Source organism: Egretta garzetta, unplaced genomic scaffold (assembly GCF_000687185.1).
Source record: "Egretta garzetta isolate BGI_Z169 unplaced genomic scaffold, ASM68718v1 scaffold53, whole genome shotgun sequence".
In the NCBI taxonomy this organism is placed as follows: Eukaryota; Metazoa; Chordata; class Aves; order Pelecaniformes; family Ardeidae; genus Egretta; species Egretta garzetta.
Genome location: NW_009259312.1, coordinates 223,757 through 286,543, shown reverse-complemented (window position 1 = coordinate 286,543; position 62,787 = coordinate 223,757). Strand labels below are relative to the sequence as shown.

The following is a 62,787-nucleotide window of genomic DNA, read 5'->3' as shown; positions in this document are numbered from 1 at the left end:
ATAAATGAGCAGTGATTCAATAATATCTCTTTCTGTCACTGTTCATTACTGGTCTAGAGCCTTATTTTTTGCATACTATTTAGACCAAGTTCTAAACCCAGCATTGTTTCTGTGTTTGCCAGTGCAGCATCAGACCATTTCCAATATAATAATTGACTTATTTTCACAATTTCCCTGTAAGATAAGGGGGTTTATTATTCTCACTTAGAAATGGCAAACTAAGGCATTGAGTCCTATTGTGTGCGTGTCATAAGCTGAAGGAGGAGTTCTAACATAAAAGCCAAGTGAGGACAGAGGAGGAAAAAAGCACTGTATGTTTGACTGCTGACCACTCTCACAAATTGGAGAATTGGATCCATGTCTAACACTGCATTTCTACACACAGCTAATTGAACCTGCAAAGATGTGGGCCCCATTATCTGCAAACACAAGATGCCAATAACACTCGTGCACCGAGGCTAACAGTCTGGTTTGCAAAGCTCTGCCAGCTTGTGAGGACAGATGCTTACTTGCAGCAAGGAAAGGTATTGATGTTACTAAGGGGCAGAACACAGGAAGTTGCACAGGGTCTACGACAGCCTGGTAGTGATTTGCCAGCAAACACGTGCTGAGCAATCTACAAACCAAGCACTCAGCTCAGCATCCAACCACATGGGCACCAGCACAGTTTGGTCAAAATGCTCAGTAGCTTGCTCTTCCTCTAGATGCACATTCTAATGAAGGTCATTTTTGAAGGCAGCCCTGGCTGCTTAGGACAAGCCTCGCTGCAGCTCCAGAGCCCCCTCCTGGCCCACGCAGGCCTGCACGCTTCAGGCAGGGCTGGAGCAGCTGTGCTTTTCATGAGAAAGGCAATTCCATTAAACTAACAGCTGTGAATGGAGCAAGAATTTACTTTACTGTGACTTTATTTTCTGTGATTTTATCTACTTATCTTTACTGAATAAAGCAATTTGAGTCTGATTTTATTGTCTCATCGGTCAGACTAACAGGTGTCCCAGTTGCAATAGTTACCAGTAGATATGCGTTTCCTCTGAAACTGAAGGAATGACTTCAGACCTTTTTGGTTCTGTATCACAGGGATTCTTTAGAGAGGAAGAATCAGCAAACAAATGTTTGTTTATTACAGTATTAGCACTAGACGTTAATTGGCAAGAGTGGCAAACCCAGCCCATTGTCACTGTAAATGCAGAAAGAGTACAAAAATGGAATTTCTCAGAGTCAGCACACAAAACACTCTCCTTGTGATACCAAGCCCTAGTCTGTGTGGGCTGACAGTACCACCACATTTACTGCATGCTGACAGCTGAGTTAAGAAGTGTAACACTATGATACAGAGGTGTCAAGATTGCTGAAATTAATACTGGTATGTGTGGTGTTTAGCTTGTTGACTCAGCTGTCTTAGGTGCGTTAGAGAAGCAGCATCATATGACAGTAGAGGCACTGCAATTTAGCATAAAGTAAAGCTATTTCTTTTTGGAAAGATTTCTGATGCTTTCTTTGAAAATGTATATTTTATACTAGACTCTTAGCTGAAGATATCAGTTTCCTGCACAGGCATATGTCTGTTATTACAGATGGGGAAAATGTAGCAGAGATGGAGCTACTCAGAAGGAGAGCGGCCAAGTGAATGATTTAGGATTCTGACTTATGATGCTCTACTCCTGTTCCCTGGCTCTAACCAAGATTCACTAAGCCTTGGAAGACAAAGGCTTTTTACTGTTGCAATAAGTGGTATCCTTTCAGAACTCAGTCACTGTCACCAAGCTGAACAACAAAATGACTCAGAACCAGGCTGTAAGGCTGGGGAGAGGTTCCAGAACCTCCTTATTTACAGGAGCATGTGTCTATTGCTTGTTCAGGGGAGAGGCTGCTCAGCACAAACAATCAAGGATCTGGTTTCAAGTTGAGCAGTTCCAACACCATCCAGCAGAGATAATGGTAGTTCTCTGCCTCACGTGTTACTAAATCCCTTGCAATGGTTTACATACTCTGTACAGATCAAGGGTGAAAGGACCTTGATACCTGAAGAGAGATTAACAGAATATTTTCGTTTTTTCTTTTTATAAGTTAACTTAGTCTGATGTGGGAGGTTACTAGGGTATCTTGAAGTCAGCATACACACCTGAGTAACAAATCTGCTGCTCTGAATCATGTAGTAAAGACAAAATTGTCTTCTACTGAAATTGTTCCAGTATAGACAAATCAAAATTTGGATCTAGAATTTCATTATGTTCTTTTTGAGGGGAGAGGAAGAGTGGAATCTCCCATCTTACCCAGAGATCTGCTAAATGCTTTGCATTTGCTTTGCCTCAGGGACCTCTTGAGATCAGCCCAAATCTTAGGAGGTTAACAGAAAGCCTCAGACATCCATGACAATGAGCACAGTGAGCTACTGACACAGATACCATGGCTTCCTGCATAAACACTGTTTTCTTCACATCCAAGAACACTAAATTCTTACTGACTAAACCTTGGAGTAGGCTAGAGTTTAACACCACTAGCATGAACGCTGACCCTACTGCAATGAACCTCAGTGTTTCCTCATCAAATCGTGAGTGCAGCTGTGCTGATGATGTATTTCCCCAGAACATCCATGCTTCAGAATAGCTCGCTGGGGGCTGAATCACCTCGGGCTGAGCAAGAAACTGAATGCAAATCTCTCATAGTCTAGGTATGCACTCTGACCACTGGCTGTTGTGCCAGCCCTCTCCTCAGAACCTCTTCTTCTGGAAGTATTTTCAAACAGGGGAAGGGGGAAAACAACCTGTTGTCAGACTTCACTACTACCCACTGGTCTCCAAACAGCTCACCCCAAATTTATGGAGTAAATGGCAGTCTTTTCCTTAGTCACAGCAGTATTAATGCAGCCATGTTAAGTTTTTGCTTGTTCAGTAGGTGGTGTAACTTCTGCAGCTTGTTACTGCTTCAAAACAAGGACCTTGCCACCTGAATCTTGTATGCACTGGAGCTCATGCCAGCACTCCCATTAGCCACTCAAGGACACACTAAGTCATTGTGCACATTCTGTATTGGGTCTCCATGGAATAAGATTCAACTGGAACAACCAATAAAATGTTATGCAAGTGCAAGCCATAAGAGAAGTACCTTGCTACTGTCCATCAGGAAACTGTTGTACCACACTTACGAAACAAGTCATGAGAACTTTTGAAGAACTAGAAGCACAGTTTTTGCAAAATTGCTACTTGTCTTTCTTACTATATGGATAAAACACATTCCACTGAGAAACTCTTAGAGTTGCCTCCAGAAAATGTACTTCTGTCATTCACATTTCTTAGGATAAGCTTGAGTCAAGAATGTAACCATGTAAGGAAAATAGGAGTAGGGCTTGCTCCTGCTAAAATTAGGGGGTTTCTTAGCCTGACCAGGTGCATCAGAAATGATAACACAGGCTTGTTAAAGACAGACACATTAACACAGGAAAGTTTTTAAGTTAATCTGACACAAAGAAGGTAAGTAATTTCTTGTTTCTGCTCTATACAGGTAAAGACGTTATACCTTTATGTCTATCTACACCTATGTCTACATATCCCTATCTATCTATATTTAGGTTCAGCTTGAATTTTTCTTCTTGATTTAAAAATATTTCACTGAGCTACAGCAAGAGGAAAGTTACCAAAACGTCTTAAACAAACACATATACAGATACTTATGTTCCAGGCTCTACAACAGTCACATTATAGTTTTAAGTGCACATCTCCTACAAAGAAATCTGAGGTTGTCAGTCATTACATTCGTGTTACCTGAACATCTTGTTTTTTACTGAAGTTTCCATGCACAGGCAATATTAACATCTGTTTCGAAGATCTTTGCTGGAATTGTAGCTTCACACAGCCAAATTGCCTATGCTTCCACCGAGGAAATGGCTATTTATTTTATGCAGCCATCTGGGCTCTAAATAGTATGTTTTGTCATTTGTGGTCTTGTTTTCCAGGGTTTCTTGTACGAAATTTGATTCCTTCATAACTTATTTCTCCTGTAAATGACTTTTTTTTTAGTAATCAAACTTGTGAATGAGTGTTTCATAAGAGATTTGCAACACTAGTGTCAATTCATAAATATTTTGGATCTAGAGCCAAACCCTAATCGCACAGCTTTGATGGTGTATATTTATGGGTTTTTTTCTGTGAAATCATATGTAAAAATAGTCTTTACGAAACCCTCTCCCAGTTAGATGAAGGACATACGTTGTTGCAGAATTTAATACTTCAGGATGATACTGGTTGAGACTGATGGTAACCTTTACCTACAGTCTACTAATTTTGCTTGGATTATGATAGAAATGCAAATACTTCTTTCCCTGCTCAGATCCTACCTTCTCAGATTTCCCCTTAATTGATTTTAGTCTCAGAGTTATGTGTCACAATCCAGAAAGTATCCGGTATCATGGAAGGCCGCTTATGGAAATGGTAAGAAATCCTGAATCCCTGCTTGCTTCAGTCACAAACCCGGTTTGTGTTACACCATAGAGCTCACTGACACAAGGGAACCAAGAGCAGGACTCCAAGCACCCTAAAATCTGTTTGTTTATCTCTAGATATACAACCAACATTCCCCTTTTACCCACAAAAAAGAGAGCTCTCTGTCACATAGACGCAACACTCCACTTTTCCACACAAGCAAGCCAAGAGATCTCTTCTCCCAGAGATCTACCCCACACAGGAGCCAACACCACACCAGTCCATTCTCTGCATTTCCTGGTACACCTCTTCCCTGGCCGCATCCTCCACCATGGGGAGGTTCTCTCACTCTTCCCACCAAGGGTTAATTTTCTTGCCATTGTTACTTGCTCTGTCAGGGAGGCCAGCCACACAAAATACCAACCAAGCTGCCCTTTCCTCTTTGTGAGATGGTGAAGGGGATAAAGCAAGTAACAAGCTAGACCACAAAGAATAAAGAGACTAGGCAATATAAGCTCATTCAGTTTATTCTTCTCCTCCTCCTCACAGTCTAATCACCAAACAGAAGAAACAGCCCTATTCCCTCTCCTCTTCATCACCTATGCTATCTCCACTCCTAAACATAGGTTTCAAACTCCAGGAGACAGAGAAGAACATATTGATATCAACTCCCTAGATCAATTTCTTTTGTTCCCCTTACCTTGAGCATCACTTTATATTGCGTGTCTTCCTTACCAGCTCTGCACAATCTACCCTGCTTCTACTCTGTCTTGTTCTTTACCTTCTTTCCACTCAGGTGCAGTGGCCTAATCACCAGATTCATACCTTCACCTGAATCGGACACTAAGTGGTAAATGGCTGATGGCAAATGCTTTCCATGCAGCAATCTCAATCTCTTCATCCAAGCTATTTCTTAAAGAATTCTTTCAAGAATACTTTTACATGATCAACATACCTTCAAAGTCAAGGTACCAAGGATTAATACAGAAACCCCAAAGCCTGTTATATTCAAACAGAATGCAAAAAGGAACAATTTATTGAGTCATTTAAGATTATATATAGTATCCAGAAATTCCATAAAATTCGATAAAGCCTTAATTCAATGCTGGCCTTTTCTGGAGCTGGCATGTGGTTTCTTTTCCTCCAAAACATCACTCAGATTCAAACTGTACTCTTCCAATCTATCAAACCATGACTGGGATAGAGGGAGGATGCTATCACAAATCCAGAGAAATGTATTAATAGCAGGTTTGCCTACACTGCTGTCAACAGGTCCACAGCATTTGCAAGGAGACGATCAAATCTGAAAGGAGACAAAACCCTTTTCAGCTGGTTGTCTGAATGAATCAAGAAATAATTATTCTTTCCTCTGAGGCTAAACTCAGACAGATAGGCAGATTTCTCCCCTTGCTCAGCAGAAGTAAATATGAGTAAAACGGGTCTGAGCAGCTATGCCACTTTAGGAGCCTTGGCTGTAGAGGAAGCTCTACCTCTCTACCCTTTAGCCTGTGACATAAACCACTGGTCCCTTAAGTGCCTGACTACTTGCCTTTAACTGGAGTCACTGAGCTCAGGAAGGTGACAGCTTAGCAGGAGGCTCATGTTTGCTGACCATCTGTGTAGATGATCTAGCTCATGCACTAGGAGGCAATTAACAGCAAGGTGTGGCTGTGAAAGGCACTGGTTGGAGGGATGTATGATGCCCGCCAGCATGCTTCCTGGTTCAGGCAAGTGCTGTTCCCATTCACTGGGAAGCACGAGCAAATTCTCCTTAAAACAAAGAAGTGGAGGAGCAAATGATGAGACTCTGCACCTGACAGCATGCGTAACTTCAGGACAGGACTGGACCTTCCCTACCCTGTAATGATGAGTAAAACCAAATTTTATTACATATTATAGGGGCTTACTAAAGCAGTCTGACCACACAATGTACCAAAAATAATTATGATCTGCCCAGCTGCTATATCTATAACAGATTTAATAACAAGGTGAAGAGTGAATGGGAAATAAAAAGTCTTATACACATCTCATTGGTCATTTTTTCCTATATGACCAGGATGTCTATGTGGGGAGAACTGAGTAATGGAGAGAGAATTAAAGCACAGATTATATTTAAAGGGGGAGTGAGGTCTGTCCTTGCACTACACTAAAGCAATGGTCTCCTAAGTGGGGTGGGTGCGCTCAAGGGGGTACGTAAGACAGTCCATTGGAAGGAAGAAAATATTTTTCATACCACTAATAAACTGAAAAAAAAATTAAAAGCAGTGTTCATTCCATCTTTATCTCATCCTTTTTAAATTTTTATTTTTGTGTATGTTTTACAAGTTACAAAAACATATCAGTACAGTAGTAGGGGTACATGCTCAAAAATATTTCAGTGATGGGGCATGTGATCAAAAAATTTGGAAACCCAAAGGACTGGTCTGGCAGGTAGCACCAGGTCAGCTCTAAAACTAGAACTAGTGCTGAAACAGCTGGAGCAAGTATGTGTTAGACCCGCTATTCTACTCACAGAGCTCATGCTAGGACCTGAACATCCTGCCCTGAACATCAGCCCATGTGGAGGCCATAGTAAAGCAAACAATCCTCTGCATGGTAAAGATACACCCACAGAATAAGGGAAATTCAGTTATTCGTTACGCCTCTTTGTGTAATGTTCCAAATAATTGCATAAATGTGAGATTCATGCTGTACCAACCCTAACCTGTCAAGATGAACTACAGGTGATGTTTTAAACTTACCATAGTATTTTTTGCAGACTTGGCAAATCCTAAGCATGCCATTCAGTATTGGCTATATGCTTACTGATGGCATTAAGCAAATAGAAAAGCGATTGTTATAAGAAAAAAAGTTTGTTGAAGAGTATGAAAATTGCTGCAATAGATAGTAATTCATTTGGGTTTATCCTTCCATTCTTAACAGTATATATTACTTAGCTGATAGATCATAACAGCTCATTTAAAGCATAAGGTCTATTGCATAAATATGTGGTCAAGAGCTCTTTAATGCACACCACTGTTACTGTAGACCATAACAGGTGGTTTACATCCATCAGCCTAGTTTGTCACAATCCATTTTAACCTGAAAAAAATCTCCATTACTTTGTATTTGCCAATGTGCAATTTAAGCCAATTGTTTGGTGCCATAGCTGAGCACTGTTTGAGCATGGGAGGTGAAATACTGAAGCAACTATGAAGAACAGGCATCACTATCATCAGACAAATCACAGGAGACTCAAATTCAGTGTTAATAATGGAGACGCTTGCCATATGCTTACATAGGACAAACAATGAAAAAGATCGTATGGGAGACATTATTTCTCTGTTTAACTCTGTACTCAGCTACTTTAAAAACCTACGAGGTACCATTAATGCTACATTTATAGTTAAAAAGCAGTATCTGCTTGCTACCCCCGCTTCCCAGCTCAACTGTCTGCTACCAGCCAGCTGAGAAAGCTTTGCTGGGAAAGGGGGTGCAGCCCAGCTCATCCATTGTAGCGACAAGTTTGTTTTTCCACAGGAAAAGTCTTTTGGCCCTTTGGCACATTTTCTCTCTTCTCTGCCCCAGAAGTAGAGACAAGTGGTTGAGAAGGTCAGATGTAGGCACCTAACATTGCAGGTAAGAAACGTATGGAGTTCAGAAAGTAGATTTCAGCTGTTCCTAAGTGCAGGCAAAAGCTAATATAAATGCTCAGAAAACCCAGCTGTCTGTCTCTACAAGTCTCTTTGCTCAGAATGTGATTCTCTATAATCATGTCATTCAAAGAGACTTTTGTTAAGTACTGAGGGAAAAGTGGCTTCCTTTGGTGAGGAGGGGAAAATGACTGTTGCTGCAAGCTCTCCATCATCTAAAAACAAGTCCAAGATGTACTAAAGCTCCCTAAATTTTTATTCCCAACAGAGCTAGATAAGACCTGTGTTTTCCTGACAGGCACTCCTCCCATGTCAAAATCTACTTCCCTGTACAGTTTTGCAGACATCCTCCTGCCTGCTAGGTTGGATGATAAATAAATGCCCATCATGTCTTTATTTAAGAAAGATTTTCTTCTTGCTGCTTTTTTCTTTTTCCTTGCATATTTGGGGAAAGATACCCTTCCCCCAGCCAGGAAATAGCCATTTTGAGGTAAGACCTTAAAATTGATGATTTTGAAAGTTTTCCCTATTGCCATGCTGTTCTGCTCCTGCATTCCTGTGGTGCCAACAGATGAAGTTGTAAGCCTGCTGGCCTCCCTGCATCTAATCCTGATACTACTCAGCAGCAGGGAAGGTGGGCAAATGTTCACTAGCAGTTGTTGGCAAAGAAACACAGCAGGATTTAAACTGGATGACGCCACTGCATGTGTAAAACAACCATTTGAGCAAAGGCTGCTAGAGTAGCATCTTTAACCAGTAAAACAGAACTGTGTATTAACCTTTTGCTTCCTAGCTAACTGCATTGATGAGTTATGATTAATTATAGTTATGGGGTTTTTTTTAAAACAAACCCCTAAGTTTATTGATAAAAAAAAAAGATAAATGCCTGTAGCATTTGCTGTTACAGACTCTTATATGTGACCACGCTAACAAAAATAAGTTGCAAAAGCCAAATGGGAATAAGGTTCTCTTGCATCCTGGTAAAATGTTCCCAAGGTCATTTTTCCCATGATCTTCCTTCTCTTCCTTTCCAGCTTGCACAGTCTGGTCTTTAATTGATGTGCCCCAACCCCAGATGTTTCACGGTTTAACCATGGTTGTTTTATAGCATTCTAGGACTGTTACAAATGGGGAGGACTATAACAGTAATTTGCCATGCTTATCCACTATTCCAAAGCTAGATCTCAGTCACCTACTGTGTCATCAAAATAACTGGTCAACACCATCCCAGTAACTGCTTTTCCCCAGGCTCTCGGGTTTCCTTGCTTCTGTTGTTCATACAGACCGTAAGAGCTCCTTCTCCTTCAAACTGAATTCCATCATTCTTTAAAGTTATCAGTTTGGTATCTGAGAAATATAACCTGAAATAACTTGATATATCAGCTAACGATGCACCCAGTGTTGGGAGTGGGAATGAACTTTTTCCTGCCCTTCCTCAAAGATGATAGGAAAAGATGGATCACATGGACAACCACAATTCTCTACACGATTAGCTACTGCAATTCATAAGGCCATGCTTAACTGAGGAAATTTCTTTTCAGTAATGCTGCTACCTACCTGGTCCCTTTAACTGTAGCAGGACTTTCCTATAAGGAAATGTATGCAAGAGCATTTTTTTATCTGTGTACTATCTCCCCAGATCTCCTAGCCATGCAGTAAGTCCTGAGCACAGGATGTTATCTCTCCTTTTATTTGGCCGAGTTCCACCATTCCACATTTAAATCATCTGTGTTAGTGCTGGATCAAGCACCTTGAATAAGAAAGTGGTAAAAGCTTGGAGAGTCAGTAAAAACCTTAATGGGATCCTGGGCAAGAGTGCAGTGCTAAATGGCAGGCCAAGCAGATGCATCAGAAATCTCCTTTTCTAAAGGAAAGTGGTTTTAATAATTTTACTTCAAGTCAGCCAATGATCTACACTAGGTGGAATACTGAACAGCTCTGGCCTTACAGGCTGAAAAATCACATACTTGAAAATCAGGTTGATGGGAGGCAGCAGGTCTGTAACATCCATCACCATTCTCCCTTCAGAGGGCAGCTCTTTGTAGAACTGCCATCATCTTTCCCACATTGCCCAAATGTCAGCTGACACCACCAAACCTACAAAGCTACCAGACAGTGATGGTGGTTGATACTACAAGAGCAGCAGCTGTTGCAGAGTGAAGCTCTATTCCACTTACCCATACACAGAATAGAACACACACACGCTCAAAGATTTATCCGCTTGGCTAGGAAATGCATGTAGGGTAGTGGACTCTGCGAGGCGGTGTAGTAAGAAACATGCCTTTTGTGAAGGGACTTGGAAGCAGTACAATGAAACTCAGAAGGCTACAATAGTACAGCTGTGGACAGTTTTTCACTTTCATCTAGCAGAAACCATTTTTTATTTTTTCCAGTGTTTTGTGAGAACAAAACAGTTTTGAAGCAGAAAGATCAGAAGCAAAACTGAGTTGGACAGAGACAGTCGCTCCACTGGGACCTTGCAGGGGAACATGAAACACTTTTTCCAGGGAGACCTTTGCACTTAATTTTAGCTGTGCACCCAAGCCTAGGTCGGCAAAGGATCAGAAGAACCATAACATTTCAAAATTGCATCCCTTAAATGGAGACAAGCTGGGAAAATATTTGTTGAACAATGAAGTACATTCTCCTGCTACATCTGCACTACCTGACAGTGCATGCATTTCAGCTGGGTAAAATCGGCCCCAGAACTGAACCTCAAGCCTTCAAAAATTAAACCAGTTCCCCAATCATGGGGATTTTGCTTAAATACAAATTTGTATTTGGCTTTGGATTTTTAAGCTTTAGAGTTCAAATCTGTTCTCTCACTGTAACTCACAGAAGCTTGGGTTTCATTCCATTGTGTTTATTTTTTAAGTTCAATTCTCATGACTTTGAAAGCTCTCTAAAGGTCAGATGGAGAGAAGTACCAGACATTGCCACAATTGCCTGCAGTGTAATGCAGTCATTTCATATTGTTTTAAAGCTTTCCAAAAATCATCTCAACTCTTTCTCTCCATCTTACAGAATGTGATTAAAGGCGTGGGTTATGTTTCAGAGGAAACAGAAAGCCAGACAATGCCTTTGCCATTAGATGTGGTGCAGGCTCTGGGTGATGTGGTGAAAGAGCTGTTGAAGCCCTATCATAGCTCCTGTCTTCAGGGTAGTGGCATCCACTCTTGGACACAGCTATTGTGCATTGGGGCAGGTTGTTTAGCCTTGTATTTATTTAATCTTTGTGAAGATAAAGAGGGATGTTCCACTGAGAGCTCTTTTGTTTCACTCTCTATCAGTTCAATAGGAGAGAGAGCAGATCTAAAGCCACAAGCAATGGTTTGTAAGTCTTCTAAAGCCTTGTCATCATATGCTGTATTATGTTGTCTTTTTTACTGAGTGACCATTGCTCTATTGTACACTATCTGCCTTTTTGCGACTTGATGAACCACATTGTAAAAGGTAGAAATCAATAAAGTTCTCCAGAAACCAAAACCACCGAGGGAAAAATGTTTTCCTGCAGCACCATCTTGTGGTCCCTGATTTTAGTACTGAAGGTGTCTCTCCCTGGGCCTGGAAGGTGGAAGGTCTGCTGTGCAGACTTGGGAACCGCACCCAGCCCTGAGTAGCTTCTTTTGCTAGCCACAAAGGCACTGTGAGGAGTCTCATAAGAATGCTTGTGCGTTCTTCTAGCTCACCCAGGCCCTAATCAAGATCTCTGAAGGGACAGAAAGGACAAAGGAAAATTGAGTTTAGCTCAGCAACATGCAGCTTGGTATACAAGATACGCACCAGGAGTTTAGGCGTGGGGAAAAAGACATGTTCCAGGTACATCTCGGGTAACCCCATGCTGAAGCTGTTCTGTAGCATGCTAAGGTCCAGCAGTACAAAAACGAACAAACAAAAAATTGTTATCAAAGGGATCTGAATATTTAGTAGTGGAAGTAAGCAGTCGATCACAGTGGATCAAAACATCCACGTTTCTGTGACAATGTCAGTACAGTTAGCATCACACACAGGCCTGTGAATGACTGTCTCTGATTTGACTGTAAGGTGATGATCTTGACCTTCGATAACAATGAAATAGCTATTATGACATTTTAGGTACAGATAAGTTATTTATGCAATACCCATGCATGACAGCTATTGGTTCAATGAACTGTCAAGGTACTACAGAAATTAAAATTTAAAATCAGAGCTTTTGTCTCCTCCCAACTGAAAAACAAAACTTCCAGCTTTTTAGAACATCTTTACAACAAAGCTGCTACATGGAAAAGGGACAGGGCCCAAATCCATGCACTGCACTCTTGACTACTGTCCTATTAGGGGGAATACAACCCTTGCTGTGTCACTTTCATCTCACCTCCTCCTCTTACAGCGCATATATTTTGTTTATGCTTATCTTGTTCTGGTGCTGCCAGATACGGTTACTGCAGATGCACTGATTGCTTACTGTTAAATACAGTTGTTTTATCAGTATGTGTCCCTTTGTCAGAATGTTAGGTGACATTGAAAGCACTTGTGCTGTCAATGACATGGAAACAGAAGGAATTTATTACCCTTCAAATCAAAACCATAAAGCACCGTGTGAAAGCCTAGCTTCCTTCAGAGCACAGCTCACTCTCTATAATCACCATCAGCCATGAGGATCTATGTGGTTTGTCACATGCACATTTCAGCTGTGACAATGCCCCTAAATTCATGTAGCAGGAAACTGTTTTTATCGTTGTCAAAATGTCTATATACATACTTCACCATTCATAAAAATAATATCAAGAAATAGCAAATACACGTCAGATTTCGAAGGCAAACAGAGCCCTATTCAGTCTCCATCATTCTGCTGCTCCACATAAAAAAAAAATCATAACTTTTGCTTACAAAATTATAACCAAATCATCTGTAATACAATGCTACTGTCAATGGTTGCAACATCAGACTTTGAAGCTCCTGCATATAGTTATGTCTGACCATCAGTAAGTACTCCCACAATTTCATGAGACTGTCCATATGCGTATTCCACCCCATTATACTTGGATTTTAAGCAATGCCTTTTTTAGAAATGATGAAACTAAGAAAAATTTATTAAATGGGAAGTCCTGAAAGTACGCATTGTTTCTTAGAATCACTCATAATATTTATTCTCTCTTCAATTTAGGAGCAAAGCTTCATTCCTTCCAGTTGTAGCTCTTGGCAATCCTGCTACGTGGACTTCACAGACCCAAAGAAAAATGACCAGTGATTGCATTATTATGGGTGATACCAATTTCTGCTGAGATTCTTTTAGGTTCTCACTCTTTCTTTGCACTCAGCTGCTGAAAACTGTTACACATTTGTTTCTTTTGTTTTTGTTACACTACAGGGAAACGGAAAGAAATTGCATTTTGAAATCACCCACCTTGGGAGACAGGCCATCCCAAGATCAAAGAAAGTTCTGTGATGCAGTGTTATACTGCGGAGAGAAACGCTACCAGAGTTACCTCAAGCACTTTGTATTTTGTCCAAGCATATCTTCAAAGCAACTGCCCAAGAACAGATTTCCCAAATCCTCTGCAGCCCAGTAGAGAATTAGCCGTTCTCCTCAGTAAGAGTAGCACTACTGTGCTATGGTGCCATCTAATACTGAAACAGCATAAGCTTCCCACTCGCTACCAATTTAATTCACAACACCGCTCTCTTAATCCAGATAATATTCTAACAGTGACCTCTAAACTGAGACAGGCACTTAGCTGGTATCTTGATATCCCTCCACATGGATGCTATACTAATAGGAGAAGACTGGCTTTATTATTCAGGAGTTGCCATAAGCAGTTTTGCCTTTCAGTGTTACTAGGGTTTTTTTGTACAGGAGACATGGAATGTGCACGAAGAACTAGAAATGAAGACCTTCTATTGTAAAATCAATAGCTCTGTCAAGGGTTGACAACATTGTATTACTTTGATACTAAAACAAAACATCTCATTTTCTAGGGTATACTCAAGTAATCCTGATGTCCTTCTGCTTGAGGTCTTCAAGATGGATGTTACTCTACACCAAAGGGAAAAAAAAATACTAAACATCAATATAACTAGATTTAAGGACATCTTTACATTTTTGCCAAATCAATACTCTCCCTAAAATATCCCATTATTGTCCAATGACCTCACTGACACTTTTTATTTCCTTGTCACCTTTAGTAGGCTATAGTTTAGCATGCTCATGTGGAGTAAAACAGCATCGAATTCTCAGATTACATTTATTTCAGTAGTCAATTGCTCTTCAGCGTTGAGGAAGAATGCCAAGACATGGAGCTATGTAAACATGTCAGCTGTAGAACACCCCTATCCATACAGAAGGGCAGATTTCTCAGTGCTTGTAAATGGATCTGCATATCCTGAAAGCAACAAAACCTTACTTTGCTTTTCCACTTTCCCATGCAACAGTTTGCACATGGGATAAGGAACTGTGAAATGGCAGAGGACTTAAACCTAGGACTGTAATATTGTCCATGGCTTGCTCTGCTATAATTTAGCATCCCAGCACAGCAATCAGATTCTTGCAGACTCTTTACTTCTCCCACGACAGAAATTGAAGGTGACCCCAGAAAAACAGTGCCTTTTGACAGAGTCTACTGGACTGGGAAGCAACAGGCATTTAGTACTACATATGTTTAGCTTTCTATAGAATATTGATATAAGATAACAATCCTAAACTCAAAGAACAAAAGAATATTCCAAGGTTAGTTTACCTTTTTTTATTCTTCTGGTCCTTAGGAGCCTTTCTTCCAGTCAATCCAGTAAAAGGCCATAAGCTTCTTCATTATGTGCTCTTTTCTTCTGCACAATTTGCTCTACTTCCTTGTTTGCCTTTCGTAAAGGATTGATGCATTGACTGCAACATATTAAAACAACAGCTGAAATTGGTTGACTTCTAAAGAAGGAATTTAGAGAAGATCACCTAGACTTTAGCCATGAAATCCTAGCTCCAGTGTGTGTGTGTGGGTGGGGAGAATCAAATGCAAAGCTACACAGTTGATTTCAGGGGCCACCACAAGATTTCATAACTAGAACACGGACAGATCAAGGCTAGGAAAAGCATTTCATTAAGCTTTTCATATCTCTTACATTTTCTTAATGATTTCAGCTCACCTTCTGATTAATGTAATGCCACCATGACCAGAAATTTCCCCAGGAACTAGTCAACTAAATTCTATGGCCTGCTTCCCACAGCTGTACTAGGAATTCAGCAGAAGGAAATGAAGACTTCTAATTTTTACTCTATTTTAAAAATCTACACAGTATTATTCAAATATAGCAGTAGTTAGGTGCACCTGCATTTTCCTAACCTCTACTGTCTTAACCTACCCATCACTGCATGTGGTTGTTAATGAAGACTAAAAAAACTGAGAGAAATAAGATAGGATATCACAGTTATGGACATAGCAAAAGCATCAGAGAACACTGCTCAAGAAAAGAGGGATTATGTTGGTAGCACACGAGACAAACTGTCAATTACCAGGGAACGGGCACACGTAAATTCTGCTTCCTGCATGAAAAATACCACTGGAAGCAGGCAAATACCCAGTTCATCAGTGGGGATGTGGAAGTAACAAAGCCTCACTGACTTGGAAAATTATTAGTGCTGATCAAGCGTGGCAAGCGGAGTCCTCCTCAGTTCCGTCTATCAGTTTTACAGGAATTCCATACTCCTACGTATTCTTAGTCTGGCCACATTACGGAATTACCTCTGCGGTCCTAGTCCTGGGCATCTCTTGACAAACAGCCACTCCTAGCTACATAGTATGAGTGCCTGCAAAAGCTTTCCAGGGCTTGTTGCCCAGGTTTGCATGCACTCTCTCTTTTTTTTTTTTTTTTTAATATAAATACAGACTCCTGTGGGAAGCCTTGGAATTTGCTCTAGAAGAAGCACAGTGGAACTAATACATTATTTCAAATTTCATCAGCAAAAGCCCTCTTATTTTTTGATAAATCTAGAGAACAATTTTTATTTCTGTGCACATCCACTGCAGTACAGTTTTGGCATTGTACATAGGACCCTCTCAACAATGACCATACAATGTTGAAAACAAAAGAATTTCCATCCAGAAAGAAGGTTTTAGGCTCATTAAAGGAGTACTTTTCAAAGCCATATACTCTGTCAAACATCTCTAAAACTAGTAAAACTCAAAGTTACAATGTTATAGAATTGTTCCTTTCCTAGAACTCGAATATATGATGTTGGAAATTAAAACCATTTAGCATCTGGTTAACCACTGCATTAAAAAACAAAGCAAAAAACAAGCCATAGCAGAACAGCAATATTCCCAGTTTCACTGGCTATGAAAAAAACACAGAAATGATCATTTAAACATTAATGTGAATTCTCTCAAAATGAACACATATTAATTCATTTTCCAGAAAATTTATGATAATTTCATGTTAATTCTTTGCCTCCTGTTTTCAGAGTCACTGATGACTCAGTGCAGCTATCTGTATGCTGAACATCAGCTGTTGAGCACAGTGTAAGATGTAATGTGGAGATTTTCACAGCAGGCTTTGTCTAAATGTGGAACTCCATAGCAAATAGCCATCTGCTAAGCAGCCGCATTAGTAAAGTCTGTGTGTGTGTGTGTATATGAACCCACACAGACTAATATCTTAGTAAAGCGAAAGTTTAACGCTTAGGGAAAAAAAAAATATTGTCACAAAAAAGGACAATTCTGTCATATTAACCAAGCTATAGAATTAGCCATTCAATATGAACTACCATCTTAGAAAAATAAACTGCAGTTATGTCAATACATTCCATCTTAGTTTAATGATTTTGATATTGTGGAGCTTGCATTTTCCCATTATCATAAGAACACATACACATGCTGAAACTCTTCACAACATCAAACACTAAACTGCTTGCATAGCACTCACAGGCTGTAAGGTGCCCTATACCTTAAAAAAAAAAAAAAAAAAAGCACTGCACATTAGAAGCATTAGAGATAATTAATTCACTTGTCTCTCAAGCACATGCCCAGCCCATCTCTCTTACTTGATTCAGGCCTACTACTGTGTTCTTTCCTTCTGCCTTACTGCATAACTCTAGGACACAATTCTACTTGTTCTTTACAAACCGCTCATTCATTCCTTCCCTGTTATTCTTCAGATAAGCCAAGTGCTTACCATGGGCAACATCACTCTTTTGTAGAAGTGCCTTTGAAGGCAGTGGTAAAAGAACCATTTTTGTTTCACTTCTCCCTATGATATTTGAGAGCTAAGGCAACTGGCAGGAAGTTTTCTCACTTATTTCTGTTTAAACTTACGTTACACAAAGTAAAATTAACTTTTCCTCAAAATTTTCCTTTCCTTTTTTATTGATGTTTTGGGTTTTCTTTGCATTCAGGACACTGTGCCCTAAAAACCTATTCTGGGTGGAACAGGATGGGCTGTCTCCAGTGTTGCCGGCTGCCTGATAGCTTGATTTGTTCTTAAGTCTCATTTCCACCCTATTTGCTCACAACTGACAGTTGTTGGTGATGCTTTCCTGCTAAAGAAGAGACGGATTGAAACCAAGTTCCTTTAACGTATACGGATATACTGGCCTTTGGTGGGGAGCAGGGGCAGAAAGTTGGGGAAGATAACTGGAGAGTCAAGGGAGCAAAAGCCTGGTCTTCCATAGCTCAGGATATCCACCCAGGAGAAGATACGCTTCCTGTGGAGCTGAACTCAAGTTCATGCACCACTGCTCAAGCTCATTCAGGGGTTTATGTGCAGGATTATTTTCTAACCTGCAGGCAGTGTGCCTTCACTTTTTACCTGCCATTTCCTAAGCAAGGGAAGTAACATTAAGTTCAAGTCCTTTATAACTGGGTCTTTAGAAAGTACTGGGGCATTAACAAACTGTCTTTCCTTAAGCCAAATTGACTCTGTTTTATGTAGTTTCAAAATAGAAGGGTCCATTTTTTATGTTTGCACATTAGTTTCTTGCCTTTTTTTCCAGTCTTTTCTCCCCTCACTGACTTCAAACATGTCAGTTGTCCATATTTTCTATGTTAGTAGCAGTACATCATAAATTTGGTCTGATCATGCTCTAACGCTTACCTTCTCTGCAAACAGGCAGAGCAACAGAGTGGTAGACACCCCAAAATAAAAAATCCTCCTGCTGCAAGCACAAGCAGTCGAAATGTCAGTTGCATATCTGTAGATTCAGCAGAAGTTTGCATTAGTTATGAACCATTCTGAGATATATATTGAGGGATAGATGACAGAGATCAGCCTCTAAGACAGACATGTATATATCTCAGCCAAGCAACGCAATGGAAAAAAGTAGCTGTTAGAAGTGAGCTCAGATGAGAAAGATCAAGTCTCATATTTGACCTGAGTTCAACTAGCCCAACTGTTTGGTTAGTTTCCGAAGCAACTGGGGTTTGAGTGCACCCAGGGCACGGGGACAAAACAAAACCAAAAAAGAAAAAAAAAAAATCCAAAAAAGAAAAAAGAAAAAAAAAACAAGAAAGAAAAAACCCAAAGTCCTTTAGAAGCTTAAGAATGGAGACAAAAAACCACGCAAATGAGTGCTATTTATCTATTTCAGTTCATAACTTTTGCAGCATTTTCTTAAAGCCTTGTTTTATTCCTAGTGAACTCCCAGGTAAGAACCATACAAGCACGTGGCCTGTGAGCACCTTACAGAAACGCAAGTGCCATGAGTCTAATATCTGCTAAGTGCTTCTATTTTGTCAACAGATTGCTACAAGGCAAACAGTATGTGCTCCCAGGGCAGTCACCGTTTGTATTTTCTTTGGACATGTGTTGTACTTCCAGGACCATTCAAGCAGCTAATTAATCTACGAACAAATAATTCTGTAAAATAGTCAGCCCTTGCTATTTACTTCCAAACAATAAAAGCTTAACTGGAATGAGGAGTCAAGCAGTCACAGCTGAATAAGCATATTTAATTTTAACATTTGCTTGAGCATGTGTCCTAAAAATGAGCAGAAGAGCTATAATTTTCACTGTACAGCTTTTCTTCTCACTATAATGAAATGTCTTTTTTACATAATATAAAGGCCCAAGTGGGGAATGAATATTATTAAAACATTTTATTTCTGCAGTAGGCCCCTAGCTAACAAACAGATTCTGATGGCCTCATGCTGCACAGTACTTTCTTCTATTAAAAGTTATCCAGCTAGCAGTAATTACAGCTGCCTTAGCACTGGAATGTGGGGCTGCTCAACTACAAGAAAAATGTCAAAGTTTGATCCTAACCTCTGCTTCCTTCTTCAAACAGCAAGTGAATTCATGTTAGCTTACCAATATTCCCTTGGGGTTTCATATATGTATTAAGTCAGCTCTTCCTGAAAATTGGGTATCATCTCTGAAATCAATGGGGGCATGCTGAATTATATCAGGAGGACCCAAACTGTGAAGCTCTCAATTATGGTTTCCTTTTATCAACTTAACATACATGTTTGGCAAGATTGCCTAAGTCTGAGAACTCTTTCTGCTTCATTGTTGGTGAAAGAAAGGATATAACGTAACAGGAATTGCTGTGCTAGGAACAGAGCCAAATATTACCATGGTTTTTCTATTTAAGTCTATGATGAGTCTCCAAATACCACTCCAGTATCTTGACATTGTTCTTGACAGAAAACCATGAGATATGTGTCTAGTGTCAGGGCATGAGGCAAAGGACAGAAATTAAGGTGCAAGAATCCATCTGAGCATAAGGGGTTTTTTTGTTAGTTTTGTTTGTTTGTGTGTCACATCACTTGCTCTTTGCTTGTGCTGGGGTTGACAAGATATCCAGACAATTCTTTATCAATTAATTATTTTCTGTACTAATATATACACAGAAATAAAGGCAAGCTTACACTTATTTTGAACAGAGTGTTGACCTGAAATACCTCAAGGAAGTAACAGAAATGAAAAGCATGCTGTCTGACCAGAAACAGTGTTTGGCTGTGATCTACAGAAGTATACTTACTGTCTTTAAATGGCATGTAACATTCCAGTTCATGGCTGGTTTTGGAAGGACAACACTTATTTTTCAAGCATTCGGTTGTGTTAAGGCCCTTTCCTTCATGACAAGGAGTTAAGGTTTGTTTGTCTTTGAGACGGCATGCTTTAAAAAAAAAAAAAAAAAAAGAAATAATATGAAAGATTTATATTTTACGAGCAATGCTCAAGTAGAGGGAATTTATCATTTTGGTGTTCCTAGTATGTTTTAATAGGGTAATCTGCCAGAAAACCATATCATTGACTTTTATGTATGTTCTTTCCCCAAAACTAATCAATCTTTATACTAATAGAAAAGCTAAAATTATGGCATAGAAAATCTTAAGTAATTTGCTTTGTTTCAGTAAGATTTACAAAAGCAAATCTAAACACCATTGTGCCACCATTTTTGTACTTAGGTTTGTAAAGTAAGTGGGAAAGACACTATATTTTCTGACTGGATTGTTTCCAGTTAAAAAAATAAACCAGAAATTTAAGATTTTTTTTTTTTAAGGGCCCAGCATAGAATATATTTAAACTAACCATCTCTGTTTGGCACTAACTGCATGTGTCTACAAGCAGCTGAAAATCAGCTGATAGGAACAAACACCCAAGACATCCAATCCAGTTACTGAACATAATATTTAAGCGATTTTAAAAAAATTGCTATTTAATAACAGATTTATTGATAACCACAAGATCCTCTGTAGGAAGGGCTTAAATGTGTAAATTAGTCATAACAAGTACATGTTTCCATATGTTTAATTCCTGTAAAACTTGGTATTGCATCCCTTACGTGACACTTTCACATCAGCTGCAAAGCACCATTTGGTTCCAGCAACGCTCCCGAGATCGGTCTCATGTTTATCATAGACACTACCGGTAGCCAAATTCTGTTTATTAAATGGAGGTATCAGGCACTTCACAAGACTTCTGTGTTGACTGAGGGCTAAATGGGAGCAATAGCAGTGGAGGTACACTGGTATTAAGGTAACGCAGAAACATACCAAGTGAAAAGGGGTATTTCTGCTTCTCCTCTCCCTTTGGTCTGTGACCCAATTATGGAACCAGGCTTGCAATTTCTGTAAATGCCAAGCCCTTTCTGTATTCATAGATATTATCTTTCTTATTGAAATTAGCAAATTAGCATTGCTATTTCCTTCTCAATAATTTTATAAATTAATGTTGTTGTCATTAACTGCAGCAGTCCAAGAGGTGAGTGGTTCAGTCTAAGCTGACTGCCCTGGAGTCTTCCCTGGCCAGCAGAAGTGTAAGACAAAACTACTGTGGGGCAAAATCCTTCTCTCGCTTAGGATGTGCTAAATTGCTCTTTTCTTTCTATGCGTACATGGGAAGATGAGAAAATTAGTTCAGATCAGATACAACAAAGCTAGGCACGGTGCATCCTACACCAAATTGTCTGGCATTTCTAGCAGAATCATCACTGACGACGAAGGGTTTTGCAGGAGGGTAGTAATGCAGTGGAAGCAAATTTATTATTGTTCCGAAGGGGCATTTAACAATACCATTTTTAAGAGACCTAAGGAGTTCTAAAGCATCACATCGAGGGTTTTAAATACACCAAATGCTGACAGGTAGTGCTGGGAGGGAGGACTGGAAATGAGGCAGAAGAAGGGGAAAGGAAGAGAGAAACAACGCTGCAGCAATGAAGTGACACTTACTCACTGGCCTGAAGAAGCTTAAGACACCTTCATATACATTTTTCAATGTCACGTTAAGATTGCCGAGTGCCACATCACTTTTTTCTAAAACATGCTGAGTTGGTGATGCAAAACCTGAAAACTCATAATGATTAGTTCACTACCATCAAAATATCCTTAATTAATTAAATGCAATGACATTTTCATACTGATTATCTTTCATTATGAAGGCATTTAGAGTCATTATGAATTGTGATTACTGATGGTTAGCAAGGTTAAGCACAGATGTCTTTCTGTTGTATTCACTTATATTACTTCAAATTGCTTCACGAACCACAGAAGTAGAGAACTAAAGCTGTGAAATTTAAATTAAAGAATCCATTTAGGTGGAGAGTCAAGATAAAAAGCCCTACTGTTCACCTATAAGGTGCAGGTTACATGAAAACTCTGTGTTGTACCTATAGATGTATTTCTCTTATGTATGCAAGCAGAACTTTCAGCCTTTGATGTAGATAAAGTTCAGACCCCAGCTGAAACACAGAAACGTGGTGAAAAGCAGCTTTATGTGATACAACCAAACCTGGTCTTGTTTCAGACAGTGACCTACAGCAACTGTGTAGAAAAGAGCAAAACACCCCTGACTATAGAGGTACTGGAGTATTTTCCCAAACCCTAGTGATTGCGGCTCTGAGGCTTCTCCATCACCTTTCATTTACACTACTCTAAAAAATGTGGCATCAGCAAACCTTGCTGCCTCACTACATCTCTTTTTCATTAAAACAAAAGTGCAAATCGCAGTGGGGCTCCACTGGCCATCAACCACTCCACAATGAGAGGGAGAAAGAAACCCAGTATTCCTATTTGCTTGCCTTTTTTCTCTCCATACGAGAAACTTACACCATCACAACTTTAATAGCTTTCAGTGATGGAGTTTATTGAAAACCATTTCATAGTTCCTTGTGAACAGAAGTGAGATCAAGGCCTAACCAAAACCTAAGGTATTGAACAACTTCCGTCTTTTAGATGATTCTTCAGCTAGCAGCACCACGAGCATAAATTCTGTTTGTCCTGGGGCACAACTTGCCTCTTCCGTGCCATACAGAACACCCTTGGGAAAAAGCAGCATCAGAGTAGGGAGAATTGAACCTACGTCAAAACACAATCTGAACCTAACGTATAACGGAAACGTGACCAGCAACGTTCTCGCTAACAGTTAGGCCATGGTCCCCCCTCCCTGCCAATGGCCAAGACAGAAGAACAGAAAACTTTAAAGATTTTGTAATGATTTCACAGGAATTTCATGAAATGAGGTATCTGACAATCAGTTTAGTAAGAATTATCTGAAAATATGACCATGGCTGTCCTACATTACTTGCTCTTATGAGAGGTAAAGAGACACAAGCCATATATGTAGGTTTAATGGGCACTGTCAATATAAGCTGCATCATGTACTTAGGAATCACAGTTTACATCTATGTTAGAGCTCACAGACACACACACCCCCCAGAAAAATGTTTTTGCTTGGGTTTGGGGTTTTGTTGTTGTTGGGTTTGGGGGTTTTTTTTTTTGGTTCTTTTTTTTCCTGACAGAGCAACTTCCTCACCTAGATATTGCAGAAGCATTTTACAATGACACTTGCAGCAACTGACAGCCTTTCACCAAGATCTGAAAAGGTAATCTCTGAAGTGTGGTTTCTCAATGCATAAAGGATCAAATGCAAGTGTAATGTGTGGGCTGATCCTTTACACACACGTCAGACGACCAAATATAACTTCTGGTGTGAGTGAAAATTATCAGCCAAAAATCTTTCCTAACTAATTTGAGCCACCTGCTGCAGCAAGCAAATATACCATATCTCAACAGATTATAAGCACACCTTTAACTGTATGCTGGAAAAAACCCCCAAACAGTCCAAGTGGGGAAAATATCCACAATCACAGGTAAAATAAAAGCAAGATACACTACCGGTGATGAAACAAGCAGCATGTGTTTCTCACATAGCTGCACAAAGAGCCAAATGGGAACTATAGTTGGGGGGAAAAAAATGTTTTGCTGTATTTAATTGTCAGGACTCATCAATCCCATCTGGAGTAATTAACTGTTTGTAATATTTTTCAATCATTATCAAGACAAAAAAATTGTAAACTTAGTTTCTTGCTAGTAAAAATACTTGTGGCTTCTATGAAAATGCTTTTTTCCTTGCAATACTCACTTGAATCGATGCTGTAAAGCAGTATCAGTACCACATAGTTCCACGCTAGATGGGTGCCAATTAGCAGCATTGCTACAATAAAATGAAAAGTAACAATAGGTACTTGGTTATGCATAAATTAGAACATGACAGCACACAGCAGGACTGCCTTTTTTTGCAATAAGGAGGCCAAAAGCAGTAAAAGTTTTTTTTGCAATAAGCGATTTTGAAGAAAATATTCATTTAAAGAGAGACTAGCCAAGAAATGATCTCTCTGAAGGGTCCCAGAGCTGGACACCAGACACCTTAGAAAGATCACTTTTAACCAAGAATTCTAATCCAGGTTTAATGAACAGGTTCAGGACCAAAGAACTAAAAATTGTTCGAAGCTGACAACAAAATTCCAGTCCAGTATAGTATCTTGAATTCTTCAGTCTTTTCAAAGTCAGGGTGTATGAGATGCTTTGGAGAAAACCATTTTAAAAGGTGGTTCAAATTGGTATTATGGATAGAAATACTTTTAGAAATCCCCAAGTCATTCATAGTAATTTAACAGCAGGTTTAAGCTGAGTTTTTTACCTCCAACCAACCCCTGAAGATTGCTTTGCCAGATGCTGTATTTCACTTTGCCTGCTGCTCCTGTTGTTACCCTAAAAAGATCTTTTTCATTTATTGCTGCATGTATTTGGTTGTTAAGAAAGCTTAAACCTAGAGATTATTTTGTTAGTATTGGTAAGGGAGAAGACCCCCATTTTCTGAAGTGCTATACAGGAATAATTGATTGATACAGGAAAAATTGAAAGATTGCATTTTACACAGGTATTGGCCTTTGAAGGCTCTGTTCTTCCTGCCCTCCAGTGGCTAAACGACGAAAGCTTTCCTGCTGTTAGGATGTACCTGCTCTGGAGAGATACATACAAACACATTGTGTCCCACAGGGAAACCTTGCTTTGGTAGTTAAATGTGAAATTATTTCCTAAGAGGACAAGAATCATGTTTTCCAAGATACCTACTAAAATCTAATGCCATCTAGGACAAATTGGGAAAACACCTGGGAGAAGGAAAACAAAAGGAGATAGAGAGACAATTCCAGTTTTCCCCATTACATACTACTTTTGCTGTCTTCTCTGCAGCTATCCAGGGTACAGCAGCTATAGACTCGATACGCACGACGTGGAATCAAAGCTCATCACAATGGGCTCCCTGTTACTGTGATGCAGCTCAGAATGAACAGCACAGGTGTGATAAATGCACCGACAGAGGGGCCAGAAAAAAGTTGCACACACAGTTTGAAAAAAGTATCAGCTACAAAGCCTCGTGGTCTTCTAATTCATTAAGTTAAAACCCAGTTTATGCTATTACCAATCACACTTCAGAGTACAACACAGTACAACACCACCCAGTTGTGCAGACCAGGTAATGGATACCTCAGGACACCAAAACACACTCCTCTCAAAACAAAGTTTGGTCAACAGTGCTTTAGTTAGAGCTTCCCAATAACCCATTAAATGTGAATTAATTAGGTAACAGGATCATCCCGTAGGTTCACCAAATACCTGCACACTCAAGCAAAAACACAGTCTGACACAAATCTTTCTTAGACATTTCTGTTCCTTTTATTAAGGAAAGGCTCTTTGAATAGACTAGGAACAGCGTTTCAAAAAGTACAGAGCCTAAGTAAATGCAGATGCCCCAAAATCAGAAGTTCTCCAAACAGTTGAGCTGCCTAAAGCAGTTATATTGTAGAAAAAAACCCCACATTTGCTACTACAGTCACCTAAGCAGATAAGTGATCTTGAAAAAAGTGATATTTACATGCAAATGATGTGGTTTTTTATTTCAGTTGAGTAATTAAAGGGTGACTCTTTTTAACCTAATTTGTAGGCATTAGCTTGTTAATATAAGCAGCAATATACAGTATCCTCAATTTCATTTTTTTATTCTATACACAGACTGGACACAGCCACTCTCAGTACTACCAATGAGGAGGTACTTAGAAGTGTCTAATACAGAACATTCTTCATTTGCTGAAGCATGACGTCACATGCAATTAAGTGCTTTCCACTTTGACGTCTCTCATGGAGCATGAGTGCATGATTACAGTTCTAATGCCCAATACAGACTTCTCAGACAGCTAAAAATCTGAGAAAGTTGCCCCCACATTTTATGTTGACCACTTAATTTTCTCTTTATTAAATTTAGGACTGCTGACTCTTCTTGCTGTAACTGTAGTCTATGCCTAAGGTTCAACCCAAGTCTGCTAGCCAAAAAAGCACATCCACTACCCCAAACCACCCTAATTATTTGTTATACCATTTCTGCAGCAGTCCAGTTCCTAGTAACTTAATCAGGCTACATCCATAGGATTTTTTTGCTTTAAATTAATTGCTTTTATGGGAAATCAGTTTCTTATATTCAGTGCAAAAATGGAAAGTCTTGCTGTATTGAACCATCAGCAGAAACACAAACCAATCATCTACGGTGCTTTTTTATTATCCATTTCCATCCAGCACTCAGAAGTGCAAAAATTTACTACTTTGAAGCCTGTTGTAAATAAATTTTTAAACAACAAAGTAATAGTGGCCACTAATTCATATCCATGGTCTAGTAGCAATTATTTATCTTCATCACAAGCTGCTCAAGATGGATGACCTTCATAACCATGAAAGCAGGAGTGATAGACGTGGGATACATCTAAAAAAATTGCTAAAAAAAAAATATCTTGAAATAAGATTCATCCTCTGATGCAGGCAAGAGATCCACAGGCTGCTGTGAGAGACATATGGCTGAAGAGGAAAGAGCTCTTGTTGCAAGTCTAACCCTTTCAATGGTGAAAACAGCATAAAAATGTGATGTGAAAGCTACACCACGCTTCAGCCTAGTGGAACTCTAGCAAGGAGAACCTTGCAGATCAAACCGGAATCTATTCAGAACACTTAACTCAGAAGTACTAACTTCAATTCTCATAACATATATAAAGCTGTCTTAAGGTACTAGAAGTTCTTCTAGTCACCCTGATTTTCATGGATGTGAATACGGCTGGAAAAGACTCTTTGACTAGCATCTTTTAGGATGAAAACCTGAGTACCGTTAAGTTCAAGTGGACGATGAACAAGCCTATTACTGCGGAAACTGCATCAAGCTAAGCCTTGTCATTTGAAAAAAAAAAAAAAAAAATCTTTAAAGTAGCCACCAGAACCAGCATCAACATCTCCCTGCACCCCTCAATGCAGGTATTCCACTACAAGTATTACTGTTCCTAGAAATAGACAAAATCTTTAACAACACAGGATTAAAAAAAAATAAATAAAAATTCAAGACCCACCTTTCCTCTTGCAGCTCAATACAGAATGCCACTTACCAGAACCATGCAGCAGGGCTCCTGCAGTGACTGAGGAATACTCACTGGAAGCTCATTAATCTATTCCCTGTTAATATTCAATACTGAAGGGTTTTGCAGAGTAACACACTGCAGTTCAGGAAAGTAAGTTATCATTCACAGTAAGTGCTCCTATGAAGCATGCAGACTCTACCCTCAGTATCAGCACTTGCAGTACTTGATTTTGCTGCTGGATAGTTGAAAGCATGGTACACAATACTTGATATTAGATACACAAAGGGCTAAAAAACCTCATCTATAAGTAATTTAAATAATTTCTGTAGTCAAGAAACTAAGCCTATTTGCTTCCTGAACTCATGAATGCTCACAGAGACTTTTATCTATCATCCAAAAAAGCTGTATAAAGCTTTTTTTCCTTGATAAGGTTTTACACCAACTCTGAAAATCTTAACTTCCCACCATCATCAACAACAAAAATGCATTTAGTAAAAGAAAGGAAACACAAACTTTCTATTTTCATAAGCGTTTGTTAATTCATAGGCTTTGAGCTTAAACCTATTGGAATTTAGACCTTGGCATCATTCACAAATACCTCTCACTCTTTTTAAAGAACTTTATTTTAAAAATAACTTTAATTCATTAGACCATACTTTATAAGTTACCAATAGGACGGACCTGAACTCAAGCATCAGACATTTGTTGCACTTTTAGGTTTTGTAACAACATGACTTTTCAAAATAAGGTTGTACATTTAGATTCACAGTTTAATTTGTTGAAATTTAATAACATTTAAAAACACTGGAATTTGAATTGAAGGGATACATGTTAAGCACACAAATACTGAAAAAGGTCATAACCCCAAAATGCACTTCAAAATGGAACGCAGCTAATTAGTCAGACTGTAGTTTCGTAATTTCACATTTAACCTAGTTAGCACCTTAGTGAACTCAACCACTGAATGTGAGAAGTATAGTGCATGTAGTGTGACAACTCAACAGGTACTGTACCATTTCATAATTAGATTGCGTTTTCTTGAGCATTATGTGCCATATTTTTTTGAAAACTGGCAATATTTTAGAAGTCTTCTAAAACGTGTAAATAAACAATGTCTACAGTTAAAGTCTAAACAAAGAAATACCTTCTCTTTTTTTTTTTAGTTGAGATTTTTAAAAGCAATCATTTATAAGGATTGCATCAACATCAGTTAGCAGAGGAAGATCAAACTTTATTGAAACTGCTTGCATACAAAATATATTGCACTATAACCAAACAAATGTCAACATAAAATCCAATCTGTTGTAGCTAATATGTACAGAGAATATTGCCCAAGAGCAGTTACATTACAAGGTCAGTCTACCTTGGTTAATTATCTACAGTATTTTAAACCAAACAGCTTACAGATGATGTGTGCAAGGTACCAATTTCTGTTTTCAAATACTATACATTCCCAAAATAAATAACTAGAAATCAACATTAATGTTTGGCAATACTTTTTAAGACATTTTTATATTTGTTAAATCATGTGCAGTTCGTTGCCATTTTTAGTACGCTCACCTGTATGCAAGGAAAAAAAGAATGAAAAAAAGCAAAGAAACAAAACTCACAAAATACATCAGAGGCAAGGTCAAGTTTGTACAATTCTGTACATAAACAGTGGCTCTCCTTCTGGAGTAATCTGAATAAAAACGGATTAAAATGAAGGTCCTTATACAGTTTCGCCCAGTAAGTTTAATGTGTGATCAGAAATAAAAGAAAGCACAGCTCCTCCCACCACTTCCCACCCTTCCCTGGTGTATGACTGTACTTTGGATCAAATTCCGTGACACCTTCAAATTGGCTGATAATTCAGACTTTCTACCTCAAAATATGATGAATTTTTGTTCTACCGCCAATATCTCCAACTGATGTATCTGTACTTTCTAGGGCATTACACATGGTGATTTTCTTCCTACCTCTTCTGAGAGAGTCCCCGAATTAAAATAAGCAATTCAAAAAAATTTTAGGAGGATGAAAAACATCAGAGCTTTAAACTGGTCATCTGGCCAAATAGCAGGCACACATTACTAGCTTGTGAACACATTACACTTGTTCCCTCAGTAACAATGAGTTTTTTAGTTTTCCACAATGGAAAGGTTTTTTTTTTTTTTTAATTTTTTTTTTTTAAAAAAAGCTTCCGTACTGCCTACAAAGAAAAAAATTACACCCCTTTTTCAATAACACTATTTGCCAAATCTTCAGTGCAAAATAAATTTCCTATTATTATAACTGCCTAACTCAATGTTTATGTAAGGAAAAAATTATGGAAAGCATGCACTTGTCTATAAAGTACTAACATCTGACAAGGATTGCTACATATATTTTACATTTAGTGTTACCAACTCATCTTCCCTGATTTCTGCATCCAAATATAATATTCCTACCTGCCAAGATATAAAAAAGGCACAGATCATACAACTTTTTTGCTAATGAAAATGACAATTGTTACATCACACATATTTCAGGGTCCACTAAAATATTGAAAAAGGTGGACCAGAATGTGAACTGACACAGGACATAAAACGACATAGCATTTCATGAAGAACTTGTAAGTTAGATTGAAAACAGAAGCCAATTTGATTACTGCAAACACTATTTATTCTGAAAATTGAAATTGAGCAGTGAATTTGACCCGATGTGTTAAAATGGTACAACTGAACAGAAAGTTTACCAATGCACAGCTCAGTATTTTTAAAACAAACAAAAAAGAATCTTTCATTGTTTGAACTGCAATATGTACTTGAAAGCGATTTTCGGAAATTCAGATATTTTTATGCAAATATTTGAATAACTTCTTATTCTCAAAACAACTGCATACTGTTGATGTTAAAAAAGGCTAACAGAGAACATATGTTCATTTCATGCCCTGCGCCATCTTGCCTACTATTTGTCTTTGGCCTAACAAGTTTCTCTAACATGGAATAGGAATTACTGAAACAGTATAGGAAATATGACTTCAGAATTATGCAGTTTAGGGTACTCCATTCACCAGCGGCTGTTGACCATCTGCGCTGTCCGTTTTCTCTTTCTTCTGATTACGTTCTTTACCCGTGCGCAGCCGACTACCTTCATTGGAGGTATTCTGTAATGTTTTAGTGTGGACACTCCTTTCATTATTGCAGTCAATTCTGATCTGGAACAAGTCAGAGTTATATAAAGCATTCTCTTCCTTTCATGCACCCCTTACGATCTGCTACCTTAGCGGCCTGGGAGGAGAACTATTTATTAGATAGTCAGAAGACACAAATAGTACCACACCCCGATGGCTTTGTTAAATGTATCCAGCTGAAATGGTGAGTGTGCGAATGCTTTTCTGTTCAAAAATGCCACATACTTGTGACCTAAAAAAGCCAAACCCTAAAATACTCCCGTCTACCTAACCTTGGAAGCTAAAAAAAATTTTTTTCCAGCATGGTTGTGCAAGATAAAGTGGAAGAACTAATAGCAGACAAAACTTTGAAACATTATTTAACTTTCAAGAATTCTACTTTCTATTTGTTGTATACAAACATTTTTTTGAAAAAAATGAACACAGAAAAGCTGCCATGAAATGATACTAACACTAAAAAAAGTCTACTCAGCCACCTCTTGAATCTGCAAAGCTTAATCCACCAAAAAGACTTCTGTGGCCTTTTTAAGTGGTCATAAAAAAATTTCAAAAAAGCATTTTGAAAGCAAAGCTTTATGCCTGTAAAGGGGGTAAGCTCTTATTGCTTGAAACATTACAGAATTTTTTACAACTTGATTAGTCAGGTTTCAACAATATGCAAGTACTTATTTTCATATAGAGTACCATTTCATCCAAATCTCAGAGTAACAGAAAAAAAAAAATCATGACCTATTGATAAGTACCTTGGTTTCTTTTTCAGCATCATGATTCTCCACTGTCTACTTTAAACTTTAAGTTAATTACTGATTAACTATGAAAGCTGTATGTCTGGGTTTTTTTTGGCATGTAACTGTTTGCATTTTAGATGCATATTGAGGTATTGCACCTTCAAGTTCAGTATTCCCACTTGGAAAACTAAGCATTTGGTCACTTTTCCCATTTTTTCCCCCCCTTCTTTCTTAAACAGGCTTGCTAAAAACGAACCAAGAGTCATCTCAATCTCCCATCAGAACCATGACTCCTAGTAACTCCACACAGGAGGCAGCAGCTTGCAGCTGCTCATTTTTTCTTCCTCCCAACACAACTCATCCTATGCGGTAAGAGATGGTAGAAGGTTTCCATGTTAATCATTTGAAGCAGGAACAGTTTCCATGTGAGGAAACAACATATATACATAAAGTATCAGCCTGAATAACTTTAAGCAACAGAACATATTTGAAAAAAAATTTAGAAACATATTTTATAGCCTTTTATAAAGAAAGTTATGAAGTACTTCAATATATGACTTGAACAATTTCTTGATGCGCATTTTTAACTTACTTTCTAGATTGCATAGCCTTCAATTGCAAATGTTTCATTTAGTAGTGAAGGTAGTTTCTGATGTTTAATCTTTCTTACTCTGAAGATTCTGGCTACAACACACTTTTTATATAAAGCGTTAAGGATTCTCCTCCCTCAGGTATATAGGTGACAGACAACAATACACAACGCAGCAAGAAAGAAAAGCTAAAAACAAAAAGCTAGTAAGAACAAAGACTGAAAACAAGCTGGTTAGTAAAACCTTGGGACTCGCGATCAGAGTTCTAACTGAAGGGAGAGCTAAGCTAACATTACAAATTTGCATCTTTATACAACTTGATATATTGAGATTCCTGTGTATACGTTACAAAAGGACACAGAACTCTTGTAGATCTGATTAGGGAATTAGGGAATAAGGAACCACAAGGCTACTTGTGTTGCTTGTGGCTTTGAAGACTCTAATGTCAATATAGTACACTTACACAATTTCAAACAGTGCAGAGTTCCAATAAGAGAAAAATTACCTCAAGAGATCCATCTGCTGTTCTCCCTTTTGCATCTCTTGAGTTACGCTGACGGTTATCTGTTCGTGACTGTTCATCATTTCCTGTAAGAAGAATTAATCAACTAAGTTGTTCAATGAGGACATATGATCTTCTTTTACTTAAAATTATGCAAGCACAATAGGGAATTACTTAAAAATTTTCATGCTAAAGAACATTAAGCAAATATTCTTAACAACATAACAGTTCTTAAACAATGGACCAAGAATCACTAAAGAAAATATTCTCAGGTGTTAATCAAAGTAGACAAAACCCCACCACAGTTTAAAAGAGACTACCTATTGACTAAAGAAAAATACCTGTCCTATGATTGATCATTTCGACAGAGAAGTATACAGTCAGCTTCAGTAAGGTTTAACATGTTCACATTTTTTCTAATGGCTTATGAGCTTTCTCAATTCTGCATTACCTTTTTTCAAAAAAATCTTATTAAATCAAGCAATACCCATACTTTGATTAAAAATATTTCAAGAAATAAGCAGATTTGCAGACAAAAATTTTTAAACAAATAAATATAATGAAATATCATGTTATAATATATATGCATTTAAATTATTTAAGTTTTCCCATCTTACTTTTGCCTGGTCCTTTCCACTGAACATTACAACCTTATATAATCATGAAAATCAGATGATAATGATGAAAATCAAATACTAGGAGGTGGGAATATGGATAGTTGAATGGGTAAGGCAGATAAGAGTGTTTTCTCCATCCATTGACAAACCAGAACTGGATTCCTTGACCTCAACGTGTGATGGCACAGCCCATAAACTTGAGTCAACATGCATATTAGGAAAGCAAATTACTTAGAATGCTATTGCCATTTATTTGTATAGAGAAGAGAGTCTTTATATAATGCATGAAGAGATATTGGGATGGAATGCCTCCTTAGCAATTCTGCAGATGACACCAAACTGGGGGAAGTGGTTTGATATACTGGAGGTCAGGGCGGCTAATCACAAGGACCTCAACAGAAAACTCATTAGCTTTAAAGATGAATCCCAAGTCCCACAGCTTCAATAGGATAACCCCATGTGATAGCACTTGCTGTGGATTGACTGCATATGCAGCAGCTCCACACAAAAGGAGCTGTCCTGGTAGACAACAACTTGGAAGACGACATGAGTGCACTCTGGCAACAGTGACAGCTGACCGAGTAACAGTCGTTTTAGTAGGAGTGTGGCCAGCAGGTCAAAAAAAAGGGATTATTCCCCTCTGCTCAACGTTCAACACAACTGAAATAAAATACTCAATTTAAGGTACTGACAAAGTGGAGAGAATTCAAGAGAGGAACACCAGAATGACTAGTAGGCTGGAGCAGATGACAAAAGAGGTTGACAGAAGTAAGTTTGCTTCAGGGTTCCAACCCTGACCTCTTTTTCAAAATTAAGTCTACATTTACCTTTGAATCCTCCACGACCCCTCCCTCCTTGCCCTCTTGCACCACCTCCACGTCTTCGCCCATCTCCTCTACGAAGGTAGTTGTCTCGCTCCTCTTCTGCTGGGGCTGCTGACCAATCACTAAGTTCATCTCTGTGATCAGATTCTGTTTCAGAAGCATTTGATGCTTCAGAATTAGTTCCTATCAAAAGGATAAAAAAAAAATCCAAACATGCCAGTGTAGCTTAGCATCAAGATAGTATAGTAGAATAAAAAAAAGGATAAATTTAAAAATTCTGTTTTTTTTTAATAAACAGTTCTGGGATTTCTTGCCTCCCAACCTCTATAACACACATAATACAGAAATGTGTATAATATACATTACTTCTCTGTCAAGACAGACATAAATAAAAGTTAGAAGTGTGTTTAAGGTTAAATTAAGTGTGCCACACGTTTATAGTTATTTGGTGTTACCAGCCTATCAATGTATTATTGAATCTACTATGCAAATGTATGTCTAGTAAAACCTAAGAAGTTTAACAGACTATGCTTTCTTTCATATTTCTAAAACTGAAAGTTCTGAGTATAACCTGTCCTGTCTTCCCCTCACCACAACTCCTCTATGAAAAGAAAAAAATTCCATCATGAACACACTACAAAAGCAGAGAACAAAGTTACAATGCTAGAAATGTATCAAATCCAAAATAACTGGCCATCACAATTTTTCCAGTTAACCTTCACTGATAAAGCTGGTTCTTTTCCCCAATTTTTTCCCCCCTATAACCCTGCTATTAGCCAGATGAGGTCACATAATCTAAAAATATTAAAAGCGCTTCAGCACAAACCCAGTAATTTTGTATTATGTAGAACATAAGCTAAGGCTGTCTTTTCAAGCTCATACTGCAGGCCCTTCAGTCAGAACAGACACCAGCTGACCTACATTATGGATAATGAAGTAACAGATTGCTCTGAAGAAGCACAATCCTGAAAACTATTTATTAATGAATTATGTAAGGTTTTAAAAAGGAACAGTGTATTTTGGTGACTATGCTCTTCTAGTAAAAACATAGAAGTTCAATTTTATATAAGGAAAATAGTGGGTTTAATTTAGAAATTGTTCAAAATATAGATAAAATAACAATCTTTGGCCTAAAAAGCACATAATGTAGAAGACATAAGCATGCTGCAAGAGAGGAACTGCATGGAAATAAGTTTAAATTACATAGAAGTGCTGCATTTTACTTCAGAATATTTTCTATATGTTAGAACTCTAGATAAATCTTCAAATATTAATACTCAATATTAACAGAATTTCTGTTTTAACAGCTGTTTCCAAGTCGAGTTTTTTTCAAGAAATCAAAAGACCAATAGGCCACTCTTAAAACTTAAGTGTACTTCTAGTTCCCTACCTGAAGCATACCCTGGACCACGTCTGCTATGCCCTCTGTTTCTGTAAGGTCGACTACCGCGTCCAAGTCCTGGACCATCATCAGTCATGTACCCTTTTTCCTTATCTGTACGATTTGGTGGTGGCCTAGAAGTAGCTCCAATCTGTCGAAGCTGCTCATCAATTTGCAATCTTTCCAAACGCAGCTGGTCCACTTCCTACACAAACACAAGCATAGCAAGTCATATGTAACCACTATTTAATTATCTGAATGTACAGACATGCAGTTCTCAAAGAAAGAACACTTAAATATTGCAACTAATAATCTATTTAATACTCAAATACTACCTCAGCTTTGAGAATAATCTGTTTACAAAAAAACCCCACTTTCAGATGTTCAAATCTGTTAAAATAGACACATCAAGAACAAGCACTGAGGTCAACTGTTTTCAGGTGATATAATTAACTACACTTCAGTATTAAATTTATGAGATCTTTACCCTTCAGGAAATTAAACATTCTTTAAACAGAGAAATTAATATTCCTTTATTTTCTACCACAGTAATATAATTAATTTATAGCATTCCAACAACAGCATAATTTAAACTTTATTTAGATTCCAACACAAGCTTCTTACATTGTTGCATGTAACAAACATCAAAGTTATTACACAATTATGATGTAATTATATCATTTAATAAAAAGGGCTAGAGGTTACACTGCTGTTAAATTCTACTTAAATATGAGATTATAATAAGAGATAAACACAAACAATTATCTACAGCAATATACATTCAGACAGTACTTTTGTCAGTTTGAGATGATGTCTAGCTACCATCAAGAAGTGGCAATTTTTTTATTTTTTATTTTTTTTTAAAATCAGGGAGAAAGCTATTTATGAAAGTTTCAGTGTGATACTGGAAGGGACCTCTAGAGGTTACCTAGTCCAGCTAGGACTTCAACAAGATCCCTTGGCACTCTGGGATGCATCCAATCAGGTCCTGCCAACTTGTATTTATCCCTTTTTTTTTCCCCCCCAGGTGTTCCCTAACTCAATCTTCCTTTAGGAAGGTTAAGTCTTCATTGCTCCAGTCTCCCTTTGGTTTCAGGGGCCTGGTACTCCTTAGGACAAATCTTATCAATAAAAAACCAAAGTGAAGATGACATTCAGTACCTCATCCTTTTCCTTAAAGTTGCCTATTCCATTCAGCAGCAGGCCCACATTTTCTGTAGCATTTGTTTTGCTGCCAATATACCTGTAGGAGACCTTCCTGTTGCCTTTCTCATCCCGTGCCATATTCAACTCCAGATGGACTTTGGCTTTCCCAAATTTGTCCCTGCACACTCAGATTGTGTCTTTATATTCCTTCTGGGTCAGCTGTCCTTACTTCCACCCCCAGTATCCTTCCTTTTTATATCAGAATTTTCCTAAAAGCTCCCTGTTCTATCCATGCAGGCTTCCTGTCACTTTTGTGTGACTGCCTGTATAACAAAAATGGACTATTCTTGAGCTTGGAGAAGGTGATTCTTTAAATTCAGCCACCTCTCCCGGACCCGTTTTCTTTCCAGGAACAGATCCCATGGGATTTTTCCAAGCAGATCCCTACACAGGCCAAAGTCCACTCTCCTGAAGTCTGGACTGTGATCCTGATATTAGATCTTTCTTCCTCCACTAGGGATCCTGAAACTTCACTATGTAACAGTCACACCAGCCAGATCTGCTTTCTTCTTTTGTAGAGAAATTCACTGCTTTTGATGTTGATGCCCTATTGTGAGTTGATACAGTACGTTTGATGTTGAGGCCCTATTGCGTATCTTTTACAAGAAGTTTCCTTAATAAACTTCGCCTGGAGGCACAAAACCACAGAAAACCTTAAAGGAACAAGTCAGTTCCACTTCTTGTCAGTGAACTGGAGGACATTATTCTGAAACTAAATCATAATTCAACAGGCCACCAAGATGATAACATTTTGTGTGTGTATGTTAAATGGGATGAGAAAGCAGAGATAAAAATCTCCAAGATAAGAATCTATCCTCTAGTTGTTACAGACTGATGAACACTGTTGTATGTGCCCTCTTGTTCAGAAAGGTTAGAAGGACAGTACTAAGAGAAAGTGACCCTAATTGACAATGAACCGAGGAATCTAAAAGAATTGCTGGGCTATTAAACACTTTCCACTCATGTGTCAGTACCCATTTAAGTACTGACTCCTATGCAAATACCCATTTAAGGCAGCCAAAGAAGTTAAACCACAGATATCTTCTGAAATAACAATGAGCATGCAAGAAAGTAGCTTGATTTTTAGTACTAGTTTTCATGGGGTCCTTCTCTGCCTCTACCACCTGATAGCTGCAGAGCTGCTGTATCTCTAGTCCAAAACACTGATAAATCCAAGGGCTCCACAAGCAGCATTAAGTGGTACAGTTATTATTGAGTAGGTAAGTAAGGGAACAAAAGTAATTTATTCTTCTAACTGCTCTGATACCTATACATTTAGCTATGTGTGGAAATTTCAGCATTCTAGAAGCTGTAATGATAGCTACCGCACAGACTGGACATGTATCAAATTATGAACAGTCTGGAAGTTTCAGAATAGATGCAAGAATATATTTAATTAAATAAACTCAAAGCAGTACCTACTGTTAGCATCTGGCCCTAATACCTATAAGCAAAAGTTACTATAAACAATCATGTGGGATGTTTTTTGCTCCCTGTACAAATGACAACAAGCACTGCAGACTACTGGAGAATCTATGGAGCCAAGAGGCAAAGACAACATAGAAAGCTGAACTGCCTGAAAAACACCCTCAAGTATGAAATGTCAATTAACCAAAAAGAGAAGTTTAGGGGTTTAGTATGAAATGCCCTCTACATACAATAACTCTGCATAGAACACTGTTTGCTTTGCAGTTGCATGAGGGATTGACTATTCCTTGTATATAAAAGTTGTCAGCATTTTTTGAGATAGATTTTTATTTTTGTACATTTTGTATTTTTGCATTTTTGCATTCTGAAGAAAACTGATCTGTTTTCACCTGATCCTTCAGATAAATGATTCTTTCAATAAAGCATAGCTTTTTCAAGAAATGTTTTTAGACTGAAAACCTGTTATAACACCAATTTTTCAACAGCCTTTGGGGCCTGAACAGATTTTCATCATCATCTTGTTACCATCTTAATACTGATAGAAAAATTTCAGTGGTAAAGCAGCATCATTTTCCTCACCTTTAAATAATTAAGATGATAATCCAGAAGAACAGTTGCATTAGTGATGCTATCCTTGGTTCCCACAAACACAAATGGTACCATTCCCTAAAATACAGTAACAGGAATCCTATGGTTATTAATTAGGCATCAAACACTGAAGAGACCCAAATATATTACTGTAAGACTTGAAAACAAATTTTTACAACATGGATAAGCATAAATTTAAAAATGAGACGATAGTATATTTAAATTTTGATGTTGACTAGATCATGTAGACTAATTCCCTTTGTGCAAAGAGCTTTTTTGTATCTTATGCAGCGCAATGCCAACATTTATTTTCCTGAACGACTAAAAAAAAAAAAAAAAAAAAAAAAAAATCAATTCAAACTTCAGGTTTCCTTCCTTTAAAATTAGTATCAGCTTTGCTGATCATGTCTGCTCTCTCATACCAGGTTCTTTTAGGCTACACATCAGTAAAGAAACTTTAATATTTTTAAAAAGTAAATCAACTTAATACCATGTCATAAGCCCAAACTTGATCCTTCTTGAGGATCTCTCAATTCTCTCAACAAAAAAATATTCAAGAAATAGAGTTACTACTTCAAGCAACGATTGCCAACTTACATTTCTTTTACCATTCAAGCATTTTGTTTAAGCGATTCAGTAAATACCTGAAAAATATAAAGCTGGAAATTCTAATGTGTGAAGTTTTGACACTTGGAGATAAAACATCTGAAGACTAACTTAGGTGGCCAAAGTGGGGTAAGAAATCTACCTAAAAGGGCCTCCCTTGAGTGCTGAAAACAACTAAACTTCAGCAGATACAAGGATAAATTTCCACACCAAAACTCCTGACACTAAAATAGGTCTACACAGCATTTCAGAGGTGTGATTGCAGCCCACACAGACCCAGTAAGCTAGGTTTAAACTACTTAACTCTTGTACCAGCTGCAGCCTCACCGTGGCAGTATAAACTTCACTGCGGACTGCAGAAGTCAGCCTGAGTCTCATAAACACTCAGCTGCTGAAACCTATGCCACTGCAGACCCAGAGCTTGGCTACACCTATTGAATTAATTTAAATTTGGTTTTTGTATCCCATCATGACCTCTAAAGACACCTTTAATTTTCACTGTACACATACCCTTTACAGAACTGCATTCCAAAGGAGGGGTTTTTTATGTGAAAGTGAAGTGACCTGAGACACAATGTCTTAAAACACGCACAGCATGCTGAGGTTCCCCAAGAGTGGCAAGTCTATAATTTGTCTCTGCTTTTGTTTTTTTAGTTTGTTTGTTCATTTGTTTTTCTTTTACATACAAGTAACATTTTTATTAAATAACAAGGAAAAAAATAACAGAATCCTAGATCCTAAGAAACCTCAACACTTACACTAACTTTCATGAGCAAGCAATCCTTCAGCCACAGGCACCGTTGACTGAAATGTTTTATTATCTGGGGTATTTTAAGTTTCATAAAGAATATGATAAAGAACAATGAAATTTCTACTAAACTGGCATTAACTAGCACTTAGTAGCAATTATTAAAAGATCACAAGGCAACTGACTTAAAAAGGCATTTAAGGAAACCACTTATTGTTACTTTCAGCAGTGGATTCTAGGTATAGCAATGCCAACCATTAAGAATATGAGCTGGTAAAAGGTGTCAAGCAATTTTAGCCATAGAAAAGCATCAAAGTGCTTTTTTTTAACCGTATTTCTGTCTTCAGAGGAAAAGCACTGATTTTCAACTTAATTTCAGTGGTGAATACTGAGTAGACCTTATGTGCATAAGAGATTTAGAGATAAAAATAATATATGCTACTATAACAAACAGTACCTATCATTTTAAAAAAATTAAAAGCCTGAAGATCCTGTTATAAAATTATGGGAGTTATGAAATGGCACCTGAAATTTATGGGCAGTATTCCAACATCTCAGTCATAAGAAAAAGAACCTAATGCTGTATTAAAATTTAAAACTGAACTATTGTTCTTTACAAAAACAAGGAGTGTAATATCCAAATTCACACATGGGAATATTAATGCACATTTATTTCAAATGTGAAATACAAGTAAACTTACAAGAACTAACTCTTTCCTGACAAGATTTGATCTCAGGTTTCTGTGTTGCTCCTGATATGACAGAACTAACACATGAAGCAGTGTAAGAGTTAGCAATGTCATTAACAGGTAAAACAAATACGAATGCAGAGCTTGGCAGGTAAAAAAGCTTTCAAGTTTATCTTGAAAAGCTGCATTTTTGATTGAAGAACAACAAGTAAGCTTTTTCAAGCCAGAATAAAAAAAAAAAAACCAAAACCCAAAAACCCTTACATACTAATTGTGGCCATGACTACTTGTTCTTTTACCCTTCTATTATTCCGTAGGCTTACACATTAAAAATGTTGAAAGTTTTAGCCTGCAGCAATAATAGCACCCTCTTTCTTATTAAGCTAGTTCAAGAATTTTAAGCTGCAAGAATTTATCATTAGAAATTAAATATGACATAGCAGTAAATCCTTTAAATTGTAAACATTGACTATTTCACCTTTTCAGATAGATATAAAACTAGTAAAGTAGAAAAACGCCCTTATTTTCTTAGCCACCATTTACAGAAAGACAGAAATTGGATTGTGTGTCTTCAGTAATAGTTTTATAGTGATAATGCAAAAGATGGTATTTCACATCTTATTCAAAGTAGCAAAGGTTCCTTACCTGGTACATATTTACATTTCCAGGTAAATTAAAGACAGTTCAGTTTTCTTTAAGCACATTTCACATCTTAAATTGCAGGGAATCTTTTTGCATTGAGATACTAAAAGCTTCATGCCTGAAGCTTTACTTGCAAACCTGCAACCCTTTCCCTCAGCACAACCCCACATAAAAGCGCCTCAAATTACAAAGTTCAAGACTTCATTAAGGCCCTTTAGAAGGCTGATAGCCTTCCTGTGTAAACCTGGAGTATCACTTTATTCATACTTGTTTTTTCTTTAGGTTACAATTTACAGGCTATTGTGAATTTAGGTAATATTTTAAAAAGAGATGTTTATATACAAAGCACAAGATTTTCATTACAGTACAAGAAATTACTAATAAAAATTTAAACCAGGTAAAACCCTAAGAGATCAAACAGAGAGCAAACTAATGAATGGAAACAGTAAGTTTCACACGTCCTGATTTACAGCTTAAGAAGTGCTGGCTTCTAACAGGAATAAAATGAAATCTCTAAGAAGGTGCATCACCAGAAAATTTCAGAAAGCATTCTTCAAACACAGATAAGCCAAATTTATATAAAAATGCATTAATAGGGAAACAGAGATTCCATCAGAAAAACACACATTAATCAAAACTTTATCTTACCACTATGAAGACACAAGGAAGAATTTTATCACTGGGTGGAATATAACCATCAATTAACACATACGGAAATCAGACTAATGCAAAACTTACCTCTTCTTGGGGAATATTTTTATCATTTTCGGCCTCAATTCTCACTCTTACAACACCAGATTTATCCACTATTTCCTGAATCAGTTTTCCATTTTTTCCTATTACTTTTCCTACAGAAAGAACATACAGAACAATCTAAGTTTAGATTTTTTTTTTCCCCCAAAACCTTACTATACTCTAATTAAACAAGAGTATTGTAAACCAGTAAACCAGTGCAAAAACTTGTCAAAAATTACTTAATACTCCACAAAGATTTAGTTAACAAGCTGTGAACTAAAATGCCTAATTAAGCTTGGGGTGTTAACTTTGGTAATTTTCAAAACAACCACTGCAGCATACAGGAAAAGAGGTACTTTGTTATGAAAGTGTGTTATTGAGCATAGTTTCCTTCTTTTTCAAAGCTCCTGTAAGAGAACAAAGGAAATTCAATCACAAATACCTTGCCTTTGTATAAAATTATTTGAAATGACACATCTGAATTACTGAAATATTCAGTATCTTGCATGCTTATTTGGCTTTGCTTTGCTGGGTTTAAAATAACTTCAGTGATTTACAGATTAAAGTAAACATCAATGGTTGCATTTAAAAACAACAACCCCAAAACAAAAAACCCTTTTACAATGCCCTAACATTTGCTGCCTTTTGGGTACAGAGCAAAGAAAAACTCTTTAGTTTGTTCCCAAAAATTTTAGTTGATTAAGTTTTCTGACACTACTGAAGATACTGTTTGAGCCAGATGTAAGTTCTCTTCTCTGAAACTGAGCTTTTTAAAGAAATATTTTGAAATAGTTTATAATTCATTAAAAATTCAAAGATAAAAATGGAAATAAATTATACTCAAATGCCAGTAATGCATACATTTATCTTACGAATCAGACATTCTAATTTGAGACAATGAAAATAAAAACTTTAGTTCTCTCCAACCTATGGAAAATAACTTGCTGTCTGAAAATTTACAGGAAAACTGAGCTGCTTGGGAGTTAATGAGGAAAGGCCATATCCTTCAATCACAGCATTAAAGACAATTTTAAAAGGGTGATATAAAAGATGTTTTCTGCATGTAATAAAAATAAAGATTTTTCTTTTAACAAAACTGCTGGAAAACTTGTAACCTTTTTCACAGGCACATCACTGAAATAAAGGCAAAAAGTACTAAGTGCATGACAGCTATTGTTTTGCTGATACAATTAATCCATGAAGAGCAAATTAAAACCCACTTTTAACCACATGGGACATTGTTCCTATTGCTCACAGCTAAATAAATTTTCATTTTTCTGTTCTCATTTTTCTACCACGAATTTTTAAATCCCACATGTTTGCAGAAAACATGACAAAAGATGGCTTGCAAGTTCTTCCTTGATGTCAAGGGCTGCTCTGAGAATCAAAAGCTTCTTCTGAGTACTTTATTTCATTACACATCACTGGCAAACGTAACAGCAGCTTACTAATAAATGTAAAAGCACCTTGGTAGTGATTTAAAACAGTCAAGTAAACAAACAAACAAGCCAACAAAAACCAAACCCCAAATCTTACATTGGTTGTCCCAATGAAAAATATATCTTTTTAAGTATTTGTTTTTAGTTAGAATTCAGCAACATGCATAAAAATCTAAAAATAATTAAGGACTGCATGCATGTATTTTTAACCTGTGTTTCATGTTATAAATTTCCATACAGCCTTTATAAAAAGCAGTGTTTGGGATGGGTTGGTTTTGTTGCTGTTTTCTTTTTGTTCAGTTTGAAGTTTTTTAAAGGGTAATTAAGTAGAAAAAGCCAGAGATTTGCATTTTATTTCCATAAAAATTGGTATATCAACAATGTAGTAAAAGGAAAAAAGCCTTCTGCCTTTTTAAAGTAAATTATTTAATTTTCTGGCAAATCATTAGAAATTTGAAAAAAAATTAAATTATCAAACACAGTTTATTTTGGATATAACATATGGTTCAGCCAATTTTATATTCTAAAGGATCCAGGCCAAGAAGCAGAATATAAATTAAAAACTGCCAAAACAGAAATCAGTGCAAAGTTCTAAACAGAAAATAGAAACAAAGAAATTAAAAACTCCAGTTAAAATAATGATGGCAGCTTATAATTTTTACTTATGATCAGTAGAATCAGGAGGGAGTGGGGAGGGGAAAACTACTATTTTTAAATCAGTTCCAGAGGTGAGGTATAACATTCCTAAGTACTTGTCCCACTGCAGAATTTCACACTGCTTCAAGGTCAGTTTTCATACACTGCTTGACAACCTATTAAAGTATTTGCTTTTAGAATTATGTTATACCATATAGTATTTTCCCTGTTCTTATCTACTGAATTAAGCCATTTATTTTTGTTGCTTTGTAGCATCAAAAGCTCATTAAAAGATTACCCCCACAAGAACTGCATGCATTCTTGAGGACTTTTCTCAGGGTGTTTGACAATGGAAATCTATTAGACTGTCTTTGGGTTATTTTTGTGATCACTGGGTATCTTAGCTAGGTGTTCAGTTCATTCCACAGTGCTGCTTCTAAACAAACTGTATTTTAGATTTAAAAGGACAGGAAAAAGACAAATACAGCTCAAAGAAATTATTCAAAATATACTAGGAAAATATGAGACTGCAGATTCATCTGTTGTATAGTTGAACTAATCTCTGGACATCTTTGAAGGAAGACATTTAATTTCTTTGGCTCAATCCAGAAGCTATTCTACTTTGTATTTAAACATCAGCATGTTGCTTCTAGTTTAAGATATCTCTGAATTGCAAACCAGGAGGTAACCTCTTTCAATGTACTGAAGGTAAACATGTCCATAAAAATTCTGCACGGAGGTGGAAAACAAAACAAAAAAAACCCAACCCTCAAAATTTTATACCACCTAGAACCCTTTTGCAAAGGGAACTTCTTCAAACTTTTACCCTGCCACCTTTCTAAAAGTAAAAAAACAGTTCTCAGAAGGCACTGTTCCTTACTATCACACAGTTAGCCTCTAGAATTGACATACCTACTAAGTTTCTTGGGACTTGTATAACATCTTCAGCAAATTCAAGGTAACTCCTTGCCTTTTTCACTGCATCTTGATCCTAAAATAGACAGATGTATGAGAGAAACAAGATCCATTGTCCCACGTTTTTTTGTGGGGGGTGGAGTTTGGGTGTGTTTTTTTTTTTTTTTTTATTTAAAGGCTAAAGAAGGGAACTTACCTCTCCATAAATATGGAATGTGCAAGTATCTTCATCAAGATCAATAGCAGTCACTCCAGGGACTTTTCTGGCTTGCTGAATATTAGCACCATGAGTGCCAATGGCCAAACCCATTAGGTCTTCACGTACAACAAATTGTTCGTGAAATCGTGATGCAAGTTGTCTAGAACTCTGAAGAAAAATATAATGTTAACTTACTTTGATTTTTAGTACACTGGAGAGAGAAATCAACATAAATTTAGAGCCAATACTTCATTCAGGTACTTAGCCTACATTTTATTTTATTCAATCCTTTTAATACACTTATTTTCACTTCAAAAGCACTGAAGAGTCTTCTCCAGAAGTCCTAATATTGCCTTTTAAATATTAATATAAGGCTAGCCTCTAGCTGTGTTGACACCTCTATACTTGGGATTATCATAGAGTATCTACAGCTATCAAGTGTTACTAGGTAAGACAGCATACGTGCAGGTTAGTAAAATAGGAGCTGTGTTCATTATTAAAGCAAATCTCAGAAAAAAAAACTGCACCCATTTCAACAGGTAGGGGGAAACAGCAATAACTCAATCACTGGACACAAAAATTATATAGAAAACAGTAACTACAGATATCTACTACACTTAAAAGAATCTCTGCCTATGCAAGACAAGACAAAATTAAGGTATAACTACAATATATTGCTTGAATTCAGAGAACAAATATGTTAACAATTTCACCCAGGAATCACATTTCTACCAAGACAGAAAGGTCAGTGAGAACTTGAGATTGTCACATGCTATCTAGACAAAATTCCTTGCTCCAGCACAGCAGTAACAATGACTGAACAGTATACTATTAAAATTACTTTCAGTCACGTTTGAGGCTTAGTTACTCTCAAATTAAATACCTGGTTATTGTTTCGCAACTCTCATCACCTTTGCATGCAACCACTATGGTGTAGCCACAGAATGCAAAATGGCTTACAGAATCTTAATGAGGATCTCTGATATGAAATAAGATACCAAGAAAGAAAAAGAAAAACCAACCAGCTTTTGGATCTGGAAGAAGATTTTTCAAAGTAACTGAAAAAGTATCTCTAGAAACCTGGATAAAACTTGCAAAAAATACACAAAACACAGGAAAAAACCCAAACAAACTGTAACTCCAATGACCATAGTAAACAATTTCCTAAAGCAGTTCTTAGCTTCCACAAGAACTATGTTAGCAAGCTCTGATGTGATGCACAAGTACGCATATACATGCCCATATATAAATACACAGCAAGCATGCAGATGAGAGCTGGGAACAGAGGGAAACTTTTGAGAAATATCTTGTAGCACGCTGTGAAGTTGGATGCTGCTGAAATGCTCAAACATTTTTTCAACACCCATACAGTATTGCATTGACACAAACAGCCTCTGTCAATCCCAGGTGGATTAGATTATTAGCATGAACAGACCTCATGAGTGCAAGGAAAAACACTTGGGAAATGCCAAATTGCATGCAGTTCAGAACCTGTCAAGCAATGGGGAAAAAGAGATAAACGGGCACTTTTATTTTTCAAAAACAAAACCACATTTTTAAAAAGACTAAATGACTGATAAATTTCAACTACACAGCCTCTTCATACTTTCAAAAAAACCAGTTTTCTTATAGGATGCTTGTGCTATATGAAGCAGTAAGATCACTAAGTTTGGCCACCCTGAGAACTAGAAGAAACATACGGAGAGAAATCAGTAAGATATACAGAACAAAATATGTATTGTTTATGATAATGAAGTTGTCATAGTTACAGGACTTAAAGCTACAGAGAAAAGCAAATATAAAATGTGTGAAAAAGACATTATTTACCACAGTGAGTAAAATTCCTGCATAAATGTGGACACTATCCACAAGTGTCTGAGCATAACAGAACACAGGAAAGTAACAGTAGTTTAATGCACAGAGGGAAGATAATTTCATAAGGAAGAAAAAAAGATGGAGTTGTATATTAGCTTTCCAGAGCCAAGATACATAATCCTACACATTTCTGCATCTTAATCAAAGCTGTAACTACTGTGAAGACATACATAAGCACACAGTTTAACCTTAGCAACGTGAGACCCTACAGAGGTTGAGAAAACGTCAAGAAAGTGCCCACAGTAAGTCCTAGTCTGTCCCAGCTAAACCGCTGCTGTTATCTGACCTGGTCATGCTTAAAGCTGTTGATAAATACCCTGTGCTAAATCACTGTTGCAGAGAATTGGCTACAATAGATAGTGGTATAAGTGTCGCAAAATACTTCACATACTCAGGGAGGTCTATCAAGCATTTTATTAACTACATTAGAGACAACTCAGAAAGCAAACATTATTTTAAATGCTCACAGATCTACTTCTAACAGATAATTCAAATGCTGATTTACTAGTTGACATCTGGGAGGAGTGGCTGATACGCTGGAAGGCTGCGCTGCCATTCAGCGGGACCTGGACAGGCTGGAGAGTTGGGTGGAGAGGAACATGAGGAAATTCAACAAGGGCAAGTGCCGAGTGCTGCACCTGGCGAGGTTGAACCCCATGCACCAGTACAGGCTGGGGGCTGACCTGCTGGAAAGCAGCTCTGCTGAGAGGGACCTGGGAGTCCTGGTAGACAACAAGCTGACCATGAGCCAGCAATGTGCCCTTGTTGCCAAGAAGGCCAATGGTATCCTGGGGTGCATTAAGAGGAGTGTGGCCAGCAGGTCGAGGGAGGTTATCCTCCCCCTCTACCCTGCCCTGGTGAGAACCCACCTGGAGTATGTGGTCCAGTTCCGGGCTCCCCAGTTCAAGAAAGATTAAGAACTCCTCGAAAGAGTCCAGAAGAGAGCAACTAGGATGATTAGGGGACTGGAGCATCTCCCCTACAAGGAAAGGCTGAGAGAGTTGGGCTTGTTCAGCCTGAAGAAGAGAAGACTGAGAGGGGACCTCATCAACACATACAAATATCTTAAGGGCGGAAGTCACGAGGACGGAACCAGTCTCTTTACAGTGATGTCCAGCGACAGGACAAGGGGCAATGGGTACAAACTGAAACATAAGAGGTTTCAGTTGAACATGAGGAAAAACTTCTTTACTCTGAGGGTGACAGAGCACTGGAACAGGCTGCCCAGGGAGGTTGTGGAGTCTCCTTCTCTGGAGATATTCAAAGCCCACCTGGATGAAGTCCTCTGTAGCATGCTCTAGGAGAACCTGCTTTAGCAGGGGGGTTGGACTGGATGATCTCCCAAGGTCCCTTGCAACCCTTGCGATTCTGTGTTCTGTTATAGACCGCCACATCAGTAGAGAACAGGATAATCAAGTCAATGATCAGTTGTTAACACAACTATCTATGATATGCAGAAAAAGGTGAAGCCACATTATCACTGGGGACCTTGGCTATGACAGTCAAACTGTAGTTATATTGCTTGTACTAAAATATCATTAGCTTTTCTGTGAATTATGTGATACAAGATATATTTTATTTAAACATAATAACGTATTCTACTTCCCTCCAATAAATTAGCAAGAAACAACTATGCAAATAATGTATTAATACCGACTTCGAGGCCATGCCTGAATTGGATCTAGATGGAATAAAATACAAACCAGAATGCAAAGTACACTTGTAAATTCAGGCTTTTTAGTATGTCAAAATAACAACTAAGCCACACCTACTGGTAAAGAATGCAAAAAAAAAACAAAAAAAAAAACCTGGTTATTTCACTTGATGCTCTAAAAAGCCACGTTTGAGAAGCAGAGCCATGAAAATCAAGAAACTAATAGGCAGAAAAGAAAGAAGGTACAAGATACAACAAATGGAAAGAAAAAAACCCACCAAAATAAGCTGGTCTAGTGATCATGGCTCAGAAAGCAGAAAGGTAAAACTGCTATCAGAAGAAAGTGGCAGACATTTAAAGTTCAGAGTTTCTAAAACACAGAGAAGAGTTTATTTGATGGAAACAACAAACTATTAGCAATAATGCAGCAATGTCAGTTTCTCAACAGAAATCGTGAGTTCAATTTTTACAGCTTTTTACAAAGCTTGTCTTTTCAGGTTTGGTTGCAATTGATTTTATATTTATTTTAAGTATAGGAAATACAAATGCCAACATGAAAAACACCAGCCAACTTTTGTCACACAAATTATAACTATATACACTTATCTCACAACCACCTTCACTCAAGTACTGCTCAGGTAGAAACTAAAGTCAGTAATAGTTTTCTAGCAAGAACCAAATAAATTTCTCAAGTCCTTCACAGCAGCAAAAAGGTTCAGCCTTACAATGACAGCAAGAATCCAAGATTAGTTTGGGAAAGGAATCAATGACAACAGCTATTGGTGCATGCATTTGTGGGGGCATGTAAAGAGAATTAGCTCTAAAGAGGCTGTTGTTCTTCCCACCTCCAAAATAATACTTTGCACTTCAAGAGGTAAACTGCCCACACAATTGTCAGTTCTGGATGAAGACGGAGAAGAATGAATTACTGAAGAGCAACATCGGGGTGCTCAAGAAAGGAACACCAATGAGAAGAAACTGGTCCTTTCTTGGTCTTGAGAAAAATAAAGACTCAAACAACCTTGGATTACAGCTCTGATATATGGAAATCAAGATACTAAAAAGAACAGAAGAGAGAATGTCTTGTAACAGTGAGTACACCTACTGGATATAAGAGGCCTGAACTACTACACCACATCGCGCTTCAAGCTAAAACCAAATGGATTGGGGTACCTTGGGGTAGGGGGGAATGAAACCTGGCCCTGAAGTAACAGAGCTGGTATACATCCGTGTAAAACTGAACTACAATAGAACAAGTGGTACTTCCAGTTCTTGACAGAGAATCTAAAAAGAAGTTTTCAGAAATGTTGCTGTTTTTTCTGATTTGTAGATAGCAGAAAAACCATGAAGAAGTGTTAATTCTACTGTATAAAGATCCCCTTATCTCCTAGCCTACTCTTTTTTTTTTTTTTCCCATGGACAAGTATGAGTCAAGCTTCTTGCCAGTCAACACCCACTCTCCAGTCAGAGGAATATCAGAAGCTGTATCTGCTGTAAGATGATTTCCTAGCATTTTATCTATAGACGAACCCATTCCTTCATACATCCTACCAACATCAGTCTCACCCCTTCCATCTCTCGTTTTCACTATGCTGTTTTGCAAGATCCAGCTATAGTCCATCTCAGTATCATGCCATATTCACTCCTATCTATTTTTAAAAGCAGTAATTCAAAGCTATTGAATATGTGGCACTATTTGTGCCAAAATGGCTCATTATTTTATCCTTCAAACTATGAAAGAAATATATGTGTGTGTGTGTACATATATATTTGTATTTAATCCCACACAAAATCCTGTTGACTAAAACGGGATTGGATAAAAATGAGTCTTTGCAAGAACAGGCCCTTTAACCATGAAGTTTTCTGTTGGGTTACATCTGCCTCTTTTTAACACCAAGAATATTATCAGTACGTAACGTACTATCAATACATTACTTTCACCCCAATGCATGGTGGGGTTTTTTTGGGTGGTGGTTTTTTTGGTGTTTTGGTTTTTTTTTGTTTTTTTTTTACACCTCAAATTACTTCAGGGAGAACAAACAACATACCTCCAGCTGTTTGCTAGCTTCTTCATTTCTCAGTATCAGGGATAACTTGGTACGAAGACTTCGAAAGTGCATATCAATCAGCATATTTGCCCGCTTCGTTGTTACATCATTGATTGACTAAATTATTAATGAAGAAAACACAGGTGTTTTCACATGAACTTTTTAAACAAACCACGGCCAACAGTATGGTTAGACGTGCACTTACCAAAATAATAAGCTGGTGGTTTTCAGAATCATACGTTACAGAAAAAGCTCCAACTGCCTTTTTGAAGTCCTTATGTGCAGATTCTTTGGCACACCTAGGAATAAAAATGCTACAGAGTTAAAAATTGTAACTGCTGCATTTATGGTTCACAGCCAAAAAGATTAATTTCTTAATACAAAGGATCTAAATAAATATATCCAAGTTCTCCCTTTTAATGCAGGTGTTATTTTATTCTGTAATCATAATTTATTTTGCTCATTTTTCTTTAATTTGTTTTCACAAGTAGGATTAGAAATATTTCAGAAATTTTCTGTATGTACATCTATGAAATGACAAACTACATTAAAAAGCTGTAGTTGTTACAATCAGCAAGTCCAAAATTTCAAACACACCATGAACCAGTATGATGTGTGACTTCACTGTAACCACCACACCATTCTAATGACCTTATGCTCATCTTATACTGCATTTTGCTTCTCCAGGCTCCTTTTGTCCACTCATTACTTAGTGAACTTGTGTACTGTAACATTAACTTCAGAAATTCTTACGTTTAACATGAATGTATAGTTTATTCCACACTGAGGCAACAACATGTATCTCAAAAAAGCAGAAAGTGATCTGAAGCTAAAAAAGGGGAGTCAGTGTTAATCAAGAGTTTTAGAGCTATATTTACATGAGAAAAACATGTCCACATTCTAGGAGAAAACTAGCTGTTTCCATATCCTACTATGGGAGGTTTGACTATTGCACAACTATTCCAACAGCCATCATCAAAATGCCTTATGCCCTAAAATATTAAGCAGCATTTTCTTCCGTCATTAAATATTAACTTGCATAGATTGTCAGATACTCTATCAATTAAAAAGTGACCACTTGAAAATTATCAATTAAGTTGGCAAAGAACGAATTCAGATTAATCTATGCACATCACTAAACAGCTCCAAGAATAAAATCTTAATCTATACTTGCACACAAACTTTAAAACCTTGAAGAAAGTATTTCCTCTGCTAGAGCTAAACTGCATTTCAGAAAAAATCATCTTTTCTGCTTCTGAAGTATGAGCACATCAACATTTGTATTTTCTACATTCTTATATGAAAATTTTAAAAGTTAATTTAGAGCAGTAAAAAGCATTTTTATTCCTTCTTGTCTCAGGCTCAAGAAATTACCCACATTTTGAAACAAGTTATAAAGAAACACTTGTACTTACATTTGCCTTAAATCTTCCGGAACTGCCAGTTTGATTTTATGAAAAGTATCTTTTGTTGCAGGTTTATTGGGGTTCACAGATCTCAAACGCTCAATTGTGACAATTTCATTGTAGGTAGCATCACAGGCTGCATATTCTATTACGTAGAACTGATATACAAATAATAAAATCATCCAAGCCACACATTTTATGACAAGACTGAGCATTACACTATTAAGTGAAAGGCATTTTTGTTAACTGTACAAGCCAAATTTGAACTTTTCATATTGAGGTTAATGGTAATTGCAACAGTCCTAATCAAGAAAATCTTTGAAAAATGAAGAGGCACAAGTTAAAATCATTGTGCACATCAATATAAAAAAACAACATAAGAAAAATAAACTATAAATAAATATAAAATATATATATGTATATATGCATATTCCTACCTCACCCTTTATCATTCTCACTTTAGCCAACCACCAACAGCAGGGTTCTTTTTCATTTGCCCTGGAATAAACCTAAACAAAATACATAAATTATGTATCTGTAGCGTTCTTAAAAGTCACCACAGAAGCTGACACTAACTACTATGATCAGAAACTCTGCTATAGGAACAAAATCCAGCAAAACATATTGGTACATGAAGTCTCTAATCTAAGCACTACCTAGAAAGCATGTAACAGCTGAAATGTCTATTGCAAAAACAGGTAGGATATAAAATTATGTTTGTAAGATTGTACAGATAAATAATATTGTACCCAATCTACTGGCGTTAGTTGCTTCAGTCTTACAGCCAGAAGAGAGAGAATTCAGCCTTTTACATTTGTTAATATTTAATCAATAATATTTCTAATTGTGAGTAGGTCTGATGAGGTCCTCCCAGTAGGTGGAAGGGAGAAGACATGTATCTACACTTTTTTAGCACATATATGATATTGGCCACATCCACACCAAAGAAGTTTTGCCATTTTCTTATCTTTCAAATCAAAATAAACTTAAATAGCATGCAAGCAAAATGTAAATCTTGAAAGTTCTCTTTTTAAAAAGTAATTATAAAAACAATTTTATCTTTTTATAAAATAAGAAAGTTTTAGGAATGTGTTATATTAAAGCCAGTCTCTCTACATACACGTAAATATTTACATATACACATATTTTTGTATTTTATGTACACACACACAATGCAAATTATGTCATTCAGCTTGATGTTTTGGTAATATAGACATTATTAACTTACAGCTGAAGAACCACAGTCCAGCATCTATTTCTAGATTAATTCAGTTCTGATAAAGAACTGATCTGTAATCAAAGAAACATTGATCATGTTTGTAAATCAGCATGGAAGTCATGGTACATGGGATTCCAAAATAGCCATATGGCTTACAACTGTCAAAATCTCTTTCTGATGACATGCTTGACATTGTGTTTCATGTAGTACTTGGCATCAAAAAAGGTGACAGCACATAACATGGAAGCAAGCCTTCCATTGGCTTGGCTGATATTTTCCACCCTGAGTTCTCTCACTTCTCAAATCAAATGTTGTTAATGAAGCATACATACCTCTACTTCATCGCTTTCATTTATATCTTTATTATAGCCTGCAGGTGGTGGAAATCTCACATCATGGAATGGTATTTGTCTCTCTGGTTGCCAGCTAGAAATAAAAAGTACAGTGAATGGCCTGAACATTTTCACCTTCTTTGTGAATAGAAATCAGAAACATTTTCAATCCGTTAATTTTACATTTTTAAATTTCATTAAGCTTTTGTGCATATATGTGTTAAAGGTAATGCAATCCAACGTATATAAGAAACACACCTAAGTGACCATTAAGCCTCTTAAATGAATCCCTGATGCTACCTGCACTGTTTTGAAATCTTCCAGCAGCAGTTTTTACTCTATTTATTTATCTATAGGTTTTAACGGCAACATTAGAAATACAGGTTAAAAAATGTTACATAACACATTTGGACACTTCCTTCAAACCAAGCCCGTTTCTTCTTTTTCTTTGGTTCTACTACAGATTATGAAAACTTCATCAGGATTCAGTCTGAAGAGAGGTTTAATTTTCAGCTTCTTTAACAGAGACAGGATAAAACGAGCATGACAAGAAAAAATAATTTTTAAAGAAACTAGAAAACAACTTCCAAAATACAACACATGATGCCATAAACAAGAAGTCACAGGAAAATGTGTATAGCAGCGTGTTATTTCCTTCCTGAAGGAAATGAAACCTAAACTAGATGCATAATGGAAGGTTAACTTTTTGTGCCTTTAAATGATGGGAAAGGAACATAATTTCATTTCTAGCTTAGAAAACTAGTATTCTAGTATTTATCACCTATTTATAAAAACAAATCTTGTAATAATGTAATCTGCTAAATCTAAAATAAGACATTCACATGAGAAGGAGGCAGTTGTGGTACCACTGCTAACTTATTCAAACATGGGTTGTCCCCACAAACCCAGTAACGTGCTTATCTTCCCCACAAACCCCATGTTACTATAGTTTTTACTTAAGAATATTTAAACAATTAAAAGCATTTATCCAGAAATGTCACAACATAGTAAATATCAAACATAATTCTAAAACATGCTAACAGCAAGCTGAGTATCTAAAAGATATTAAGTTATATTTAGGTTAATCAAATGCAAGGTTGATACTCTATCATTTAGGTGTAACATCAGCAATACACTTACTTGTTTTCAAACGCAACTGTTATAGAATCTTCATGCACATCCTTTACAAATGCCTGTGTAGAAGAAAAGGTATAATTATGGTCTGCTTAAAATTATTTTTTTAAAATATCCATAAACTTGTACAACGCCTTCCTTTCACAGATATTGATGAAACTCAAAATTTAAGTATGCTTTCAAGTCAGCCTTTTAAAATTTGCAACAGACTTATATAAAATGCATACTGAAAGCTGATAGCCTCCTTGGGTTCATGACTGCCAGAGTACTGATACACAGACAGAACACCGGAGCTATACATGGATTCTCACTACTTTTTAGAAGTAATGGGAGAGGTTACTAACAAATGACAAGATAATCCTGAATAAATACAACTAAAGTTTAAAATGTTTGATTTTATAATCACATTTTGTGTATTTTGACAGATGTAGAAATTAAGCCACATCAGTACTCCTACAGAAAAAATCATGTCTCTTCTCTCTTTTAACTCAAGGTAAGTTTGAAAAATCGCACTTACAAAACTCACCTATAACCATTTCAGAACAGTTTTCCCCTTATTTACTTCATCACGCTTAATTTCTGTAGTGTACAAACTTAAGATAAATGCCCTGCAGCCTTCCTTCATTTTTCTTCTGGGGAACAGAGAGCAGTTGTGCCAAGTCTCTCATGCAACCACAAAGCAGAGTACAGAATTAAGATTCAGAACCAAAATGGCTTTTCCTGCCCTATACTACTCAACTGACTGACCTTTGAACAATTTTCAGCTTTAAACCCAAATGTACCCCCATTTACAGAACAGCAAGATCAATACTTGAAGACTTTGGGATTTACCAATGAAAATATTTTTCATAGCCTCAAATGATGGAGGTCATGGGGCAACCAGGGATGAAAAGATTGGTGGGTTTTTTTATGTCTGTTTCTTTTTAAAAAATATCTCTACAAACTTCTGAAACAAATAAAAATTGGTGAAGTGCTGAGTATTCCACTAATATTTGTCCATATATAGTATATCCTTGCAAGACAGGTAGATAAAAGCCCACGAGCAATATTGTACAAAAGTTCGTTCTACCAATGGAGATCTATCTTAGTAGATAGAAAGATTCTCAGTAAATAGGAAGTAATTCAACAGTAACTACCGCTTCTGAAGAAGAGCTAATGAACTGTGGAACATTTTACTCTCCTCGCATTTCAAGCTTCCAAGACAAGAACAGCTCTTATCTCTTACAAGAAGGTAAGAGTTTCTTTCTTATAGGAATCTAAATGGTTTTAAAAAATTCTTCTGATATTTTTCCTTTATAAAGTATTCCCTGAGTTGCAGCAGCATCTCAGTATCAAACAAGAACAATACCTGATAACTCATACAAAGCTCCAAGAACTGGTTATACTAAAATTAAGCAGTACATCTGCTCAAGTGCCATTGTACTCGGAGACATTCAGTACAAGAAAGAAGTGCAGTGCTAGTTAATAATCTGAAAATAACTATTGCCACCTTGAATACAAGTCAAAGCAAAGCCACAATGGCAATAGCAAAAAATGGTTTTATACCTTGCTCACCTCTCAATACTATAAGAATAAGGCTACTGGAAAGTTTATTATTGCTAGATTTAAAACAGTCTCTATTTCAAGATCCCAAGATATTCCTTCCAAGGGACCAAGATATTCCTTCCAAGGGTTTACAAGCATAGTTGATATTTTCCAATGACATGATACAAAACAGATTTAAGACCACATCTCAGAATCATGTTGATAGTAGTACAGAAATGCTATTTACATAAAGAAGCAACAGAACTCCCAGTTGATCGTTACACATACTGAACTTCTATCTAATGTTTCATATTGCTGTGTCTTCTGTAAGAAAGTTCCAGAACTGGATATGCACCTGACAAATACTATGGTAGTCCTGACTCATTTGGCAACATTATACACAACACCTTCAAAGGCTCCGCCCGCATTTCTTCCAATGTTTGCCATGTGCAGCTTTGAAGCGCCTATTCTTATAGACGTAGCAGAAATGGATGCCTTTAATATCTGAAAAATACTGTAATCACTACCAAGTATTTGGTATGAGTCCTTCACACCACAAACTGGAAAACGATAGGACTTAGTGTTATTAGTAACACTTGAATATACAAAAGCAGATATTATTTTATAAAGCAAATCCAACAGAAATGACACCAAGAACACTTAATAGCCTTGAGGAAAACAGGTAAGAGTAACACAAGACGATGCCCTAAGAAAGACTTCATTGATACTTTATTTTCTCACATTGATAAAGTAGCAAAAAACCACCTCTCCTGTTATGAAAGACACTTTTGCAGAAGTTGTCACCCCCTCTATGGTGACAAAACACCAAAAGATCCTCTAAATAGCACTCTGCACAGAAATTACAGAAAAATACACAAGACGGCAGCAAAGTGCAAGACTACATCTCATATTCAGATCTGATAGCTCATAACCAAGTCATCTTGATTAGAATCCTAGTGACTACAGCAATGCGTGTAACTAGTGGCAATAATGCTAGAACCTAACATTAATAAGTAAACCTGATGGTAATACAAATAAATGTAAGTTCAAGTTGAAGACTAGCCTAAGACCTTTAAGCAGTCTAGTATTTATGTTACCTGGAAAGAGTAAAACTTGGGGCACACAGCTATTTGAAAGAATATGGAACTAAGGCCAATTCTTGTCTTTGATTTGCATCACATCCTAATTTAAAGGCTGACAATCTAGTACAGGGCATGGAGTGCTCTTGTCATTGTTACTGTGTCTGCCACCTTAGAAAAGAGCAATGAACCTCATTAGGCTGAAAATTATTCCAACAATGTGCTAAGGTTTTCAAGTCAATTACTTTAGGGTCTTACTGCTTTCCAGTTACTACAAAAGCTCTCCTTAAACAGGTCTTCAACACTGCTTTGGTCACAGCCCAAGAAGCTTGAAGGAACCTGAACCAGGAACATTAAGGATAACTGCTGGACCATACACAGATAGCACCAATACAGACATTGCTAGTGAAAATTGTAATACTGTCATAATGTCTTTAGTTTATACCAAGTTCAGAAGACTCAACCACAGAAACAGATGGAATACCTGGTTTTCACTTCAGCCTGGCCAAAAAAGTCTATGTCGTAACACTGTTGTTTGCCTTTTAATTTCCAACTTTGCAAAATTACAAAAATTCATTGTAATTAATTTTTAATTAATTACAAAGTGAATGCCTTGCCAAATACTGCATTTCAACTGTGTAGTATCTACAACACTTCTACCAACTTCGATGTGAAATTTATTCTTAAAAGACAATTAACCAGACAAAATATATTAATAGCCTCAATATTTGGTTGTCTAATCGCATCAACCCATAGAAAGGTGTTTTCCTTGTTCTTCAGTTTCTTGTGACATCGAAAATGTCAGATAATTGACCACATCAGTTTTTCATAGTCTGTATCACAGCATTACGTCAGTTTTGCTCCAGTACAAATATTTAAACAGATCTGTAGTAAGAAAGATGTTTTTTGACTTTATAGCACTATGTATTTGTACATTTCTAAATATAAATAGAAATGTTTCAAAACATTTCTAAGGTTTTGTAAAAAAAAAAAAGATTTAACCACTGATGCCTTTGGAAAACCAGAATTAAAGCTTATCAGAACTGCCTGGCTGTCTTTATTCTCTGATATGTGTAAAATTATATACAATGCTAAAAAGAAATGAGACCTTTAACACCATAAGCCAAATTCACAGACACAGGACAAGCCAGCCCCAGATGTCGGTAAAGGCAGGGAAGAGGTACTGATTTCACATAAAGTATTAAGAGAAGTACAGTAAGCATTCATCAGTCTTTTTTTGAAATAGTATAAATTTGGCATAAAAATTCAAACATAAAGGGACATGTATGCGAGTTTGAAACGCACACCCAAGAAGGGACAGAACCCTGGCTATGATGAATGTGAACACATAGATGAAAAGCATTAAAAACATAGTGAAACTAGATAGAAGTAAAATGAGGGAACAGGACAGCACAAGACTACAGCAGCTGGGAAATCACTATCACTAATAGCAGAGAAACCAAATAAGAGTATACAAAAAAATTTGGAATCGGTGAAAGAGGTTTGCTTTTACTTCCGTGAACAGAAGCACATTTTACAATGGCTAAGGTTGATTCTTCTTCTCTAATGTAGGGGAAAAAAATTAAATGTGGTTAAGTTTTCTACCCTAAATTTGACTTTCAGTCACATAAACCATTGATTCCCTCCATGCTTCAGACATAATTAAGTAAAAAAGCTTACAACCCAATATTGACATGTCACGACATTTCTCAAACGCGAGAATCCACATTCTCAGATGGGCTTTATGCTGAAGATGGCCCAAGTTTTACAAATTATTTGATACAAAATAAGAATTATTAGAAACACCAGTACATTTCTTATTTTTTTGCTAAATAGAATGACAGACTTTTCAAAGGAACAAATAAAGACTCCAGCTGCCATGAAGTTTTGTTGCTTTTTTAAAAGTCTGCTCACATCATCAGATGTGAGCATTGTCAACCATTTTAATAAAGGAGGATAATTAACTGTAAGGTGTGAAAGTAAGGAAAATACGCTTTTTAAGATAAAAAATGCTATGCTGATACAAATGTGCATCTACTGTTTGCGTAACAGTTCTGTAACATTTCATACCTCTTGGAAGGAGAAAGTCAAAAGGGAAGTCATACAGCTAATCAAATCTGAGAAAGATAGGCCATAAAAAGAAACGGAAGAGGGAAAGAAGAATCGTCACACAAGTGGTAACCAAACAAGGGAAAAGGGTACAGGCTATCATCCTCAGAAGGACTGAGTGGACAGGCTTATGAATGTACAAAGAGACTGGAGATATTTGCTGAGGGTATGTCTGCGTGGAACAGTGAAAGAAAAGAAAAAATTGATACGGAATGCAACAGGAGGCCAAGGGAACAGTTGTTAATAGTGAGACCTGAAGTAATAAAGAACTAAGAAAGCTTTTGTCAACTGTAGTTTCAATATAAAAATGTGAATATCTGTAAAACCAAGGAAACAATGGCAAACTGCTGAGATAAAAAGCAGAAGATTTTTAACAAGGCTATAGAGCAAGAAGAGGCAAAAACTGTTACAAACAACACATAAATGTTAAAAGCAAACATCGTTCCAAAACTATCTGCCTCAAACAGGATGCTTTCCATCTTTCACAGAAGATACAAGAGAGAATCACTCCAAAACTGTAAAAGAAAAATCAATCCCATGCTGGAAAGGCATCCAGCATGTCCACTCTTAGAGGGAAACAACATCTAAAACTAGTCCCAGAAAGATTAGACAAAGGACTGTCTATTAGTCCTCCGAGGATGTGATGAGAACTTCAAAACTCAATTTACTACACCTCTACAAGAAAAGATATGCCCTAATAGCACACATCTTCAATATTTAGTTACTTAACTGTGAGCTACAAAAAGGCAGTTCCCTTCCCTTAGGATTCCTAGTCCTGGCGGTTTGTTGGACCAGTCTTCCTAAAATAAGTAAGGGAATCTAATCTTTTCTTTTCCTGGATTCTGGGCCCAGCAATGTACCAAGTCATGACTAAGCATCTCTAGGTACTGGATTGTCAATTATCCTGAATCATGCTCACTGATTGCACTGCACTTTGCATGGAATAATTCATCTTAACCAGAGAAAGAAAAATCATGAAAGTCCAAAGCATTCACCAAGTAATATTTTAATTCCATCCAGAAAGAACTAGTCTCCGCTACAGCGATCACACCAATACACTCCAGTACTCTGTGAAATGTAGTGCACCTGACCAGTATGAAATTTTAATTCAAATCTTCCAGTTGACTACGAATGCATCCTCAACCACCTCCTATGCTTTGTGTGGAACATGATCTCTCTAGATGTATCTCAGAACACGTTCTGGATCAAGTCCCACGAGTAATACAAGCAGAGAAAAAGACTGGTTTATTACTCTCTGTAGGGCTTAGGTGACAATTAGGCACCAGTTTTGTACTATAGAGAACAAGATGCTGCTGGGTACACTCAAAAATGAAACTAAGTGCTTAGGGACTTGAATTTATAAAGGTCCTCAAAGAGAGCTACAAGGAGGATACAAAAACCTGAAGTGGCAATTAGGTGCCTACTTGGGCCACTTAGTCCCTTCATGACTCTAGCAGCCTCATATTTGTCCTGTCCATATCTTAATGTCAAAATAGAGGCATGTTTTTCCAAAACATTTACATATTCTGAAGATGTTCAGAATGATTCAAAGCCAAAGAAGTTATCACAAGTTATCAGTAAACCATGAGATTTATGCAAAAGAATTGTTTTGCTTTTGGTTTGTTTGCAGTGTTACTGTTGTAAAACATTTCTCAAGAAGCTGCTTAAAGAAACTTTTAAAATTAAAAACATAAAATCATCTTGCAATTAATTCTGCACTTGATATCATCACACACTTCTTGTTATGCTGGGTCAACCAATTCACTTTATAATCAAATTCCCCATCTGCAAGACAGGCATAAAACTCACAAGAAAACATTTAGATAAATTACTTAATAACAGAGTGATACTCAGACATTACGATGAAAGAAAAAATTGTACCTAAAATTCAAGTAATTCAGGCTACAGGAAAATTGCCTATTTACATTGAATATTATTGCATAAGGGTTTTTTTCAAAAAAAAAAAAACAACCAACTTTTTTTAGTTTAAAAACGAGTTGCTGCATTTATCTTAGGTGTCTATCTAGACAGGTAATAGAGGTGAAGACCAATAAATCTGTGTGCCCTGTTTGTCCCCTTAGATAGTTTAACTAAGACCTCTTGGTTAGAGATTAAGAAGAGAAAAAAATTCCTATGATTAAATTTCTAAAAGTTAAAAGGCAAATATAATATGCAACACAGAGGCAATGTCTGTGTTATAACTTGGGTACACTAAATCACATTTAATGAATAAGCTCCCATAAACATATGCTCAAATGAAATTTTCACCTAAACTACGACCTGAAATGTTGGTATGTTATAGACAAAAGTGGTACGGGACCCCATGACATCAAAGTTGAATATAACAAAAAAAAGTTACAGAAGCTTTCAGCTCTCCCAGGTTTCTTTGATAATATTTGTCACTGAAGAATGCACAATGTAATTTTTATTATCATTTATTCCACATCATTGTGTAAATACTCTCATATAATTTGATAAAAGCCTTATTAAAAGTTCTCTTATTAACATATTTATGCCTTCTGTTTCTTTCTAAGAGAATACTGTATCTGTAAAAATATAAAACTGATTTTTTAAAGTGCTAAATAATTTAATTCCAGGAAGCAATATAAAGATCTAGGACTTTGGCTACAACACTGCAAACCCACAGGATGCTTATTTACTACATTTACAGACTTGTTTCATACATACTTAAAAAAAAAATTCAGAATAAGAGATTATCACATGTATTTTAAAAATAAGCTTTTAAGAGATATTTTTTTCTTGGAAACACTCAGAGCTGTTGGAACTGTATCATTTGGATACCAACATGCCCTACCACACTAACATCAGAGTGTGAAATTCTACCTGTTCCTTCATTACTAACATAAATATTGGATGCTGCACAATAACTAGACCCAATTTTTAAAGTACTAGGAACATTAAAATGATGGCAAACTTGCAGAAACTGGTCCATGACTGTTTCTGGTATGTTGATAACATGTCAATGACAGTAGGTCCAAACCCACTGTGTCCAGATTTTAGTTTTCTGTGAATAGGGTAAACCCACAAACTGTACCCTATTCATATGCCGATTAATATGCCCCAACTCATGCAAAGCCACAGCAATGCTACACAGTATTAATACAAATATTAAGTACTCAGCATTTATGTTTAAGGCTCAGTGATGACTTTATTCAGCACCAGCACAAGGGCTTGGAAACAAACACGGAATACCATTAAGTAGCTTCAGTAAGAAGTGTATTTGATTCTTAAATATATTTAGCAACTCAGCACATGTATTTGGTCAAGCAATGCTCTCTCTAATATCAGTAGACAGTGTCCCTTGCCATGGCTTTAAGAGCAGGAATCCACGACAGCATTTTATCATGAACGTGTGTTTAACAAGGCCCTCCGCCTCCTCCCCCACCTTAAACGCCGTGCACTAGCAGCGCAGCCCTCCTGGAAACCTGGAGAGCCAGAAAGACTTTCCTTAAGTAGCGACAAAAGCTGAGGATTTAGCAATTAATGCCCCATCCCCGGCCCCGATCCTCGCTTCGGCGCCAAGGCGAAGGCGGCCCAGGGCTCTCCTCGCCTCCTCTCACACGGCGGCAGC

At 37.1% G+C, this 62,787-nt stretch overlaps 2 protein-coding genes across 5 annotated transcripts; both read right to left on the bottom strand.

The window, feature by feature from the left end:
• Positions 1–13,439: 13,439 nt before the first annotated feature.
• FMR1NB (FMR1 neighbor) lies at positions 13,440–23,948 on the bottom strand. The gene is made up of 6 exons (XM_035891988.1): positions 23,879–23,948; positions 21,688–21,801; positions 19,995–20,132; positions 18,110–18,206; positions 14,767–14,909; positions 13,440–14,066 (listed from the first exon to the last, which is right to left on the bottom strand). The coding sequence occupies exons 1-5, from the start codon at positions 23,946–23,948 to the stop codon at positions 14,807–14,809; spliced, it is 522 nt and encodes a 173-aa protein (XP_035747881.1). The 3' UTR covers positions 13,440–14,066; positions 14,767–14,806.
• A 3,919-nt stretch (positions 23,949–27,867) lies between these two features.
• FMR1 (FMRP translational regulator 1) lies at positions 27,868–54,563 on the bottom strand. Of its 4 annotated transcripts, none has more exons than XM_009636382.2 (14): positions 54,490–54,563; positions 53,350–53,443; positions 52,236–52,307; positions 51,808–51,956; positions 50,598–50,691; positions 50,393–50,509; positions 44,813–44,983; positions 44,614–44,692; positions 41,630–41,739; positions 38,198–38,284; positions 34,994–35,189; positions 33,607–33,786; positions 32,166–32,248; positions 27,869–30,315 (listed from the first exon to the last, which is right to left on the bottom strand). In XM_009636382.2, the coding sequence occupies exons 3-14, from the start codon at positions 52,248–52,250 to the stop codon at positions 30,205–30,207; spliced, it is 1,392 nt and encodes a 463-aa protein (XP_009634677.1). In that variant the 5' UTR covers positions 52,251–52,307; positions 53,350–53,443; positions 54,490–54,563; the 3' UTR covers positions 27,869–30,204. The 4 variants fall into 4 exon arrangements, with proteins under 4 accessions (XP_035747858.1, XP_009634677.1, XP_009634676.1 ...); XM_009636381.2 differs by having other exon boundaries at positions 27,870–30,366; XM_035891964.1 differs by lacking the exon at positions 54,490–54,563 and having other exon boundaries at positions 30,277–30,361; positions 53,350–53,375.
• Between the last annotated feature and the right edge of the window lie 8,224 nt (positions 54,564–62,787).

Coding starts and splice junctions, on each gene's coding strand:
- FMR1NB (XM_035891988.1), bottom strand. CDS start 23,948: ATGCTGCTAATTGGCACCCATCTAGCGTGGAACTATGTGGTACTGATA. Junction 21,802..23,878: donor GCTTTACAGCATCGATTCAA/GTGAGTATTGCA, acceptor ATGAGTTTTCAG/GTTTTGCATCACCAACTCAG. Junction 20,133..21,687: donor AAGCTTCTTCAGGCCAGTGA/GTAAGTGTCACT, acceptor TTTTTTTTAAAG/CATGCCGTCTCAAAGACAAA.
- FMR1 (XM_009636381.2), bottom strand. Junction 50,510..50,597: donor ACCACCAGCTTATTATTTTG/GTAAGTGCACGT, acceptor TTAATAATTTAG/TCAATCAATGATGTAACAAC. Junction 32,249..33,606: donor GGGTCGTGGAGGATTCAAAG/GTAAATGTAGAC, acceptor TTCTTCTTACAG/GAAATGATGAACAGTCACGA.